The sequence below is a fragment of the Lygodium microphyllum genome, chromosome 2 (genome assembly GCF_053477565.2).
Source record: "Lygodium microphyllum isolate KBCC chromosome 2, Lygodium_microphyllum_v1.1.10, whole genome shotgun sequence".
Classification (NCBI taxonomy): domain Eukaryota; kingdom Viridiplantae; phylum Streptophyta; class Polypodiopsida; order Schizaeales; family Lygodiaceae; genus Lygodium; species Lygodium microphyllum.
Window position 1 is genome coordinate 121700621 of NC_141136.1, and position 72089 is coordinate 121772709.

Here is a 72089-nt window from a genome sequence, read left to right on the forward strand (position 1 = left end):
CTATTTGCAAATAAAACTTGTGTTTGCTTCCTAGCAAACACCTCAAAACTTACATATTCAAAATTTGTAACATGTACACCCACTTTTGGTTGACACAATTGAAAGGGTTTTAGTAGGATCTAATGTATACTGAAGCTTGATAGTATGCTCGATTGATAGGGCTACCATATATGACATTGTTTGACAGTGTGTTCATATTTTTGGAGCCAAAATCATTTGAGTAAGCCTATGTAATGCAAGGTTATGTTAGTGAATAGGGTTCTCTTTGAGTCAAAGTCTTAGAGAAGCTTAGGTTATGTGCTTGTATTTGAGTGCATGCAGCGATTGTATCTGACAAACTCTGTCATACAAAGATTGATTCAAAGGACTTTTTAGGATTCCTATCTTGATGTTCTGTGTTTGATCTATTCCTCTCTTTTATTATACTTTTTCATCTTCAATCTCTATATTCTTCTCATCATAATCCCCACACATAAGGCCTTTGATAATATACACTTCAACACCGTAATAACAAGCAAGACATCTAAGCTTGAAATCCTTGATTGCCTCATGGTGGAGCAACTGATCCATTATGACCCAAGACTTGACATGAATGTACAAGGCATTTTCCATAGTCTTCATTGCCATATTAAGAGAAACTCCATCTTCTCGAGTAGGAAAAATCTTTTGTCTCTAGTTTGTCACTAACTTGATTGCGTCTAACCGAGATATTGATTGTGACCATTATCTTTTTTACGCAAGCATTGGCCCTAATAGAGGCATTATCTCTAGTCAAGACATCCAAGTAGACTTGAGTCATCTCTCCCCTAGACTCCCTTCTACATCAACAAGAGGCACTAAGTCACATGAGCCATTTGGGACAAAAGGTATTTTGATTATCTAAAGTCAAATCTAGACATCATCAATGTTAGACATCGTCACAATAAATTTATAGGGATCTAAGACACAAGGAGTTGACCCATCTCAAGTGAAAGAAGCTGATTACTCTCTAGACTCTTTGAGAATGTAGGATTGTTGAGTATATCGTTGGCTCAAAAACACAAGAACTAGTACACATTGTTGCTTCTCTTGACTCACAACCGTGCACAAATCACGAAGTTGAAACATATCTATAAGGAGAGGAAGTCAAGGTTCAAAATATTGTTAAATGCATCACTACACAAAGAGTTGTTAGTCCTTAATGACAAATATGCTTGCTCTTGTAGGATACAAAAGAGTAGAGACTCAAGAGCTTGGGCTTAGTATGGCCTAGACAATTTCAACTATTGCCTCAATGTGAGAGAACATCATTGTACTTGCAAGTTGGATGGGGTTGACCAAACAAAATAGGAACCAAACAATTAGGAAGTAATGAGACTAAACAACAAGGGGAATTAAACAAGGAATGAGGGAAGGCATAAACAAAAGTCCCCCAACAAGCTTGAGCTTGTAAGGAAGCCACAACCTGCAGAGTAACATCAAAAAGCCACAAGGAGAGAGAAAGGAAAAATTCATAAGGGAACAATAGTATGCCATAAAGACATGAACATACATTACCCCAACATACATAGGGATAGAGGGAATTGAACATGCCTCTATCAAGCTAGCAAGGGCCGCAAAGGTAGCCTAGTTCAAACATTCACATTGCTAATACCACATTGATTCTATCTATGATACTAAGAATATTGAGCCTCCAAAGGAAGTCAGATAGGAACTCCCACTTCTTTATCAGGGCTCACTAGCCTCTTAGAAACACTGATCACCCATGAACATCCTGAGAACATGGTTGGGATGAGTTCTAACATGGACACTCTAGAGTTTGATGCAATAAAGTTCCCTGTGGATATCTAGCAGCTTATTACAATCTGTGATTCTCATATTTGGATAGAAAATGTAAGAAGACCTACAAAGGAAATCTTAGTTGACCAAGAAGTAGAGAGAAAATTGGAAAAATACCTCATTAAACAAGTGGCTATATTTGCACAAAATTAGAGGATAGATAGAAGAATGAAAAATTTTGAGTTGTTCCAAATCCAATAGGTTTTGGACCTAGCAGGAGGGAGAACAAGTGGAGTGGAAGCAAGAGAGGCTAGAACATCCAATGTGTATCTTAGCCCATTTGATCTCCTACTTAAACAATTGCTAGATAGGACTTCAATAGAAAAAGGTAGTGTTGCACTAGCTAGTATATGTTTGATGGATTTGGGGGTAGCATTAGGAGTCATAAGTCAAACAAAGATACCAATTGTCATCAAGCAAGTTGACAAGGGCTAGGGATGAGCCTTATAACTTTGTTAAATAGTTGGACTAAAAACCTACCATTTCACAATGGTAGTTGATAACAATGAGAACATTGTGATAGTCAATGACACTTCTCACATGTACAAGAACATCGTGACAACCATGGTACACCTGTGACAACCATGACACTTCTCATAAGCACATCGTGACAATTGTGACAAAGCTTATTTCTTGATTTGATTCCACATTGGTGCAAAGTAAACAAAGGAGGTATGTATCATGGTTTAGTATATCCCCCCACTCCAAGGAATCAAAATCTTCATGAGGAAATTATGATTTATGTTGAGTATAAATACTCCATGCTGCCACGGAGTGAAAACCTATCATTTTATCATGGCAATTGATGATAATAAGAAAATCATGATAGTTGATGACACTTCTAATTGGTGTAAGACATCGTGAAAACTGTGGCAAACCTGTCACAACCATGACACTTCTCAATGCACATAGTGACAATTGTGACAAACCTCATGTGCCAATTTGATTCTGCATTAGTGTGGAAAGTGCATAAAGGGGGTATGTATGATGACAATGAGAACATCATGATAGTCAATGACACTTCTAACTGGTGTAAGATATTGTGACAACTATGGCAAACCTATCAAAACCATGACACTTCTCAAGGCACATAGTGACAAACCTCATGTGCCGATTTGATTCTGCATCGATGTAGAGTGCATAAAGGAGATATGTATCATAATTTAGTGTTTCCCTCCACTCCAAGAAGTCAATAATTTCATAAGACAACAATGATTTTCATTGTACATTTTCACTTCATGTCACATGGAGTGAAAACCTATCATTTTACCATTGTAATCAATGACAATCAGAACATCGTGAAACTTGATGAAACCTCTCAAATGCCTAACAACATCATGACAAACATGGTACACCTATGAGCAGCCATGACACTTCTTAGAAGTGCATCATGACAATCATGATAAACCTCATGTGACCGATTTGATTCCATGTCAACGGAGAGTGCACAAAGGAAGTATGTGAAGCACAACAATTCATGAATCCAATCATTGAGAATCCAATCCTTGATGAAGCTGATGTGTCGATTTGAATCTACATTGGTGTAGAGTGCACAAAGGATATTTATATGAAGCACAAAAATTCATGAATCCAATCATAGAGAATCTATTATCACATGCACTCCACATCGACACGGAATCAAATCAGCACATGAGCTTTGTCACACAGTTGTCACAATGCACATGTGAGAAGTGTCATGGTTGTCAAAGGTGTTCCATGGTTGTCACAATGTGCTTGCACCTATGATAAGTATCATTGATTGTCACGATGTTCTCATTGTCATTAGTTGCCATGGTAAAATGGTAGATTTTCGCTCCGTGGTGGCACAGAGTGAAAATGCTCAAAAAAATATTATTGTTGCCTCATGAAGTTGTTGATTCCTTGGAGTGGGGGGAAACAATAAATTGTGAAACTTACTCTCATCCCCAAATTGTTAGATTGACTATTGCTAAAAACATTGAGCCTGTGACAACTGAAGAGCTAAATCCTAAACATTGAAGAGGTGTCGACGAATCTCGGTTCATTGAAAATGGATCATGGACTCTATGATGAGGTGTAAAACTTTGGCTAGAGCAAAAGAATAGATTCCATATGGTCCACATGCTCTATAGATGACTCCGCTCATTGTCAAGTAATGCTCATTGAATGGAATTGATTGCCCAATTTCCATTATTGATTGATGATTCTCAATGTAAAGAGAAGCTAGTTGGTCGACACATGAAACATGGGTATCAAACATGGCTCACTCCTCATGCCCAAGAAGGCCGAATGCGTATCTACAAATTGCGTATCTACAAACCAAGAGCAAAGTAGCCAAGACCTTGGTAAACAAACGTCCTTATTAGTCTCTTCAAGTTGCAAGACTATAACCATGACCTTAGATCATGGCATTATAGAGAACATCTTGGGGATAAGACTCAAGAAAAGGGAACCATACAAATCACCAAGAAGTTGCATGTCCAAGTCAGGCTAGATCTTCAATGATGTGATCCATGTGATCAAGACAGATGTATTACTATCTAGGTCATAACAATGTTTTCCCTATCACACTCCACATTGGCGAAGAACGAATTCCACCTATTTGCCAAGTTTGACAAGGAGGTTCCAAGTTTGTGTTAGACATGCTCAATGCCCCACCCTCGTAAGGTGCCACCAATGATCAATGGTGCTCTAAGTTGTAAGGCCCTCATTATGAGGAGAAGCCATGTGTGAGTACATTAGGTGGGCCTCGACTTGTATGTCAGATGAGGTTTATGTGATCGGATAGCAAAAAGGTGATCTTTGTGAATCTAGCTTTTGGGTTAGATAGAGTAATTATGTAGGTAGTAACTTGAGACACAATGCATCGAGTTGTGGGGTGTGGGAGTTATTAGTAGGGACCCTTATTTTGGGATTTGGGGACCATGGAAGCAGCCTTGGCCTAGGGGGTCTCAAGGGAGCCAACGGCCCTCCTAATGGGGGCTTGGGGGCAGTGCCCCAAACCCGTGCCCCAGACCCAGCTCGATGGTAAAAGGAAAATGGTCAGAAAGACAGATCTAGAGCATGGTAAGAGCTATGGAGGTTGGAAGATGAATACAAGACTCACGATGACATAGACTATTACACAAGTCAATTAGGTTCCAAGATGGAAGCTTGGACTCATACACACAATCTTGTATAAGAAACCAACAATGACACTAACTAAAAAAAGAAAGCATCATGATATATTGCATTCAAATCTAGAAAGTGATAGTCAAGTACAATGCTTTATAGTTGTTGGGAAGTCCAATTACAAATGCATTCAAAGGTAAGAATTTTAGAAAAATAGTTGTATGCCCTTCCAAACTCTTTAAAAAGAAAAGGAGAGGTCCTCTAAGACCTTCAAAATGAAAAGTTGGGCAGCCCTTCAAATTTGAGGGCTGGTTGGACCCATGTGAGCAAGACTCGCGAGTCGCACCACGTGCAGGTGTAAATCTAGGACCTAGGTTAGAACTCTAGAGTCTAGACTCGACTTGTATGATGTGTAACGCAATGCTGCACGCGGATGAGGTGCATATGCAGAGGGAGAGAGAGACTGTGTGTGAGTTTCCAAAAACGAAAGGAAGGTGCAAGTTGCGAGGAAGAAAATGCCAGGTTTGTAAGGTTGCTCCCTTTCCTCGCAACAGAAGGACAACGACCAGAGCCACATGACGACAATCTCTCTCTCTCTCTGTCTCAGATCTCTCCCTACAGCGTACAGCGGGTGATTGGTCTTGAGCGCGTTCTGTTGATTCTCTCGCATACACACATACTCTCTGATCTCTCTCTCTCTCTCTCTCTCTCTCTCTCTCTCTCTCTCTCTCTCGCGTTTCACTGACCTCGTTCCTTCGGCGTCCACAGACAGGGTCTGGAGTCTGGAATCGGGAAGATTCCTAGCAAAATCCTACCACCTTCCTCGTTCCGTCCTATGATCCTAAATTCCTACCCCCAATTGAAAATTAAAAGGAAAGAAGCAAACAAGACACAACTACGACGAAACACCGCGCCCCTGCACCTCTCTCTCTCTCTCTGTGCATGGTTCGTCTACTCCTACATAAACGGGCACTGCGGCTAGCTCACTCTCCTCAAAGTCACCGATTTGTTGTTCCGGTGTCACACACACGCACTCTCTCTCACTCACTCATTCACACACACTCTCTCTCTCACACACACACACACACTCTCTCTCTCTCTCTCTCTCTCTCACACACACACACACTCTCTCTCTCTCTCTCTCTCACACACACACACCCACACACTCTCTCTCTCGTATTATTGTCTTAAACCCATTGCCGCCCTCTCTCGATCACGCCACCATCCAACACCTGCTCGTCCCTGCACAAGCTGACTCGTGCCTTCACCTCAAGCCGTGGCCATGGCCAGCCGCCTCAGCACAATCAACAGTACTATCGCCTCTCTCACTCGCCCTCATGCCTACAGTTGCTCTGACAATTCTACTGTTGATGATAATATGTATATGGACGATCTGTTTGTCGAACTCGAAGACATGTACTCAATGCCTTCTCCTGGAATTACATCGACCATGCAGCTTGCCGGTCAGCGCGATCTATTATGGCCAGATTGTTATGCGGCATACCTCGATCAAGAACTACCATTTTTGGAACTTTCTCCTAATCCCAGCTCGGCTCTACACGAACAAATGGATGATGATGATCAGATACTAGAAATGCCATGGGACGGTAATCAGGACAGCAGCAGTGACAGCTGCCTGTGGCCGGTAGATCAATGGTCTCCCCCTTCTTGCACAACTAATTGTAGCAGCTATGAGTCATGTTCCTTCACAGCTAGCCCTCTCCATTCAGTCGACACGTCTCAACATTCAGATGTTACTGATCAAAACAGTTTGTCATGTGGACTGAATGCTGATCAATATCACCTCTACAGCTTGCCAGGGAGCTCGAGTACTACTACTGAATCTTATCACCACACTGCTATAACAAGTCATGTTGCCGTTCCCGATCCCAAACGGCAGAATAGTGTAGTAAGGTAATTCCTTTGAACAGATGGATGGATTGATAAAATCTCAATTTCATGAAAAAGCATGAATGGTAATCTAAATTGAATGCATAATCACCAGGATGCCTTCGACCTGCAATGATGTCATTGCCATGGCTGAGGGCGTTGCCGCAAGCTCCTCGGGAGACTTGGCTCATGAATTCTGGATCGAATGCGAGAACCTTGCCATTGAGGATGGCTACACATGGAGGAAATACGGCGAGAAGAGCATCATGGGCAGGGCATATAGGAGGTGCGCACCCTAAACTCCCCGTGACTCGAATTTGAAGGTCACACTACTCTTTAAACTTCCTATAAAGGGGGTTAATCCTTCACAATAAGGGATAAAGAAATGGTTTTGCCCTTGAGTGTAACGATATACATAGGATTGGAGAGTAGTGTACTCTTCCAAAATCTTCATTAAGAAATTGAGGGCTTTAGTATAACTCTTCGAATTAAAATTAATGTGGGCTGTCGTTCAAATCCTAGCACCATTACTCCCCAATCCCATGTATATATGGTTTTTGGTAGATACTACAGGAGGCATTGATGGCTTTTAGTGTGATTATCTAATTATACCATCAAATCTAATTTGATCTTTGCCAATGGTGCTTGCAATTACAGGGCATATTTTCGTTGTGCTCACAATGGGTGTATTGTAAAGAAGCAAGCGGAACGGTCCTCTAACAAGGAAGGCTTTGTGGTGATCAATTACTTCGGCAAGCACAACCACCACCCAACATATCAATAGGTGGCACATGTAGCTAGCATTAGCATCTCCAACAAGGATAAATGTCATGAGTTCCTCTTATGCAAATGCCAAGAAATCCCTTGGGCATCTAGGACCACTCAGCTTAATGACATCGACCTTGCCACACCCATCATTCTAGTTGTGTATATTTTGTTACATCTCCTTGTGCATCATTCAGGATCATGGACATAAAATCTTGATCAAGTACTAAGGAGCAACCATGAAGGCGAATGTTGAAGTTCGCCTCTTTCTTTAGTTAGGTTGGAAACTTGAAGTGCAGCTACAAACATGCCACTCCACCTTCCTAGCAGCCCTGCTCCTCCACTACTTTAAGTGTAATTGGTAGCTAGAGGCTTTGCTCCCAACTAATAAATACACATATACACTCTTTCTTATCAAATTTGTGCAATCATTGAGCCATTGCTCAAGAAAGTGATATCATGATTTATCACGTAGTCGATTAGCTTTAAGGATTTTCAATCAAACTTAAAGTCAGCAGGATTTGAGATTGTAAACAAAGTTTTTAAAATGCCTTGATGAGTTTTATGCTTCTTACAATGATCCAAATGGTACCTCAAGCTTCTCCCAATGGTGCATACGAATATACTCAAAGGAAAAGAGAATTTGCAAAAAATAAGAAAAAAGAACAAACAAAATAAATCAAAGGAATATGTAGAAAGTAGAAAAGTAAAAGCATTAAAAAATAAAGCCCAAAAGCAAAACATAATCAAAATTTAAACAATAGTTCTTTTGAGGTCATAGTTAAATTGTTAGAGAATGACATTGTTTTAAACAAACGCAATGTCCTTGTCAAGATTTTTGGAAATAAGACTTTTAAACACAAACGGAAAAGGAAGGGAGAGATTGTAATGCATTCCTAAAGTTAGAGAAAAACTAGTACTTCATAAAGTAGATATTTTATTTTATTTTTATCTAGTTAAGATGTGATTAAGAAACTAATAATAATCTTTTACGGTTGGTATGGCCTCATTTTTTGTCTTGCTAATATGTTTGCGCTATGGTTGAGAAGGTCAACATATTTGTTCTCAATTTTGGGTTTCCTAACATTGGTTGGGCATGGAACTATAAAATGATATGCTTGTTGCATATATAAGCATTTGAAAGTACTTATGTTAGTAATGTGACGAGTTATAGATCAAACTGTGTAAATATTTACATTGTAGGACTTGGTTTGCATTCACTATGTAAATAATCATTTCATGTCATTAGCATTGTTAGGCTTAACCTTTGGTGTAAAGATTTTGGGATATTTTGATATGTTTAAGTTATAAATGAAGGGTTCACAATAGAGGGAAAATGGGATGCTAATAGAGGGAAAACGATATGTTTAAGTTATCAACGATGCCTTGTCTTAAGGTTTACAAAATCAAAATATAGAGGAATTTGCTTTGCTCAATTGTTTCTCACATTAATCTTATACATTATACCAAGTAATTATACCATAGCTTAAAGTAGTGAAAATGCTACAAAATCATCACAAAGGATCATGCCACACATCGAGTCTATTTTCACTTTCAAAGTAAATGTGACTATCATTTGGGTAAGTAAGAACGAAAGAGGGCATGCCACACAATGCAAACTCCACTTAGTTGACATCCAAGAACTCTGGTAAATTTACATGTGGCCCGACTCTAAATTGTAATGGATTGTGTTTTGCTTTTTGGGGGGTGCCACCTTATTTGATCCCATTATGTTAGGGTTGTGCCATGTGCAAACTTGCTATACTTTTAGGAAGTACAGTAAGTAAAGCAAATTGTATGTGGCAGTGTTTAAAAACCCTCTTACTTACTGTAAAAGGGGATTACCATAGTACATTAGAGTAGTCTAGCGACTCCATACAAAAGGCTTGACCCTTAATATAGAGTTTGGGAATAGATGCACTAAAGTTTGGAAATGACGCCTTCATTTTCTTGTTATATTCCCACATTGTCAAATATTCATGTTGAGAGCATGTAAAAAAGCTATGTTGGGAGCAAAGCCCAATTTATCCATCTCGCAAAGAGAAGCTCCACTTATTATAGGTTGTCAATAAGCCCAAAAAATTTCTCAAAGTTTTGAAAAAGTTTCAAGAAACGCCTGAGTTTGGGAAAAGTGGGGGGATGCATGCATCGCGTAAATGTTTTTAAAGAAAGGTTTCGAGCTTTCAAACGCAGCATGGAAATCCCCTCTAAAAGCATGCTTGTGTGCTAAGCCAGTTCGGTGATGTGGATGCTGTGTCTTCTCATCATTCACAATTTCACCCTTTCGTGGGGTCCAGGAGTGTCCACTATGTGGATGTGCTTGTCTAGCGTGTAAAACCTAGTGTTGCACACGGAAACACAGAGAGAGAAAGAGAGAGAGAGAGAGAGAGAGAGAGAGAGATTGATTGACCATACGGACTTCGGAGAGAGATTGATTGCCCTTGAGTTGCTAGGAAAGGTAGCGAGCTATCTTTTTCCTGCGCATCTTACAAATCTACTACTGCTACCACGAAAAGCTTTTGCCTTTTCTTCCTTGCACCTTCCTTGGACACACACACACACACTCTCTCTCTCTCTCTCTCTCTCTCTCTCTCTCTCTCTCTAGCGCGTTTAATCATTGATTCCCCGTAAGCGCGTTACTGCGCGTTCCATTGATTCTGCAGACACGCAACACACCCCCCCCCCCCCCCCCCCTCTCTCTCTCTCTCGATGTATTCGGCATCCACATTCCGTAGGGGTGAGTATTAATTAACATAAAAATAATAAATTGTGCTTATTTAAAACTATTACTAGGATTTGTTTTTCATTGCAGCGATCAGCGCGAGGATGACAAGAAATATTTCGTCAGTGTACTAGAGACGGAGTATGGGACATGATAGAGCCATAAGTGGCTTTGTGAGGCAATGTCTACTATTTATGGACCGTCGACGCGATCGTGTATGGTGAGAAGCTTTGATATGAATGTGTGTGTGTATGTGTGTGTGAGAAAGAAAAAAATAAAAAAGAAAGTTATATTAATGCAAAGTTGGCCTATAAGACCAACAAGTTACATATCGAATGTCTGGAAAGTTTTCCAAGTCCAGTAATTTAGCGACTATCTAGTGCTATGGTAAACTAAGTGAGTAGGTAGGTACAAAATGGTATACAGTCTAGATACAATCTCAATGCACTTCAAGTGCAGTGTGGAACTACTCATGGAGTATGGTCATCCTAAGATGTCTTGCATGGGCCTATCTAGCATGGAGAAGCTGAAGCTGCGGGGTATGGCCTCTCGGTGGCATGCCACCCCATCCCTCAATAGGCATCGAAGAGCTATCTCTAATGAGAATCTACCCACGCATAGGTCGCAAATGGAAAACACCATCCATCGAAGGAGTCATGTGCCGTCCAGCAATCAAGGCGGAATAAAATGCACAGAACTGTAGCGGTAACTGGGATAGCAATGTTATCACCATGTCTTCAAAAGTGATCACCTTTCCCACATTCAGCACTTGCATCTGGAGCTGTCTCAACTTGTTGACATGATCTCGCATCAAAGATGACTTGTTCGGACTCAAAGTCCGCATCTGAACCTCCAACGAAACCCTCTTCATAACAGTCATCCGGTTGTACATTTGGTCCAACTCCAACCATATCTCCTTAGCCACCATCAAGTGCTCTATGTGGGCAATCACGACTATAGTACATGACAGAAAAAGGAATGGATATGGGCATTAAGCTTATCCCATATGAGAGATTCCGAGGGGAATTGAACCCCTAAACTAGCCATATGCGGCTATCACCACGAGACTCCCTGCCCACCCTCCCTTGTTTCTAAGAATACAATGGAAAAAAAAATCATGACCACATAATGAAAGATTAAGAGCTAGATACATTACCAAGTGTTGGAAATAATAAGCATCCTTGGAAACTAGTTGATTCGTAGGTTTTTTGGCTAATGCTAGTAATGCTCGTCATCATCTCCTAGATTGATCGTCAATAGAATATCATCTTCATTATCCTTGTTGACTTCTTCAATCTCCTCCATTGTTAAACCTGTATTGATGTTCATTTCTGCTGTAGGCATCCATTGTTTCCTCCTCTTCGATGTTTGTAGTGTCGAAGTGTGGATCGTTGTCATTCTGAATGTCAAGAAGGTGATCGTGATCAGAAAGAAAAACTCTATGACTATGCGACGTTGATGCATTTTGATTGGAAGGCAAAATCAATTCATCCCGATCATCAGCCACTATGTCAGCGCTATCAAACAACCGTCGACCTCTAGGCTAGACATGCACAACTTGGCACCATGGATGAGCATCTGCATTCTTGTAGAAGAACGCCTATTCAACATGAGCTGGAAAAATATATGGCTCCTTCGAAGCCCATATTAACTTGGAGGAATCGATGCGGACCAAAATCCGGATGGTTCTTGTCTCATTATGGCATTACTACCTTTGTACTCTGCTCGAAACCAATCCACCTTCAAAACCACCTATTAAAACGTGTTAATTGAAGCTTTAGAATTATGTGTAAGTTCAAGAAGTCTAGATGTCATGATTACACAATTCAAGAGAGTGTTTTTATTTACTTCCTTGAAGATACGATACGATACTTCATAAATGCCTACTATGGTTCACATGTAGCCAAGTTCACTGTCGACAAGATTTGTGTCTCTTGAACTTGCACATGATACTTACTTGAAAGAGGAAACAACGCAGGAATCCTGAGTGAGACATAAGTCATCAATATTCTTCACCCTTAGACGTTGTCTATAAGCCCACATGTTTGTATACATGCGACCCTGAACCAACAAATAAACCATAAAAAAGTTATTGATATAAAATCCACTTATTTAGTTTAGAGTTCTTGAAACTAAAAAGAAAAAGGTTACATGTCTTTCACACCCAATCATAAACTCTCTTTGTTCATCTGAGATAGGCTCATGATTTCTAATCGCCCATTGGATATGGATGTATATCCAATCCATAAAAGAAGGCACATCCTCATCTTCATTTACATTGGCTTGACGTCTTGATCTCCTCTTTCTACTTCTGCCAACTCCTCTGCTTGCAAGTTCAGCATCGTAATCATCAACAAATTGTTGCATGCATTTGCTATTGTAGCCTATGAAAGTAGATATATCCAATTTGTCTTGGACCTTGAGGTGGAAAGGGACTCCGTGACCAGACAATACCTTGTCTAACATGGTAGAAGAATAATAAGTTGTCCATGCACATGGAGCCTCCTCATCAGTTGGCTCTAGGTATTCAAAGATGTAATACATGCATTTCTCAAGCGCCCATCCCTTTGCCATGGAACCCTCTGGGTTCGCCCTTTGGCATATATAATTTTTTTAAAATTCCATAAATCTCTTGATCCAAAACATCCATCAAGTGCTCACAACATCGGGAATCTCTATCTTGTCCACTACATGGATCAAAGCATGAACTTGGATATAAAAAAGGGACGTTGGAAGCTCCTTCTCCATTAAACAGAGAAGCTCTATGCATTCGTGCTTCTTTTGTGGAATGGACCCTTTGTCAATTTCTTTAGCTGTAATCCATCTATAGAGGAAAAAAATATAGACATGTTTTTAAGTGTTTTTGTATTGCAAATTAACAAGCAAATGAATACCTTGTAAGTGACCCAAGACGGTAAATGATATCTTTGGCACCTCTTGTAGTGCATCCATCAATAAGAAGGGGTAGGACATGTTGCACATATTGTCAAGATTGTGGGAGAGAAGGAAGGAGTCTCACTTGTAGCTTTCTTGCTTGCACAATGGGGGAATACACACACAGGTGGAGGCTGAAAAACAGTTTTCCTCTTCTTAGTTGTGTAAGCCAAAAAGAACTCAAGTACATAGAAATAGAAGAACCCTATATATGGGTCTCAAACCAAGCTCAACTAACTAAGGTGGCATACTAACTGAGCCACGAACTAGAGTAGATAAGGATAGCTATCATCTAGCTATTATTCATGGGCGGTGTACCAACCGCATCTGCAACTGACAAGTCGGTGACATAAATGCACAACGGTTACCCTGGCATATCACGAGTGGAGCTCGATATCTCAACACTCCCCCTCGAGCTCAATCCCAATTCTTGCACACCAAGCAGGTCTCTGAACTTGAGCAGCTTCTCTGCGCCCAATGCATTCATGAATATGTCAGCTACCTGATCCTCTGTGCTGACATAAACTAGATCAATAAGACCTAGTAAAACCCTCTCCCGCACATAGTGATAATGCACCTCAAGGTGCTTTGTTCTAGCATGATAGACTGGGTTATTTGCCAAGTATATACTACTCATGTTGTCACAATAAATGACAACTGGCCCATCTGTAGACTGATGCATATCATAAAGTAGCTTATGCAACCAAGCTACCTCACATGCAGCCATTGCTGCACCCCTGTACTCAGCCTCTGTGCTCGACAAGGCAACTGTAGGTTGTTTCTTGCTGCTCCAAGTGACTGCAGCACTCCCAAAAGAGAACACATATCCACTGGTATATCGTGTATCAGAAATACTACCAGCCCAATCAACATTAGTGTATCCATGCAACTGTATCTGAACCCCAGTCTCATAAAATAGTCCATACTGCAATGTGGACTTCACATACCTGAGTATGCATCTAGCCGCATCCAAATGTGGTTTCCTTGGAGCCTGCATAAACTGACTTACCAATCCAATAGTATAGCTCAAATCTGGCCTGGTAATAGTCATATAAATCAAACTTTCTACTATGCATCTGTACATAGTAGGGTCTTCGAGAAGCTCACCTGCATCTGCGCTCAACTTCACATTCTACTCCAAAGGAACTGAAATAGACTTACAGTCTGTCATCCCATATTTGGACAGCATGTCCAATCCATACTGCCTCTGCAAGAGCCATATTCCACTTGGTGATCTAATCACCCCAATGCCCAAGAAATAACGTAGTTCTCCCAAATCCTTCATCTCAAACTTCTGCTTCAATAGCATTTTCACATGAAGGATATCTTCATCACTATTACCTGTGATAATCAAATCATCATACCTTTCTCTATTTTTCTTACATAAAGTGAGAGATCTGCCTTGGAAATCTGAAAGCCAATAGTGACAAGATACTGTCCTATCTTGTTAGACCATGCTCTAGGTGCTTGCTTCAAGCCATACAAGGCTTTTTTCAACCTGCAAACAAACTCAGGATGAACAGCATGCACATAACCTGGTGGCTGCTCCATATAGACCTCTTCTTGCAAATCACCATGCAAGAAGGCATTCTTTACATCCATCTGATGTAAAGACCATCCCTTTGATGCAGCCATAGCAATGATTGCTCTTACGGTTTCCATCCTTGCAACCGGACTGAATGTTTCTTTATAATAAATGCCATATGCTTGTCCATACCCCTTGACTACTAATCTTGCCTTGTATCTATTTATAGAACCATCTGCATTGTGTTTCACCTTATAAACCCACTTACAACCAATTGCATTCTTATCTTTAGGCAAAGGTACCAATTTCCATATAGCATTTGCTTCCAAGGAATCCATTTCTTCATCCATGGCTTTCTCCCATTTTTCTTTTCCCATGGCTTACTCAAAAGAAGTGGGTTCAGGTTTTTGTATCACTTTGACCATATAGGCATAGTGAATGGCTGTAAATCCATCATATTTCAGCCTATCCACAGGATACCTAGCTCTGGTAGACCTGCGCAAAGTAGGTTCACTACTAGGTGCTCTCAAAACATCCCTGGTATTCCTTACTCCAGGTGTAACAATAGAAGGAATACCCAACTCATCATCAATGCTCTGTTCTGAGCCACTAGATTCACCATCCATATAAGAGTGACCTGCATTCACATCAAATATGGATTGATCTACCTTCTCTTCTCCTTTTCGTGATACATGCATACCACTATCTGCATTGCTTTGAGAAGATTCTCCTGATCTCAATCTGCCTGTCCATGGCAAAGAATGTGAACCACTGCTAGAGGACTCTCCAGGTCCACTAACATCTTGTGACTGCTGCTGTGAATTCTGTATAGCATTACCATTTTCTGCATCTACATTATCAATCACATTTACTGGTTTATACCAGCTACTCATCTCATCAAAAATAATATCTCTGCTCACTGTAAACTTACGAGTAGAATGGTTATAGCATCTATATCCTTTTTACTGCAGACAGTAACCAATAAAGATGCACTTCTCAGCTTTTGGATCCAACTTGGATCTCAACTTATCTGGCACATGAACATAGGCAATGCAACAAAAAAATTTTAAATGAGAAATATTTGGTTTCCTACCAGTATACCTCTCCTCTGGAGTCATGCCATGTATTGCTGCAGTGGGAGTCATGTTCATTATGTAGACTGCTGTAGCAACTGCCTCAGCCCAGTAAAAATCTGGTAGGTCTTTTTCATTGGGGAATATCACTCACACCATCATTTTGATACCAATCATCAACAAAATCAACCATGCCATCATCATCATGAAAGATGCCATCGAATGGATCAAATTCCTTGGAATATTGTTGTTTTAGTCTTGCATACATGTTAGGATCACTCCTACATAGGATCGTCATGCACTCTACTGACATACGTGATGTGCCATGTGAAGGTTGATTTATGACATCATCAATGTCGTGATCCGGATGCTGCATGTTTGAGGCCAAAGAAGACATACATCAATGACATGCTTTGACCATAAAAGGAGAGAGAGAGACACACACGCAAGAACACACAATTCAATGGCTGCAAATTTAAAAATAATTAGAACCACACTTTATTGTATATGTACAAAGCTTTCAAAGATTTCCCAAAAAGATTATAACATTACCAGACTGTAGTATAGAAGTCCAAAATTGTAGTACAAGATTCTAAAAAAATATATAACCTATATACATTGGAGCTCCTAATCCTCATCTATAAAGGGTGCTCGTGGAGGCCTATGCCAACCATAGTTAACTAACAATTCATCACCAACACGCAATGATGTAATAGCATTCACAACTATGTATCTCGGTACATGTCTACTCATATGTCCTGGTTCATGACTATTTTCAATCTCTACAAATGTGCAATTGGTTCTTGTGTTTCTTCCTCGGCTGCTATTGATTAAACTTGCTATGTTTCCTTGATATTAAGGTCTCCCATCAATATAGAGTCTTTGCCCCTCTACATGTGTGATGCCTCTCTCAGAAAGAGAGGCTGCATTGAGACACAATCCATAAGAACTCATGCTCTGAATGTAGCGAGCAAGCTGATGCCATGGTCCCCACCCATATATAGGTCCACAAAAAGACATAAGAGTGACCTCTGAATGAGGGGGCACATATAAATCCTGTGCAATAAATAGGCCTCGTCCTGCTCCATTGATAGTGGATGGAGCAATCATGTACTGATTGCCCCAAATGCTAAAAACCTCTCCATCTGATGGAAGTGATCCACTTTTCCCTCCTCCATATCCTCTGTGATCATATGTCTGTACTACAGTGCACAAATGAGTAGGCAATGGATGATCTCTTGCCGTCTCAACGTCTAGACTAAGGGCAAGAGGTCATCGAGAAACCTGAAACTGCAAGTGACCAATGGCATGTCCATGCCGTGTGCGAGGGATATGTGCCCCACCAATACTATAGTCATCCTCCTTGTCAAGTGAGGGTCCCTACATATACAACATAGTTCAAATCACATATATAAGTCAGTGTTCATTACAAAAACTAATAATGAAAGTAAGAAAGATCAGTCATGTACCATAGGTTCATGTCACTCCTCAAGTGCTGGCGCTTGATCATAAATATCGTATTGCATCTGATGTGAATGGAACTCTCGTCTGGCCTCTGATACATGTCTCAACAACGATCACACGAACATATCACATGCTCCTCATAGTAAAAATCATCATATGTAGGTCCATGTGCAGCATTGGAACTCTATCCACCCCAGCCATCACTGATAGGAGGTGGCAACGTACCCTTTGACCTATCTGAATGTGCTTATCAAGAATCACACAAATATGAGAATTTTTTTGAAGGATCAATTATAGTAAAAATCTAACAGGTTTTGTGATATCTTATAGTGCTTATATTGTGAAGAACATCAAGCTACAAGGAACCCACTCCATACCAGACAACTAGTTCAAATCTCATATGCACCCAAGAAGGATCACACAAATACCTAATCCTTTGGAAAAAACCTATGGTTCTGCACTATTCTTAACATGTTATTGCTTCTTCTTCACTAAGCACCACACTCTCCTTCATAAAAATTCTTGAAGAACTACTAGATGCAAAAACAGTCTTTACACACATCAATAGGTTGAGAAAAATAGCAGAAGCATCATGAGTCCTACCTCTCAAATTCACTTCGTGAATGTATATGACAACTTAATGAATCTTAAAAGTAATTCAAGACTTAGAAAAATAAAATCTTTTCAAGGTAATTTAAGACTTCATGGCAAGCCCCCTATCTCTCTTTATATACATATACACGTATTAAGACTTGTGATCATTAAAACAAGTACAAAAATCTATTTTTTATCTTATTCAATTATGGTATTTTTAAAATTATCAATAAAACAAACAAAAAATTTATTTTTCATTCTATTTAATAATTTTATTTTATAAATTATCAAGAAAATAGAGATAGTTGTTTGCCATAATCCATGTTCATGATCAGTTGTGATTAGCCCAAAAATCTTTAAAAGAATCACCTATGCATAGACTGGACCAAAGTACACAATGTCCATAGCAAGTGCAATGAAGGAATTGCCGAAAAACACAGGGAGAGAGAGAGAGAGAGAGAGAGAGAGAGAGAGAGAGAGAGAGAGAGAGAGAGAGTGTGTGTGTGTGTGTGTGTGTGAGTGAGTGTATATGTTTGTGTGTAAGCGTAAGAGGGATTGAGAGAGAGATGCATGACAAAGAAAGAGAGGGAGAGAGGGGGTGTAGTAGAAAATGGCCGGGGAGAAATAGAGGAGACGAAAATGGATAGCTCGGGGCTTATCTGCAGGATGTTGTCACTTATCGCTTAAGGGACGACAAACAAATTTTACCTCGCTTAAGTGACTAAAGCCATGTTAAAATTTTTAGGCCGCTTATGTGACACTTTTTGGTCGCTAATATCCTCACTATATGTGTCTCATAAACGATGTACAGTAGCGATGGGGCTTTTTTCATCACTCATGCGACGACAATCTATCACTTTATGCCTTGCTATAGGGGGGGTCATTATAGTAGTGCTTGTTATCCTCGTAGCTGTTAGCGTCACTATCTGTGTCACTATTAGCATTACTAATTTGTATCTATAACAGAAATAGAATTATAACAGAAATAGACATTTGTTTGAGAAAAAAAAGCACAGAGAACTCAAGTGTGGCATTTGCTGCAAACATTTTTGAGAGAGAGAGAGAGAGAGAGAGAGAGAGAGAGAGAGAGAGAGAGAGAGAGAGAGAGAGAGAGAGAGAGAGAGAGAGAGAGAGAGAGAGAGAGAGAGAGAGAGAGAGAGAGAGAGAGGTAGGGAGGGAGGGAGGGATGGAGGGAGGGATGGAGGGAGAGAGAGAGAGAGCTTCTCACTGCTATCCTCGTGCCACCACTATTGTATGCAAAAAAGCGGGAGAAGTGCATAGTAAGGGAGAAAGAGAGGACACTGCGAAGAGGAGGCAGAAAGGAATTCATGTTCGGGCCTTTGAGGTAGGTACATTTCCTCTTCTTGCTTTGTTCTATATTTTCTTCTTTTCTTTTCTTTTTGTTTTTCTTTGTAATGAAATGCATTGAAAGTGAGGGAAAAAGGGAGGAAAGGAGGGAGGGAGAATAAGGAAGGGAGAGGAGGAGTGAACAAGAGAGAGAAAGGGGGGAAAGGTAACAAAGAGAGAGAGGAAGAGAGAAACGAGCTATGAAGGAAGGGAGAGGAAGAGAGAAAGAGAGAGAGAAAGGGGGGAAAGGTAACAAAGAGAGAGATGAAAAGAGAAACAAGATATGAAAGAAGGGAGAGAGGAGAATGACTAAGAGAAACAATGAGGAGGCAAGAGAAACAAAGAGAGAGGCAACAAGGAAATAGAAATAGAGAAAGAAATAGAGGTGGGAGAGAAAGAGAGATGGAGAGAGAAGGAAGAGGTAGAAAATAAGGGTGAGGTAAAGAGAGAAAGGAGAGTGAAAATAAAAGAGAGAGGGGAGAGAAAAAGAAATGGAAAGAGACAGAAAAGAGAGATACAGAGAACAACAAATAGAGAGTGAGAGAGAAATAGGGAAACAAGGAGAGAATTAGAGAGAATAGAAATATAGAAAAATAAAGAGGGAAGAGGGAAGACTAGAGATTCAAAGAGAGGTGGGGAGAGAGGGTCTTTCAATATCCTTGATTTATAAGTTTTTTATTTTCTATCTTTGATTTTGATTGTAACGAGATGCATTAAGTGAGTAGAAAAGGAAAGAAAGAGAGAGAAATAGAGAGAAGAAGGGAGGGAAATGAAGAGAGAGAAGAAGTGAGAGTGGGGAGGCAAGATGCACGGAGAGAGAGAGAAACAATGAGAGGGGGAGAGAGAAACAAAGAAATATAAGGGGAGACAAAGAAAGAAAGGGAAAAAGAGAGAGAAAGAGGGGTGGGGAGAGAAATAGAGAGAGGGATAGATAATGATAGAGAGATGAGGGGAGAGAAAATTAGTGGACAAAGAGAGATGGAGGGAGGCAAACAAAGAAAGGGAAAGCAGGAGAGAAAGAGGAGTGGGGAGAGAAATAGCAAGGGGGATGGATAGATAAAAAGAGATAAAGATAAAGAGAAGGGGAGAGAAAAGGAATGGAGAGAAGTAGAGAGATGGTAGAGAGAGAGAAAAAATGGGAGAGAGGAGGGAGGAAAACAATGAAAGGGAAAGGGAGAGAGACAGAGGGGTGGGGAGAGAAATAAAGAGGGGAGAGAGAAATGAATGGAAAGAAGGAAAGAAATGGTAGAGAGAGAGAGAGGAGGGAAATAGAGAAACAAAGAGATGAAAGGAGGCAAACAAAGAAAGGGAAATGGAGAGAGAAAGAGGGGTGGCAAGAGAAATAAAGAGGGGAGAGAGAAAATAACTTGTAGGAAATATAAGAATGGAGATTGAGAAAGATAAGTAGAGATCAAAATAGAGGAAGATCATCAATGAGGGAAACAAAAACATATTGTTTATTGTACCATAGACCAAATGGAAAATGATGATGTTCGTAACATCCAAGATTGCATGGCATATCTAAATCAGTGTGTCATGTATCCTTGCAATCAGTGCCAGAAGCTGGCTATTGGACAAAAGCATTGCTTGTCCATAAACCACGTACAATGCTTTGGCGAGTTTCAATTGGAGATTATTGACCAGGTAATCTTAGATTTTGAGCAAATTGTAAGAAAAGTGTGTATCAATGATGCTTTACATTCAAAAAGTAATTAAATATCACATACAAAAATATTATACATGCCCTCAAAATTTGTAAAGAGAGATGACGCTTCATCCCAAGGAATGCACCCTATTGTGGCCCATCAGAAGAGTTCGTGGGTATGCAATGGATGGAGTGCTTTATTAGATACACTAATTTGAGGGCATGCCATAGACTACACCCTCAATACCAGAGGAGACAATGGGCCTTTGGGACCTTCCTCCAATCCTAGAGGAGACAATGGGCCTTTGGGACCTTCCTCCAATCCTAGAGGAGACAATGGGCCTTTCAAACCTTCCTCTAATCTTGGAACTTGAGATGGAGGTAATGATTGATACATTACTACCCATGGATGTTGACTCGTCTGATCCACTGAGAGAGAAAGTTCTCATACCATTGTATGATTGGTGTTGAGTATCTTGCTTATAGATGATGCTTGCACTTCTAAGTGTGTAGACAAAGTACGGGTGGAGTAATGCGAGTGTGACTAAGTTGTTCAGGTACATTCTATACTTTGTTGATTTTTTTGATTCCATTTTAAAACATGCTTCTTGTGCTTTTCAAGGGTGCTTCGTTTTTTTTTTGGTTATAATATCACATATTACCATTTGAAAACACGATGCCTAAGTCCTATGATGACGTACGATTAGTATTGGGAAAGCTTGGCATGGACTACAACAGTATCCATGCATGTGTCAATGATTGTGTTCTGTTTTTGTAACGTGTCCCCTAGTATCATCTAGGACACGTCTTAGTAGTCCATCGGAAAGGATGTCTAGAAGGCTCCGCCCGGCACTCCCATGGAATGTTACGGGTTTTGCGATCTAGTTCTTCCCACGTCTGCCACGTGGCGGAAGTATCCTGGTCGTTCCCACTTAGGATCGACCGGAATTAGGGTTTTCCTAATGGGTCATTGGCTAACAGCAACTAGGGTCAGACCCGAGCGAACTACTTTACGCAGAAACGCCAGGTCCGAAGCGGATTCACGCTGCACTTGGTTCAAGGAGAATGGGAAACGAGAGGGATGCAAAGCTCAACCTCTCTGCCATAAGGCATAGTTCCATTCCGTTCCCCTAAAACAGCGTAGACCGGGTAAGACATAACTCGAGGTCATCGTTCTCGTTATTCCTTTTTGATGATGATGATCATTCCGCTGTTCTTCGAGATTTTTGAGAAAAGTTCCCGGCTGACCGGGACCACCCAATCGTAGGACGGACCCATGGCCCATCCTCCGCACTTTCCTTGGTTTGTTTTAGTTATGTAATTATCTAACACATTAATTTGACATATAATAATCAGCTTCTTTAATTAACCTTGTTAAGCATTGGTTCCTTCACGTAATCTTATCACGTGACATAGAAAAACAACATCAAGCAAGTTCTTTTAACATTTCATCATTTTATCTTTGAAATACAAGGAGTTCCACCCGTAGGCTTTTCCATAATCTGCCCAAAGGCTAACAAGTAATCTCCAGGGATCACTATTCCAAGCTTTCGCCCGTCAACTAGTATGCGGGCCTCAAGATCAAATCCCGAGTCACGTTAGCCTCTTGTGCAGGACCCGGAAGGCGAGGGATTTACGGCCAGAGCCCCCCCTGGCACCCAAGCGTCCTCCTGCTCCAAGTAGAACTCAACGGAGAGACCTCTCGCGGCGGGTTCGGTCCACGTTCCCGTCGCGGTCAAACAACCCCCTTGGTTAGGGTCAGGCAGGCAGTCGGGGGTAACTGAAGCTGCCTCTCCCTTCAGGCTTTTAACCTGAAGTATAGATACTTATTTAATTTGTAATTCATAATTCAAACAGAGCCCTAAAATTTCTAGCAAGCACAAACATTTCCATTAACCAACCTAGTTGTATGGCAAACTGCTAAGGAAGTGTTCTTTCCTTTTTGAGTGTATCAGCGCTCGTTTCCAAGGTGTCTTGTAACTTGGCAAGATCTCTTACATTCCGGTGTAGAGCATACCCAACTTGGTTAACCTAAGATACCTTAGATATGCTAGTTTCTAGTTTACAACTTTCCTTATTTAGAAGGATATCCAAAAAAAATACGTCTTTTTGCAAGATAACTTGCATAAGGATCTGCCGTCCTTGATGAGGGTTTTTCCCTTTTCTCCTTGTGAATTGATCACAAAAATGATTTCATACATGTTGCGCAAGTCCGGCGATGGAATAATCTGTTTAGATTCCTTAAGCTGACGTATGTCAGGCCTAGGGTTTCTTCATTTAAGAACCTTAGGAACAAAGCCTAGTTTCTTATCTTTATGAATTTATTGTCCCTACGGTAAGGAAAGTAGTCAAGTTGTTAACCCCAACATGAAGAAAGCAAAAGGAAGTGGAAAAGACGCAGGGCAAAGGCGGAAAAAAGGTAGCCCGACTGAAGAAAGAAAAGGAGAAAAGGCCAAAAGCGCAAGGGCAACCTTAAAGTCCAAGGCAAAGGCAAAAGGGGAAAGACGCATTTTAAAATAAAAAGGCGCACCTTGAAATCTTGTAAAAGAGCACCGGGCTCTCACCCATGCAATTTGTAAATGAAGATGGGCGGTGGAAAGGAAGCTAGGAAGATAGAAGGACAATGGGAAAAAGGGCCAAGGCTATGGCCGGCCATGTAAAAAGGGGAAAAGGGGATGACCGCCCAAAAGGGATTTAGGGTTTTGTATATAAAGTTGAAAAGTGAATGAGAAGCTCATTCTTGTGTGTGGCCAAAAGTAGCTCTCCTCTTTTTCTTCTTCTTCTTGTTCTTGCTTGCTTGAGCTTGTGCTTGAGAGAGGGAGTGTGAGAGTGTGAGGGAGTGAGTGTGTGAGGGTGAGGGACCGAGGAGGAGAAGCTCTCCATCTTCTCCTCTCTTCTTCTCTTCTCTTGTCTTGCTCGCGGCAATGGAGCTTGGAGCGTGGAGCTTGAGGATGGAGCTTGCTTGAAGCTTGCACTTGGATCGTGGAGCTACCGGAGTGTGCAGGAGAGGAGATAACTCGAACGGCATCAAGGTAAGCTCACTACACCCGTAGATATGGATGGCGCATCAGCTATGTGAGAGGTAGCCATTAGTGCTCGGCTTGGAACGCTTGAATCAATAAGCGGTCCGTGGGTCTTGGCGGTTGAATGAAAGCTCCCACATTTTGGTTCCGTTGCCCGGACCAACGGATTCAAGCCTTGAGCGCTTGCGTGCTTCGAATCGAGTATCAAAGTAAGGGTTTCCCTGAACTGGTGCTTGAGGTAGATAGGTAGGAAGCGAGGGGTTGAAGAGGGTATTCGATCTCCTTGGCAATTAGGTTTTTGCTTTCTGTGATTTATGTTGTGGAATGGAGTAGTGTAGGTATTTTACTTTCTGATTTGGATGCATTTAGGATAGGAAAAAACAAAGAAAAAGAAGAAAAAAAACAGGCAAACAGTGGGGTTTTCTGTTGCTGTATAACAGGCTGAAACAGGGAAACAGGGGACCAGAGTTCTGGGAAGGCAGGGACAAGGAACTGTTTGTGAGGTTCTGCAGTGCTGGGAAAGGACCTTAAGAGGTCTGGGAGGCCAGGACAAACCTCATTTCCTTGGTTTGCCTTGTGAGAGAGAGAGAGAGAGAGAACTTCTGGTTCACAGGACGAGGAAGCGCTGCCCCGATTCCTAGGCATCGGTGATTCGTGCTGCTTCAGGTGAGTCTGGTGTTTTCCAACAAGTGCCCTGATCAGATTTAGAAAGTCTGTGGTGATTTTGTGCACCAGACAGTGAGGAGGGGACAAACGTGCGGGAATCGCGTCCGCTCGTCGATGCACTCGGACCAACTCGCTGTGGTCCGATTCCCAAAATCGGACCACCCGAGTTCGAGAGTCAGACCGTCCGATTCCTAGAATCGGACCAGTCCGATCAGACGTGCCACGTGGCACTCGGACCAACCTGTCCGATTTTGAGATTGGACGCTCGGACCAAATCCGTCCGACTCGGACACTCGGACGAGTCCATAATCGGACCAGACTGTCCGATTCCCAGAATCGGACCAGTCAGAATCGGACCAGCCAGAATCGGACCAGCCAGAATCGGACCACCCTGTCCGATCCGATTCCCAGAATCGGACCACTTGAAAATCGGACCATTTTTTGATCCGACTCCTAGAATCGGACATGACCAAAATCGGACCACTGGTCCGATCGGACCAACCCAAAATCGGACGTCCGATTCTGATAATCGGACGTCCGATTCTGATAATCGGACTCCTGAAAATCTGACATTTTAGAATCGGACCAAAAACTGTCAAAATTGGATAGGCACCCAGAACACAGAGTCTGATACATCTAAATCCCGAGATCGACCCCTAAGGCTACGTAGAGCTGAAGGCACATCACAGATCCATAACCGAGCTAGAATTCAGAGCACATAGCTCAAAATTTGGCTATAAACGGTCCTCCAAATCGCATATGTCGTCTACCGTAATGGCCCTGCGGGCCGGGGGGGACTGCCCCCCCCGGACCCCCGCCCCCTCCGCACCTCCCCCGAGTAGGTTGGAGAGAAAACGCGCGCCGTGACAGGCCTCCCAAATTGGACCCTAGTGAAGTAATGGCTCTACACAAGCATGGATGCTCACTTGCAAAAGAGCAACCAAAAGCCCGTACCCGAATAGAGACAAATAGAGACCCTAGAACATCAATGGGCCAATCTAGCCATCAAGGGCAAAAAGGCCACACCACGAGAACACAAAGACATTGTGTTCAAACCGTGTCTAGTCAGAGCAAAATGCAACTTCAGCAAGCTACAAATGCGAAGATGACTAGACATGACACTCTTGACGAGAGATGTACCTTGAATAGCACTGCACTGACGATCCAAGACAACAGTGGAGAATCCACATCTGGTCGTGCAGTCGAGAACTCAAGGGCATCGGTCAGAAGGCTTAAATTTACAAGCCAAGACCCGGAAGATGAAGACATAGTACCACCTGCTTATCTTAGGGTCAAACTCACCGCGAAAAGAGAGCATACTATCGATGCTCTGATTGATGAAGGAGCAGATTTCAATACCTTGACCTATGAATCATGGACCCTACTAGGTCAACCAGAGCTGACACCGACTAGTGCAACTCTTAGCCCTTATGGGGGACACCCACAAGCACTCATAGGGAAGTGCAAAATCCTTGCAACAATTGAAACAGAAAGCTTGCCTATCCTATTTCATGTTCCTCCAAATAGTGCTAGCTGCGGGAAAGAAACCCTCCTAGGTAGACCCTTCAAAAGGGCGACCAAATGTGAGGCTGACTATGTAGCACAGAGGATACACCTGACACTACCGGGTGTGAGGATAGTCACCACCTTTAGCAAGGGTGACCTCATCGAACCTCAAGGGAAAGGCAAGGAAGGTGCTGACATAACAGTCAAGCCTACTAACGAGGGCAAGGACTTGTTGGAAGAGTTGATACAAACACAGGTCGAACAACGAGAACCAGTGAGTGAGGCTAGTCCGGAAACAAGAAGGTCAAGAGACAAGGCCAAGGACAGGGTTTGGACTCATAAATATCATAGAAGACCACGAAAGAAGCCCAAGCCTTATAGACGGAGGCGTCGATGGAGAGTCAGCACAACACCGCGATGGATATCCAAAGCGTTGCTACGTGCTCAAGGATACTACGCAGGTAACCAATGGATTTGGGTGCCCAAACTCCCTGCTCGGCCACCTCTATCAGAAGCCCAAACTATATCCAAAGCAAAGAGGCGTAGGAGGAAAACTAAACGAACGGCCAAGTTTCAAACCAAAAATGTTGGAGTGATTGAGCCCATCACTACTGAAATCAAGAAACCAAACATGGCCTATCAAAAAGTGGATCCTCAGCCTAGTGTGCTTGATAAGCAGACATCAGATGCAGCCACTGAGCGTGCACAAAAATCATTAGTGCCCAAGGAGCCTTTGATTTCCCAAGGGGAGAACAAACATCATAGGCACAACATTGCTCATGGCAAGGCTATTCGCTCAACAAAGCAAAAGGCACAATCATCTAATAGCCTTGAGAAAATCATTCAGCTAGTGCCACATCCACCTAGGAGTCCTAGATCTCCTACGCCCTCTTCTCCCAAACAGACACAGGAAGCACTACAGCAGCTGTCAAGGGCGACTGCTCAATTCCAATCTCTATCTCCATCTAAGCTTCCAAACGTCAAAGAGGTGGGGCAGGATGCCATCTGTACCTCTCGACCCAAGGATATGCCTGAGCCACCTAATGCGACTAGATCCGCTCCTGTTCGATCTACACAAATGAGTGCTCAAAGGCCAACGAAAGACACAACCACTTCTGATCACCCTAGGGACTTGACACCGCAATCCACCAAGGGTAGCCAGCCCACTAAACTAGCTGCTACTACTTCCAATCAGGGATCACAGCAGTCACAGCCCTCGGTTGTGACAATACCCTATGTGGAACGTGTCCTTAGAAGTTTACCTGTGGAGGAGGTGTCGCAACCAAATCCCTCGGCACCTCCAGCACTTTCAAAGTGCTTAAAGCCTAGGATGGAGGAGTCAAATGCAAGGGGGTTGGTTGAAAAGCTAGACTCTCCGAAAAGGGCGGCAGTTGTGCCCTCACAACCGGGCAAGGCTATTCAGCAAACCACGGCTATGTCCCATAAGGACACACTAGAGAAGGGAAATGCTGAGGCCCGACTAAGCACATCAATGGTCGATATAGCCCAGGGTCCTGAGTCATCGAGAGAGGCACCCTCATTGACCAAGAAAAAGAGGAGAAAGCAGAGAAAACAACAACAATTGCAGGTGGTTGTGGACCCCAAGAACATTGAGACGAAGGGCGCGAGAGAGCTGATGAATAAAGCATCGAGTCCATCCACCAATGAGCCCACTGATGCCTCTCCGAGTAGCAGTGAAACCTCAGACACATCCGTGTGTTCTGAAAAACCAAAGCAATAGTTGCCATCAACAGTTGCTTGCAACACTCTATCCACTGACAATAGAACTCACATTGATCAATCAAGAGTGGATACAACGCTGTCACAACAAGGTGACAAATCTATACCAGTCACATCCGAGAAGAACCATGACAAAATAGCAACAAAACCTCAGGAGAAACGTGAGAACCCCAAGAGCATAAGAAATTCTAGTGTTGACCAATCTTGCTCATCTCAACACACACAAGTAATGATAGTCAAGCGCAGGGAGAAGAGTTGGTTCTAACAGGCTAACCTCCTCAAGCCCTCTTCTCATCACATATTTACTTGCCATGTGCGCTTGATAAACCACACTAAAATCCCTTCCATGCGAACAATTGTACCCTGTATCGAGGTCTAACCCTTGGTTCACACCTTGCAGGTTTCCTTTTTTAGCGGAACGCATGGAGCATCATGGAGTTTTGGCTTGCAAAGATGCTCTTCACAAGAGACGGGAGCATGTGGCACGCGCCCCTCCACCAGAGCGCTATGTGCCCACCATCAAGAGGTATGCCAAGAAGCGGGGCCCTAAGTGGCATTGCCTAGGGCGAAGGCCGAAGAACCCTCGAGTCAAGAAAGTCGAGACTCGAAACCTGCAACAGGCCGCAGCACTAGTGGTACGCACTCCCAGCTCCCGCTCGGGCCCCAGACGCTCAAAGGCAGAAAGGGCAGCTCGGGAAAGAGAAGAATTTAATGAACTATTTAAAGAAATTCTGGAGATGGTAGCGGGCCGGGATTACACCATTCATATCCCGGCCGACATGTTCCCTGCTCACCCCCATAGGAGTCCCACACCAGCAGAGCCCCCATCACCCGGCCATCCAAACTCGCCTCGCCTCGTACAAATCGAGTAGCACATAATGCATAAGGGGCTTATCAAATGATAACTGGCCAGGACTTTTTGTTTTTAAATGGTTGAGTGTTCCCGACTTGTTAAGTGTTGACATGTTCCTGACTTGTATGAACTTATCATATCTGCGTTTAATATATGCTACGCCTTTAGCAAAAGAAAAAGCTAATCAAGCACAGGTGATAAAAGTCTAGTCAACACCATAGAATTCAAATAAGTGATGTCTCCTTGCATTGCACTGGTTTATTATAGTTGTGGCATACACAATGCATATGCTCTCATGAAGCGACAAGTGAATGCAGGATAATACAGGTCCCTGTGCGAAAATGCTCAATGCCCAATCACCGCAACACCCACAACCCCACAGCGAGCCGCGGCAAAGCCACGCTGCCGAAAGCACCCTTGCCAATCGCCCACATTGCATGGCCCACAAAACATTCCTGGGCCATGCCCCCTTTCTGGGACAAGCTCTATAGTTGGCTCACGGCAGTCGTCACCTCAATTGTACCCACATCGCATGTGCCGCAAGGAGGGTTGCAATATCTCAAGTGTATCTCCCCCTTTCGCCAACTGCTTCTCTAACAACGAGGCTAGGGCACCATCATCATGGTACTATTCATTTTCGAAGCCTTCGAAGCTTGACATTTTCCAACCCATGGAAAGGCTGATAGCCTCAACATATTGTAATGGTTGTACTCAGGCAAAAAAAAAAAGAAGAGAAAAAGAAAAAGAAAGAGAAAGAAAAAGAAAGAAAAAGAAAAGAAAAAGAAATGAATGGAAAAATAAGAAGCACCCATGATCACAGCACAGCACCTAGGGGTCCTCAAATTAGGTACGTCTGGTGACCTTGGTCGACCGGCTTCGTCCCTAGTCCCCTAGCCCCCTACAACCACCCACAATTGTTCAGGGCACATCAAGGGCAGGACATACCTGGGGAGCTTGTCTCGCCTAGGGTTAGACCTGTCACCCTGACCCACTTGCACAATTTTCTTTTGCACTCTGCCTTAGTACCATTGCAATCAGTGTGATAAGCACAACACGGTTGGCCATGAAACGTACACCGTACTCATCAAGCAACTCCAATAGTTTCCAGCTACCGAAAGTGAGGCGTCCTTATATTCCATTATGCTACATCGTGCAGTCACAATGCAAACGAAGTCTTATATACCTTCACACGTACGCCTCATCCACGCATTGTTATGAGAAACTAGCCCACGGTCTTCTAACTATGTAATATCTAAGTATGCACGAGCACTCACATAATATTTGCACCAAAGTATATCCACAGTTTGGATCCTCAAGTGCAGGACAATACTCTCAGCTTGCTTAGAGCTCGACCTGTCTCCCAAACTAATCAAATATGTCTTGTGCACGATAAGAAGACTAGCACTACCCCTGAGGGAGAGACCACACGAGAGGTTTTCAAATTGCAGGTGTTGAAGACTCCAACAAAAGTGTCGTTCAATCTTCATCAACACCCAACTCTGAATGCTTATCCCTTACCATCTGACAAGCCCGCAAAGAATCGTCATGTGCAGACTCCCCACCCAACCAACACTTGTGCTGGCCATCAATGCAATCCCCAACATAGCATAGCCCTACCACCAACTCCAACAACCTTCCACCAGCCACCTTGGCCACCAACAGGCCCCCAGGACCTTCTGCCACACCACCACCAACATTCCTCCATGAAAACCACAGGCGTCCTTGTTACCCACGTCTTCGGTGCATGCTCCAGCCTGCTACCTACGACGGTGAGTGCCATGGGACTGGCACTCGTCTAGGAGGGGGGTAATGTTAACCCCAACACGAAGAACGCAAAAGGAAGTGGAAAAGACGCAGGGCAAAGGCAGAAAAAAGGTAGCCCGACTGAAGAAAGAAAAGGAGAAAAGGCCAAAAGCGCAAGGGCAACCTTAAAGTCCAAGGCAAAGGCAAAAGGGGAAAGGCGCATTTTAAAATAAAAAGGCGCACCTTGAAATCTTGTAAAAGAGCGCCGGGCTCTCACCTGTGCAATTTGTAAATGAAGATGGGCGGTGGAAAGGAAGCTAGGAAGATAGAAGGACAATGGGAAAAAGGGCCAAGGCTATGGCCGGCCATGTAAAAAGGGGAAAAGGGGATGACCGCCCAAAAGGGATTTAGGGTTTTGTATATAAAGTTGAAAAGTGAATGAGAAGCTCATTCTTGTGTGTGGCCAAAAGTAGCTCTCCTCTTCTTCTTCTTCTTCTTATTCTTGCTTGCTTGAGCTTGTGCTTGAGAGAGGGAGTGTGAGAGTGTGAGGGAGTGAGTGTGTGAGGGTGAGGGACCGAGGAGGAGAAGCTCTCCATCTTCTCCTCTCTTCTTCTCTTCTCTTCTCTTCTCTTGTCTTGCTCGCGGCAATGGAGCTTGGAGCGTGGAGCTTGAGGATGGAGCTTGCTTGAAGCTTGCACTTGGATCGTGGAGCTACCGGAGTGTGCAGGAGAGGAGGTAACTTGAACGGTATCAAGGTAAGCTCACTACACCCGTAGATATGGATGGCGCATCGGCTATATGAGAGGTAGCCATTAGTGCTCGGCTTGGAACGCTTGAATCAATAAGCGGTCCGTGGGTCTTGGCGGTTGAGTGAAAGCTCCCACACAAGTGTTTAGGGTATGAATGTTTCTATGTTTAGATTGGTTCGGTTATCTTTTGGAAGGTAATCTTACTCGTCTTGTTACGGTTTTACTATTCTTGTGACAATTAACCTTCCTAATCAATACAGTTTAATTTGGCATATAGCATAATGCCAAGATGATACAAAGACGACAATACTCCTTGGGACAAATAGGCCTAGTTGAGAAATTGGTGTATACACAATTTATTAGTTCCAAGTCCTCAAATAGTAGGGAAAAAGTGTTAATAGAGCGTTATCCAAAAATTCCCCATTACATTTTCTTTCCAAATGAGTTTGTATATTTAATTTTTATACTTATTAATTCCTAACATTTAACTTCCGTTTTCTTTAAAGACGAACTCATGCCAAATAACAACAGTTGCCTTGCTAAGATGTGCAACTAGCAAAGATAACTCCCTAGTAATTTGAGCATCGAAGAAACCTTCCATGAATTTAGCCATTTTACCATGATTCGTTGCGAAAGGAATAAGACTAATGGTGCAAGATATAATTTCTACACTTTAGGAATATATTACTATAGTAAATGGTTAATCTTGCCTATAATTTTATAATGCTTGATGCAATTTGAAGAAAGCTAATTTGTATACATTGTTATTCATAAGCTAAATCCTTCGTTAAAAATAACTCAAACAAATATATCTTTTCTTAACAATTTTCCTTTGCATGATTGACTTAAAACCGAATTAACACCAAGAAGAAAAAACCTGGCTTTGAGGTGAGATATCCACATGGATACCGGGAGATGACCCTCCCGCAGCTACACCTTGGATTTTCTTTGGCGGCATCGTAGTTCGAATGTGAGATAGCCTTTTCCCTTTTCTTCTTGGAATTCCACCGTCTTCTCCTTCCTTATCTTTTACCTTTTTCCCACTCTTCCTCCTTCACTCCCTCTTTTTACTCCCTCTACTTCCCTCCCTATCTTTTATCTCACGGCTATTTCTTCCTTACGGGATACCATACGAAGCCATGATGATGAATTTGATTTTTTTAGGACATGGGAGTGTGTGGACACCGGCTTGTTTGATAAGATTAAGAACACAAAGCTCAACTACGAGAGCACTTGCACAAAAAGGTTTGAAAGTGAGTGAAGGGGTTAACGCAAGAGAATCGAAGTCTGCAAGGTAGCCTTAGGACAAGGTAGGCCTATGGTTGCGACCTGAAAAATCTAAAGAGCTATGAGGAGGGAAAAGAGCAAGGGCTTAGGGAATTAAAACCGGAAGAGGAAACAAGGGGGCTTAGGGGGGGAAATTTAAACCCGGGGGGGGGGGGGGGGGAAGGGGGGGTAATAAGGACTTTTGGGGGATTAAAAAAACCGGAGGGGAACAGAACAAGGCTTAGGAGGGGAATTATACCGGGAGGGGGGAAACAATGCCTTACGGGGGTTTAAAAACCCGGAGGGGGGGGGGGGGGAAGAACAAGGGCCTTAGGGGGGGATTTAAAACCCCGGGAGGGGGGGGAGAACAAGGGCTTAGGGGGGGGATTTAAAACCCCAGGAGGGGGGGGAAGAACAAGGGCTTAAGAAGCCCACCTTGGAACCTTCCAAGGGGCTTCTGGAAGGCCCACGTGGGGGGGGGGGGAAGAACAGCTAATTCGGCCAAAACGGCGGGACTAGACTGCAGCAGTCGATGGTGGCGTGATGGAGGGCAGAGGGTCGGCGTGGCAGTGGCGATTCGTCTCCTTCCTTCAACTCGAAGCTATGGCGGCGTTCGGTTCTTCTCACAGCCCCCCCAGCCTTTTTTTTCAGCGGCCCCTCCCCTCCCCTCGTTTAAATAGTGGAGGGAGGGGGATCTTCTCCTCCTGTGTGTCCACACGCATGCCCTCCCTCCCTCCACAAGCTCCACCAAGGAGCTTCATAACTCCTTCTATTCCCCTCCCCCTCCAGCTCGTCAGTCAGCTGGAGGGATAAGGGGGGGGAATAAATTTAAAAAAAAAATTCAAAAGCCCGATCTATTTTTTTTCCACGCGGACTTTTACAGTTTTGAGGAGACTACGTGACTATGGAGACATGTCCGAAGTATGGTACTCATAGGTATCGACAAGACTTGCAACAAGGACAAATCATCTCTCTAGAAGATTCTCAAACACTTTTCACTTATACCGCATATATGTCACATGTTTCATATGTCAAGCACGGCAAGCTTGACAATGTGGCATGCACAGAATAGATCCATAGATGGAGTCCAAAGAATATCGACAGATTCATGCGTATGGAGTCACATTGACTCCACCTTTCTAGACTATTCACGAGAGCTAAGAAATCTTTGGCTTGGTCTTGCTATGGATGGTGTGAACCCATTCTTGTCAAGAATCGTGTGGTGGGGGGAGTTGCTCAAGATGCTGCGCCGAACACACACAGAATGCACAAGGAGAAGCTCACTCAAGAGACAAGAAGAGAGATGGAGGCCAAAACGTTTTCTTGCTGGTTTTTTTTTTCTTCTTCCACACTCTTTACAATGTACACAAAGTATAGATAAGATGCAACATAAAGGAAAGTGGCCTACTAAGTCAAACAATGCATAACCGACTGCACTAGTCGACTGGCGCTATAACTATGCCAGCTATAAATAGGTGTAACAACCTGAATATAATAAGTAATGAGTCAGTGGCCATGTGTAAGTCATAATAACCACTAACGTGCTAGGTGTAGACGTGTGGACCCATCTAACCAGGCGGTCCATCATCAATGTCCGCATGTGTTGAGCTTGTCATCTCAACACTCCCCCTCAAGCTCAACTACATCTCTGCAACTCCAAGTAAGCTTCGAAACTTTTGAAGCTTCTCTATACCCAATGCCTTCGTGAAGGTGTCAGCTATCTGATCCTGTGTGCTAACATACACCAAGTCAATCTCACCTGCTAGTACCTTCTCTCTCACAAAGTGGTAGTGTACCTCAATATGTTTTGTCCTGGCATGGAACATAGGGTTTCTAGCCAACTGTATACTGCTCATGTTGTCACAATAAATGACAACTGGACCTTCCACTTGCACATCCAAATCAGCCAATAACTTTTGCAGCCATACTACCTCACATGCTGCAACAGCAGCACCTCTATACTCAGCCTCTGTACTCGACAAAGCAACTGTAGATTGCTTTTTGCTGCTCCAAGCAACTGCTGCACTACCAAGAGAAAACATGTATCCACTAGTAGATCTTCTATCAGACATACTACCAGCCCAATCTGCATCTGTGTATCCAAATACATGTACATCTGTACCTACCTCATAGAAAAGTCCATAATGTAATGTGGACTTCACATATCTCAATATGCGTCTGACTGCATCCAAATGTGGCTTTCTAGGTGCTTGCATAAACTGACTCACAAGACCAACAGCGTAGCTTAAGTCTGGCCTTGTAATGGTCATGTAGATCAAACTCCCCACTATCCTCCTGAACATAGTAGGGTCTTCTATCTCATCCCCAACATCAGCACTCAACTTTACATTCTGCTCCAATGGGACTGAAAGTGGTTTGCATGCTATCATACCATACTTGGACAACATATCCAAGCCATACTGTCTTTGGGACAGCCATGTACCATCATCACATCTGATCACCTCAATACCAAGGAAGTACCTTAACTCACCTAAATCCTTCATCTCAAACTTCTTCTTCAAAAAGTCCTTGACTTTAGCAATCCCACTCTCACTATTACCTGTAATAATCAAGTCATCCACATAGATGACTATGATGACCAAACCTGCATCTCCCTTTCTCACATAAAGCGAGTGATCAGCATCAGAAACATAAAAGCCAATATTGACAAGATACTCTCTGATCTTGTCAGACCATGCTCTAGGTGCTTGCTTGAGCCCATAGAGTGTCTTCTTCAACTTGCACACATATGTGGGATGCTTTAAATCCTCATAACCTGCTGGTTGATCCATATACACTTTTTCCTGCAAATCACCATGCAAGAAGGCATTCTTCACATCCATTTGCTGCAACCTCCAAACTTTGGCTGCTGCCAAAGCAATCATACATCTGACAGTTGCCATCCTAGCAACTGGACTGAAGGTTTCATCATAATCTATGCCATATGTCTGGGCATAGCCTTTTGCAACCAGCCTAGCTTTGTACCTGCTAATAGAACCATCTGCACTGTGCTTAATCTTATAAACCCATTTACATCCAATGGCTTTCTTGCCCTTCGGCAATGATCATAGATCCCAAGTCTTATTGGCCTCTAATGCAGCCATCTCCTCATCCATTGCTGCATCCCAATGAGCATGACCAACAGCCTCCTCAAAACATGTGGGCTCAACATCCTCAACTAGTTTCACCATATAAGCATAATGGTGAGCTGCATAACCTTCAAAACCAAATCTTTTAACAGGGTATCTCACCCTGCTAGACCTGCGTACCACTGGATCAGTCAATGGAGTCTTTGCATTAACGCGTGCTCTCTGCACACCTGGAGTCCTCACTGAAGGAATGCCAAGCTCATCATCCAAGCTCTCTGAGCCACTAGAGTCTCCATCAAGAACTGCATCAATGCCTTCTGACACTTTATTCTTTCCTTTGTCTTTACCTGTAGTGCTACTAGGTGCTCCTGAAGATGTAGAGGTACTCCTTAGTCTCCCAAACCAAGGACTACCAGATGACGTCTCTGGTCCACTAAGAGTCCGTGATTCTTGCTTTTAAGCCTGCATATGAGTGTCATGATCATCATCATTATCCAATGCATCACCACTAGATGCATACCAACTGCTCATTTAATCAAAGATGACATCCCTGCTCACTCTGAACTTACATATGACAGGGTTATAACAGCGATACCCTTTTTGCTCTAAAGAGTATCCAATAAAGACACACTTTTCAGCCTTTGGATCCAGTCTCTTCCGCAACTCATCTGGCACATGAACATATGCAATGCAGCCAAACACTTTTAAGTGTGATACATCAGGCTTCTTGCCAGTAAAGCATTCTTCAGGAGTCATACCATGAACTGCAGCTATGGGGGTTCTGTTCATAATATAAACAACAGTATGAACAGCCTTAGACTAGAAATGCTTAGGCATATTCTTTTCCGCCATCAAGGCGCGTGCAACTTCTGCAATATGCCTATTTTTCATTTTTGCAACCCCATTTTGCTGTGGAGTATACCTGCATGTGAACTGTCTCTTTATCCCATGAGACCTTAGAAAATCACTGAACTCATTTGAGAGGTACTCTCCCCCTCCATCTGACCTCAAGCACTTTACTTTCAAGCCTGTTTCTCTTTCAACTGCAGCCTTGAAGGTTCTAAAGTGCTCAAACGCTTCACTCTTTTCCTTCATAAAATATACCCACAGCTTTCTAGAACAATCATCAATGAATGTGACAAAGTATGAACTGCCTCCAAGAGATACATTTTGTGTAGGCCCCCAAATGTCCGTATGCACAACGTCAAGGATATTTCTGCTTACATCTCTGTCATGTGAAAAGGGTTGTCTTGTCTGCTTACCAAACTGACATGCTTCGCATACCTTATGAAATTCTGCAACTTTAAATGTAGGCAAACCTGTAACCAACCCTTTGGACTGCATTAATTTCAGCCTTTGTACATTTGCATGTCCAATGCGTTTGTGCCAAATTTCAATGTCTGCAACAACACCTTTTCCTTTGGCATACATAGTAGCATTCATAGTAGGAATTCCAGCATCCAGAGTAAATATACGTCCAACTCTACTTCCCTTTGCTACCAACCTGCACTTGTCATTGAAGTCTTCTACAAAGCAGCCCTTTGCATTAAATTTGACTTGCAGCCCTTGCTCTACCATTTGACCGACTGACACCAAGTTCTTTGTAATAGATGGCACATGTAATACATCTGAAAGACTCTTTGTCTTACCATCATGCAAGGACAAGGGAACTTTTCCAATGTGTGAAATTGGGTGGCATGAGTCATCACCCATCTGCACATAACCTGCATTCTACAAATCTTGCATCTCTCCAAACCATTTTGCATGGCTAGGCTAGTCATATGATTGGATGCACCTGAATCAACATACCAAACTTCTTCATGCGTTCCCTTTCCTATAACAACATTCAGCATATGCTGCATAACGAACAAACGTTCATTTTTGTCTTCATTCTGCCGTGAAGATGATGCATAGTTTCCTTGCTGCAACTTACCACTGCGGATATCATCTTTCTTAGCATAACATTGGGCTGCAATATGACCTGTGTTGCCACAGTAGTGGCACACAATACCAGAGTTGTTACAACCTCTGTTCTGCCATCCACCTCTTCCTCTAAAGCTCCCCCTGCCTCTAAAGTTACCATGACCTCTTGAAACCTGCATATCGCCAAATTGCTGATTTAATCTGTTTTGTTGGTTGTCACTACCACGTCCTGTACCACGGCCTCTTGAAGAGAACCTGCCACGTCCCCTTCCTGAACTAGAGTAGAAAGCCTGGACCTGTTCACCACTTCTTTCACATGTCTCACTCTGCATGTTGATTTCTTCAGTGATCATTAGAGAGACCAACTCATCGAAATCTGGGAATGGCTTTCTAACATATACGGAAGTTACAAAAGACTTCCAAGCCTTTTCGTTGTTAAGTCCACCCAAGGTTGACGACACCAAATCATCATCATCGGGCATTGCATCAATCGCTGCCAATGCATCTGCAATGCTCCTTACCTTCAATGCATACTCATTGATAGACATCTTCCCTTTCTTCAATGTATTCAACTCTTGCTTGAGTTGAATCTTTCGTGCCTTTGTAGAGAGAGAAGGAAAAGGTAGAAAAGAAGGGTGAGGTAAAGAGAGAAAGGAGAGTGAAAATAAAAGAGAGAGGGGAGAGAAAAAGAAATGGAAAGAGACAGAAAAGAGAGATACAGAGAACAACAAATAGAGAGTGAGAGAGAAATAGGAAAACAACGAGAGAATTAGAGAGAATAGAAATATAGAAAAATAAAGAGGGAAGAGGGAAGACTAGAGATTCAAAGAGAGGTGGGGAGAGAGGGTCTTTCAATATCCTTGATTTATAAGTTTTTTATTTTCTATCTTTGATTTTGATTGTAACGAGATGCATTAAGTGAGTAGAAAAGGAAAGAAAGAGAGAGAAATAGAGAGAAGAAGGGAGGGAAATGAAGAGAGAGAAGAAGTGAGAGTGGGGAGGCAAGATGCACGAAGAGAGAGAGAAACAATGAGAGGGGGAGAGAGAAACAAAGAAATATAAGGGGAGACAAAGAAAGAAAGGGAAAAAGAGAGAGAAAGAGGGGTGGGGAGAGAAATAGAGAGAGGGATAGATAATGATAGAGAGACGAGGGGAGAGAAAATTAGTGGACAAAGAGAGATGGAGGGAGGCAAACAAAGAAAGGGAAAGCAGGAGAGAAAGAGGAGTGGGGAGAGAAATAGCAAGGGGGATGGATAGATAAAAGGAGATAAAGATAAAGAGAAGGGGAGAGAAAAGGAATGGAGAGAAGTAGAGAGATGGTAGAGAGAGAGAAAAAATGGGAGAGAGGAGGGAGGAAAACAATGAAAGGGAAAGGGAGAGAGACAGAGGGGTGGGGAGAGAAATAAAGAGGGGAGAGAGAAATGAATGGAAAGAAGGAAAGAAATGGTAGAGAGAGAGAGAGGAGGGAAATAGAGAAACAAAGAGATGAAAGGAGGCAAACAAAGAAAGGGAAATGGAGAGAGAAAGAGGGGTGGCAAGAGAAATAAAGAGGGGAGAGAGAAAATAACTTGTAGGAAATATAAGAATGGAGATTGAGAAAGATAAGTAGAGATCAAAATAGAGGAAGATCATCAATGAGGGAAACAAAAACATATTGTTTATTGTACCATAGACCAAATGGAAAATGATGATGTTCGTAACATCCAAGATTGCATGGCATATCTAAATCAGTGTGTCATGTATCCTTGCAATCAGTGCCAGAAGCTGGCTATTGGACAAAAGCATTGCTTGTCCATAAACCACGTACAATGCTTTGGCGAGTTTCAATTGGAGATTATTGACCAGGTAATCTCAGATTTTGAGCGAATTGTAAGAAAAGTGTGTATCAATGATGCTTTACATTCAAAAAGTAATTAAATATCACATAGAAAAATATTATACATGCCCTCAAAATTTGTAAAGAGAGATGACGCTTCATCCCAAGGAATGCACCCTATTGTGGCCCATCAAAAGAGTTCGTGGGTATGCAATGGATGGAGTGCTTTATTAGATACACTAATTTGAGGGCATGCCATAGACTACACCCTCAATACTAGAGGAGACAATGGGCCTTTGGGACCTTCCTCCAATCCTAGAGGAGATAATGGGCCTTTGGGACCTTCCTCCAATCCTAGAGGAGACAATGGGCCTTTCAAACCTTCCTCTAATCTTGGAACTTGAGATGGAGGTAATGATTGATACATTACTACCCATGGATGTTGACTCGTCTGATCCACTGAGAGAGAAAGTTCTCATACCATATGATTGGTGTTGAGTATCTTGCTTATAGATGATGCTTGCACTTCTAAGTGTGTAGACAAAGTACGGGTGGAGTAATGCGAGTGTGACTAAGTTGTTCAGGTACATTCTATACTTTGTTGATTTTTTTGATTCCATTATAAAACATGCTTCTTGTGCTTTTCAAGGGTGCTTCATTTTTTTTTTGTTATAATATCACATATTACCATTTGAAAACACGATGCCTAAGTCCTATGATGACGTACGATTAGTATTGCGAAAGCTTGGCATGGACTACAACAATATCCATGCATGTGTCAATGATTGTGTTCTGTTTTGAGGAGACTACATGACTATGGAGACATGTCCGAAGTATGGTACTCATAGGTATCGACAAGACTTGCAACAAGGACAAATCATCTCTCTAGAAGATTCTCAAGCACTTTTCACTTATACCGCATATATGTCACATGTTTCATATGTTAAGCACGGCAAGCTTGACAATGTGGCATGCACAGAATAGATCCATAGATGGAGTCCAAAGAATATCGGCAGATTCGTGCATATGGAGTCACATTGACTCCACCTTTCTAGGCTATTCACGAGAGCCAAGAAATCTTTGGCTTGGTCTTGCTATGGATGGTGTGAACCCATTCTTGTCAAGAATCGCGTGGTGGGGGGAGTTGCTCAAGATGTTGCGCCGAACACACACAAAATGCACAAGGAGAAGCTCACTCAAGAGACAAGAAGAGAGATGGAGGCCAAAACGTTTTCTTGCTGGTTTTTTTTTTCTTCTTCCACACTCTTTACAATATACACAAAGTATAGATAAGATGCAACATAAAGGAAAGTGGCCTACTAAGTCAAACAATGCATAACCGACTGCACTAGTCGACTGGCGCTATAACTATGCCAGCTGTAAATAGGTGTAACAACCTGAATATAATAAGTAATGAGTCAGTGGCCATGTGTAAGTCATAATGACCACTGACGTGCTAGGTATAGACGTGTGGACCCATCTAACCAGGCGGTCCATCATCAATGTCCGCATGTGTTGAGCTTGTCATCTCAACAATTCTGTCTTCATTCGACTTCTTATAGTGTGTGGCATGTAGTCCTTATTAACTACAACATGCCGCCATGGCTTTCTACAAAGAAAGGGCACTTGATCTTTAGCTTGCTCATTCCTTGGCGTTACAAAGTCAAAAACATGGATGTCTACCTCCATCCATTAGTTGATGAGCTCAAGATTTTGTGGGAGGAGGGGATCACTATGGAAAACATGAGCAAGCATGATGATCGGCGGTTTGCTAATATACAAGCCATTCTCGTGTGGACCATACATGACTTTTTGAGATTCGGGGAGTGCTGAGGTAAGTGGGCTTTGATTCTCATTGTTAATATCTAACATGGCTCATTTAAGTTTGTATTGACTAGATAGGGATTTTGTGATAGGTCTAGTTACCTCAAGTTATTTATCATGTATGTGTTCAAAGACAAGAGAGACAGAGTGGAGCCAAAGAGTGAGTACTCAGTTCATCTCCTTCATCTTCATTATTCAATCTCTACTGACACGAAAGAGATAGTACAAATAGGTTACCACAAACCATGACTAACTATGGTTTAGGCCAACACCATAGATGATTTTAAGAGCCAATGTATACTTTCATGTTATAGAATATGTGGCAAAACTTATATTTTAGACTTTCAAAAGTGTGGTGATTTGTTCTCAAAACCAAAGATATCCTATAATTGGTTGGCGAATATTTTTTATGAAAATAATAAAGTAATAAAAGGTTTAAAGTGTTATTTTTGAGCTCAATATGGTAAAGTTTTCTTAATAACAACGTAGAAAAATCATTGAATAAAAGATAATTCAACCAATGATCATGTTATTGCAATGAAAATAGTACAACTAGAGCAAGGTAAATCAAGTTAATACACATTTATTAAAGCTCAACTTTCCTGTGAGCAAATACTTATAAATATTGTATTGATAAGCCATAGTGCAACATTCACTTGGATTGTCTGCACAAAAGCTTCACCATTCAAGTTGATTACAGAAAGAGAAACTTGATTATCTTAGGCTTACCATGCATTAGTATTAGGAACTTCGTCATTTTCATGTAGTTTTGTTGATGATGATGATGGTACTAATGTTGACCTTGTGTCGATATCTAATTGATTTTTCTGATTATTGAATGATATCCAATATGCCAAAGCTTGGTCATAGGGAAATTTCTCTACTGAGTATTACTAAACATTCTTTCATCCTCCGTAGATCCTAAAATCATTGTTTGAGCCAAGTCAACAAGTTGAAAATATTCAGGCATACGATCTTAGAAAACTTGACTCATGCTCAACCTATTCCATAATCGAGTAACTGCACCTAATTTTGTAGGCTCTACAAGTTCTATAAATTGATGCCACATGGTCTCTCCAAAGCATTGTGATTGTTGCAAAAGTGCATCTCCATCTATTATCGAGAATGTTGCGTCAGACCCTTGCAATTGTAACATTTTTCCAAAGTGATATTTAAGAACATAAACTCTTTTAACACCATATTAGAGAATTTGGGAATCTCCCAAGTCCCGCTTTCAAATAAGGTTTAAAGATTTGGCCATGTGGCTAAATCTTAATCCATACTTCAAAGTGGGATTTGGAAATATAACCTATTTAGTAATTAGGGTAGACTTCACTTTCAAGTAAAGAGACAAGATTTGATCATCTGGCCAAACATTAACTATATTGGGAGTTCCCAAACTATATGAGAATTTCCAAATTCCCTAATATAGTGTTTTTTCTTGAATCTACTTGAAGAGCATGCATGTCTTGCTGATGGTTCCAAAATTGTGGATAAACAATTGACATTGCCTCCAATAGTTCATCTCTTGGAAACCGTTCTCTTATTTTCTGTGACACAGACCGTGCAATTTGTGCTAATGTGATTTTAACACTCTCCACTACATTATTAAAAGTTTCCATCTTTACAAGCTGTCTTCTAACAAGCCGTCCTTGAACTCACTTCCTAGAGACATAAAGATGTACCAACCTTGAATGTACTTTGATGAATACTAAACCATTTTTGTTTATATTTAAAAAGCTCTTACTAGGTTCTGATTGAAAGTTCATGATCTTATGCCATCTTTTGAATCTCTCCTCGTGCAAAGCATGGTTCATATTCTCTAGCAAGTGTGGATTGCATTTCTAATATGATTTGCTTGAAATATGTGTCTCATAAGCACATATGTGAAGCATTTTTTGCTTGGCAAGATGCATAGATTTAGCTTTCCCAAGGATGGGAGTATGGGTCCAACATAGACTTGTGCATAGTGCCATTCCACAATCAAGTCCAAAAATGACTGTCACTTGTGACTATGCTATATTGGTCAAGTTTAGTGATAGTTTTGGTCTAGGGTATTTAATTGGAAAATAAGTGTTAGTGGTGATGCTAGGAACTAGGCATTAATCAAGTCAATAACATTAATTCAAGAGCTAATTAATACTCAAGACCACCTAATGGCCTAGCCAATTTAATCGTGGTTGGTCACACTTAAATTTTTGGGCCAAGACAGGGACTGAAATGAATTTTCAAAAAGATCCAATGGCTGCAAATTGATTACTTTCCACATTGACAAAGAAGAGGAATACATGTCAAAGGAATTTGCAGTATTTCTTTCTTCAAGAAACATTACCAATCAATGCACTACGCCTTATACCACAAAAAAATGGTCTTGCCAAGCATAAGAAAAAATCTCCTATGGGTCAAGATGCTAGTATGCTTAAGGGAAAGTCTTTGCGAAATAAGTTTTGGTTGGATGTGATTCTTGCAACTTTCTATGCATTGAATCATTCATCTAATTAGGCATTAAACTATCACATCTTATGAGGCATGGAATGGTAAAAAGCTAATGGTCAGGTACATGCATACTTTTGGATGTCTTGCCTACACTCATGTCCCATCTCAAAAGAGACACAAGTTGCAAGACAATGTAACTAAATGTATTTTTCTTAGGTACAATATTGAGAGCAAGGCTATCAATTGTATCAACTAGTTACAAGCAAAGTCATTGTCACTAGAAATAGTCTTTGCCGAAAAATTCAGAAATGCGTTTACTAGTTTGCAAACACCAACCAATTATTGGCCCCAAAGATGTAGTTGATTCACTTATGCCATTATTCATATGATTGCCAGATATTTTTAAGCATGCATGCACTCAATCTCATGCATCATTTTAACAAATTCAATAACTTTATGCACTAATCTTCAACCTACTTTTCACTCCATTGAGACAACAAATCATGATGATGCAAAGACTACACAAAGAGCTGCCATTTGTGAAGCAAAAACAATGCCTAGATGGTTGTTCGCCGATACCTTATGACATAACAAACAAGCTGCCCCTTTTCCCAAACATCTCATCAAGTATCAGTGAGATTTATAGATTGTCTTTATTGTCCACTGCTTGTAGTGAAGAGCCTCTTTGTGTTGAGGATGATACACATTGACTGGATACCATGCGATCAAAGTTACAAAGCATTGATGAGAACAATACGTGGAATTTATGTGACTTTCCTATTAAGGGCAAGTCTATCACCGGTACTAAGTGGATCTTTAAGCTTCAACATCATGCAAACAATAGCATTGATCGCGACACAAAGTTAGACTTGTGTGACAAAGGGTTATGCTCAAAGACAAGGCATTGATTACAAAAAGACCTATGCACCCATATCACGTGTGACAATCATCCATACAATCATTGCTTTGATTGCACATCATGGCTGAAATGAGCATCAGCTTAACATTAAGCTCTTATATGGTGACTTTAATGAAGAAGTATACATCAACCAACCACCACAGTTTGTGCAAGAGGATATGGAAAAGAAATTCTACCATTTGCAAAAAGTCTCGTATGGACTAAATCAAGGCACCATTGGCATAGTATGAGAAGATTCAAAATTTATTGGCCTAGGCTTTTAAAACATCTGGAGTAAGAGCACCCTTTACATTAGATAGGAGGGGCATGATCTTCTTATTTTAATATTCTATGCTGATGATATGCTCTTCATAGGGGGAATGAGCAAACAATTTCAATGTTTAAGGCTGATTTACAACAAGCATTTCCTATGATAGATCTTGGCCACTTGCTACTACCTCGATATCCAATTTGATATTGTTGAGAGGGGTATTATTTTGAGGTAATCCAAGTATAACTACTACAACGTTTTCAATTTGAGGACTACAAACCTATCTCTGCTTTAGGATACCATATTTCTCTTTAGGATACCAGTGATACTTTTGACACTTCACTTTATCAACACACAATTGGACATTTGATCTATTTGTGCAATACACGACCAAACATTTATAGGTGTGTTTATATTCGTTGATTCATAGGTTTATGTCTCACATCCATCCATCCATCCATCCATCCATCCATCCATCCATCCATCCATCCATCCATCCATCCATCCATCCATCCATCCATCCATCCATCCATCCATCCATCCATCCATCCATCTATCTATCTATCTATCTATCTATCTATCTATCTATCTATCTATCTATCTCTCTCTCTCTCTCTCTCTCTCTCTCTCTCTCTCTCTCTCTCTCTCTCTCTCTCTCTCTCTCTCTCTCTCTCTCTCTCTCTCTCTCTCTCTCTCTCTCTCTCTCTCTCTCTCTGTCACTCTGTTTGTCTGTCTGTCTATCTTTCTGTCTGTCTCTCTATTTGTCTATCTATCTATCTATCTATCTTCCCTTACATTTCCTGCTTTTGAGTACTAATTTAGACAAAGTGTGTTTATGCTCGTTGACTCATAGACCTAGACATGTGCAAGTGGATAAACCTACACAACAACATTTAGAGAGAGACCTTCATCTTGGATGTGCCCAAAGCATCCCAAAGATTTATCATGATGTCCATGTCTAGATATTGAGCAGTTAGGACAATCCAAGAGATTACATGTGGTGCTGTAAGCTTTTTTTGAACACTTCTTGCACTTTTGTAAGCATAGCACACTTAGCATACATTCTCTTTAGGATACCATATTTCTCTTTAGGATACCAGTGATACTTTTGACACTTCACTTTATCAACACACAATTGGACATTTGATATATTTGTGCAATACACGACCAAACATTTATAGGTGTGTTTATATTCGTTGATTCATAGGTTTATGTCTCACATCCATCCATCCATCCATCCATCCATCCATCCATCCATCCATCCATCCATCCATCCATCCATCCATCCATCCATCCATCCATCCATCTATCTATCTATCTATCTATCTCTCTCTCTCTCTCTCTCTCTCTCTCTCTCTCTCTCTCTCTCTCTCTCTCTCTCTCTCTCTCTCTCTCTCTCTCTCTCTCTCTCTCTCTCTCTCTCTCTCTGTCACTCTGTTTGTCTGTCTGTCTATCTTTCTGTCTGTCTCTCTATTTGTCTATCTATCTATCTATCTATCTTCCCTTACATTTCCTGCTTTTGAGTACTAATTTAGACAAAGTGTGTTTATGCTCGTTGACTCATAGACCTAGACATGTGCAAGTGGATAAACCTACACAACAACATTTAGAGAGAGACCTTCATCTTGGATGTGCCCAAAGCATCCCAAAGATTTATCATGATGTCCATGTCTAGATATTGAGCAGTTAGGACAATCCAAGAGATTACATGTGGTGCTGTAAGCTTTTTTTGAACACTTCTTGCACTTTTGTAAGCATAGCACACTTAGCATACATTCTCTTTAATATAGTGCCCAACACAAAATCACAATTTTCCTATTAGCTGCAACCTATGAGCCTTAGCTTGTATCACACTTATCTATATCCACATCAAACCTTATCAACTCACACTACTTAGATAAAAGTACGGTGGAAACACTACATGGGAATGTTCATTATCTCAAGAGAAATGAATCAAAAATTGTGCTGGCATAATCCACAAATAGCAATCTAGCTCATAAAATGCTTACTTTGTCTCTTGTGAAGCTTTGAACTCACCCACATTCTCTTGCCTATCATTGTTTCCATTTGTATAGTCAATAAATATTCTTTTGCCTATCATCATTTCCATTGGTATAATCAAAATCTACATAAACATTACTCTTTTGAAAATAAGGTGCAATGTTGCTTTGGAGTAACTACACAACATGTCAAATTCCATTTTTGCTATTGTTGTCATTCCTTATATCCAACAAGAGGCACTTGAGAGAGTACAACACGTTTCTAGATGATCAGAAAATGGCATCACCATGATCATTTCTTCTTCCATGCATCAGTATTACTCGGAAATGAGCTTCTACACTTCAAGGCCCATAGGAAGCATATGTAGAAGATATTTCTACCTTTTATTACAAAGAAGCCATGGAGTTAATATCATTAGGAGAACATTATGGGTGCACACACCTATTCCACCATGTATACAAATGTCATTGAAAAAGGTAATATCAAAGTATCTCTATCTTGTTGAGCTACTTGAAAAACTAGCTACATCTATTTTAGTCCCTACACCAAGTAGTGACTCGTGAGTTTCACTTGCACCATGTACTACAAATGCTTGTGTTCACACAACTAACACCCTAGCATAGAGCATGAATCTCGATCCTACTAAGGTGTTACTCAACTTAGCTTAAGGTATGTGCATAAGAAGGAAATTCCCTAGTACTCTACAAAAGTTTGTCTCAATCCAAATGGCCAATGTGGAAAAAATGATGGACATCCTTCCTAAAAATCAAGGTCTCATGTGCTTACTTGTGAACCACATGCCTATACATATTGAAGGATGCCCCATGCAACTACTCTAAGTCATGATGAGTCGTACTAAAGATGTTGCCCAAGAAGAACGCTAGAGCACTTAGGCTTATCCCTAGTTGTGAACTTGCCATAGAAATTCAAGATCAATCCCAAGTCAACAAAATCAAATAAAAATGCAATTCTCAATGCCCATTTTAGAAGAAATTGTATATGCATCGAGTTGAGCGTGCCTATAGTAGGGATTGCTAAATCATGGCTGTAGAGTAGTAATGTACCAACAAAAAAATTCAATCGAATCCAACTCACTGCAACAACGTCTCTCTTCTCTCCATTATTCTCTCATGTAACTTCGTCTATACCCAAAATTAGATCATCACCCCCTTTTGTATAAAACCCTACTTGAGATGGAGTTGCACATAGCTAACCACCTTGAGGGTCCCAACCTCTGGATCAACATTGTTACTTATCATTGTGTGTTAGCAGCTCAAACATTTGATTTGGATCCTCTTGCTAAGTTAGGTGGAACCTCCTAAGAGATGATCCATATCAATTTTACTTCAATTATCTCAAAGCTAAGAATCAAAGAGAGACTATCACATTTATTTAGGATGAAAATAGATGCACCTTTAACGATGATGACCAGAATATGCTAATGTTTTCCACAAGCATCTCTCAGTGCTAGTCGAAGTTGAGGCCAAGAGAGTTGTTGATTGGTCCTAGTGTGTTGCTAAAATCTTGGATTTCCACTCTAGGACCGAACAACAACACTATTGGGTTCAACTAGTGTTGTTGATTGGTCCTAGACTCGCTGAAACCCAAGATTTTAGCAACACACTAGGACCAATCAACAGCACTCTTGGGCTCAACTTTGTTGAGATAACAAGCTCAACACATGTGGACATTGATGATGGACCACTTGGTTAGATGCGTCCACACGTCTACACTTAGCACGTCGGTGGTCATTATGACTCTCACATGGCCACTGACTCATTACTTATTATATTCAGGTTGTTACACCTATTTATAGCTGGCATAGTTATAGCGTCAGTCGACTAGTGTAGTCAGTTATGCATTGTTTGACTTAGTAGGCCACTTTCCTTTATGTTGTATCTTATATATACTTTGTGTACACTGTAAAGAGTGTGGAAGAAGAAGAAGAAATCAGCAAGAAAACGTTTTGGCCTCCATCTCTCTTCTTGTCTTGAGTGAGCTTCTCCTTGTGCATTCTGTGTGTGTTCGGCGCAACATCTTGAGCAAGTCCCAACAACACCATGCGATTCTTGACATGGTATTAGAGCCGCACCATTGAGAGAGGCTGATTTCAAAGGCTGAAGTGAAGGAGAAGAAGCAAGGTTCGAGCAAGCAAGCCACGGGTAAGAAGCTCTTCCATTCTTCCACTCTCTCTCTTGGATAGTGCCTATGGAGGCACCGAAAGCAGGGTCGAGCAAAAGTCTCAGATTGTAGTGAGATTTGGTGTGTGCGAAGAGCGCTGTGTATTCTGCAGAACAACCCTTTAGGGCTTCTCGCATTTATTTTGGGCATCTGAGGCCGTTTCAGGCCCCGTTTTAGAGCCACAAGGTTGCGGACAATAGTTTCGGGGTACATTCTGACTTCGATTATATTGACCGAAAGTGGGTGCGCAGGTTACAGGTTTCAGATCTGTAAGTTCAAAGGTGTTTACCAGCGAGTAAACACAAGGTTTATCTACAAACTGGTTGGCAGATTGCATGTATTGTTGGGCAGACAGTGAAAAAGGTTGTCTGGTGTATTGCTATGCACTACAGGTCGAGGGTTGCAGAAGATTTGCTTGTTGTTTGGTATTATTTTTGTGATAATGGCAAAGAATAGTGGAAGCCCCATCATTGAGAAGCTCGACAAGAACAACTACCCTTCATGGAAGTTCCGTGTCACGAACTTCCTTATTAGAAAAGGCCTCTACGAGTTTGATTCAGGTGAGGAAAAGGAGCCAGAGGTGAGTGATCCTCCAACTGCAGAAGAGACAAAGGCACGAAAGGAATGGAATGCAAAAGACAAGAAGGTCATGTATTGGTTGTCTGCAGTAATTAACAATAATATGTTGGAACATATTAGAAATGCAGAGAATTCATATGTAGCTTGGACCATACTTGAAAGTATGTTTTCTGTAAATACAAAGGCACGAAAGATTCAACTCAAGCAAGAGTTGAATACATTGAAGAAAGGAAAGATATCTATCAATGAGTATGCACTAAAGGTAAGGAGCATTGCAGATGCCTTGGCAGCAATTGATGCAATGCCCGATGATGATGATTTGGTGTCGTCTACCTTGGGTGGACTTAACAATGAAAATGCTTGGAAGTCTTTTGTAACTTCCGTATATGTTAGAAAGCCATTTCCAGATTTTGATGAGTTGGTCTCCCTTATGATCACTGAAGAGATCAACAAGCAGAGTGAGACATCTGACAGAAGTGGTGAATAGGTTCAAGCTTTCTACTCCAATTCAGGAAGGGGACGTGGTAGATTCTCTGCAAGAGGTCGTGGTACAGGACGTGGTAGTGACAACCAGCAAAACAGATTGAATCAACAATTTGGTGATATGCAGGTTTCAGGAGGTCGTGGTAACTTTAGAGGCAGGGGGAGTTTTAGAGGAAGAGGTGGATGGCAGAACAGGGGTTCTAACAACTCTGGTATTGTGTGTCACTACTGTGGCAAAATAGGTCATATTGCAGCCCAATGTTATGCTAAGAAAGATGATATTCGCAGTGGGGTAAGTTGCAACAAGGAAACTATGCATTGTCTTCAAGACAGAATGAAGACAAAAATGAACGTCTTTTTGTTATGCAGCTATGCTTAATGCTGTTACAGGAAAGGGAACGCATGATGATGTTTGGTATGTTGATTCAGGTGCATCCAATCATATGACCAGCCATGCAGAATGGTTTGGAGAGATGCAGGATTTGAAAAATGCAGGTTATGTGCAGACAGGTGATGATTCATGTCACCCAATTTCACACGTTGAAAAAGTTCCCTTGTTCTTGCATGATGGTAAGACAAAGAGTCTTTCAGATGTATCACATGTGCCATCTATTACAAATAACTTGGTGTCAGTCGGTCAAATGGTAGAGCAAGGGTTGCAAGTTAGATTTAATGCAAAGGGTTGCTTTGTAGAAGACTTCAATGACAAGTGTAGGTTAGTTGCAAAGGGAAGTAGAGTTAGATGTATGTTTACTCTGGATGCTGGAATTCCTACTATGAATGCTGCTATGTATGCCAAAGGGAAAGGTGTTGTTGCAAACATTGAAATTTGGCACAAATGCATTAGACATGCAAATGTACAAAGGCTAAAATTAATGCAGTCCAAAGGGTTGGTTACAGGTTTGCCTACATTTAGAGTTGCAGAATTTCATAAGGTATGCGAAGCATGTCAGTTTGGTAAGCAAGAAAGACAATACTTTTCACATGATAGAGATGTAAGCAGAAATATCCTTGATGTTGTGCATACAGACATTTGGGGGCCTACAAAAAATGTATCTCTTGGAGGCAGTTCATACTTTTTCACATTCGTTGATGATTTTTCTAAAAAAGTGTGGGTATATTTTATGAAGGAAAAGAGTGAAGCATTTGAGCACTTTAGAACTTTCAAGGCTGCAGTTGAAAGAGAAACAAGCTTGAAAGTAAAGTGCTTAAGGTCAGATGAAGGGGGAGAGTACCTCTCGAATGAGTTCAGTGATTTTCTGAGGTCTCATGGGATAAAGAGACAGTTCACATGCAGGTATACCCCATAGCAAAATGGGATTGCAGAAAGGAAAAACATGCATATTGCAGAAGTTGCATGTGCCTTGATGGCTGAAAAGAATATGCCTAAGCATTTTTGGTCTGAGGCTATTCATACTGCTATTTATATTATGAACAGAACCCCCATAGCTGTAGTTCATGGTATGACCCCCGAAGAATGTTTTATAAGTAAGAAGGCTGATGTCTCACACTTGAAAGTGTTTGGCTGTATTGCATATGTTCATGTGCCAGATGAGTTGCGAAAGAAACTGGATCCAAAGGCTGAAAAGTGTGTCTTTATTGGATACTCTTTAGATCAGAAAGGGTATCGTTGTTATAACCCTGTCACATGTAAGTTCAGAGTGAGCAGGGATGTCATCTTTGATGAAATGAGCAGTTGGTATGCATCTAGTGGTGATGCATTGGATGATGATGATGATCATGACACTCATGTGCAGGCTGAAAAGCAAGAATCACGGACTCTTAGTGGACCAGAGACATCATCTGGTAGTCCTTGGTCTGGGAGACTAAGGAGTACCTCTACATCTTCAGGTGCATCTAGTAGCACTACAGGTAAAGACAAAGGAAAGAATAAAGTGTCAGAAGGCATTGATGCAGTTCTTGATGGAGACTCCAGTGGCTCAGAGAGCTTGGATGATGAGCTTGGTATTCCTTTAGTGAGGACTCCAGGTGTACAGAGAGTACGCGTTAATGCAAAGACTCCATTGAGTGATCCAATGGTACGCAGGTCTAGCAGGGTGAGATACCTTGTTAAAATATTTGGTTTTGAAGGTTATGTAGCTCACCATTATGCTTATATGGTGAAACTAGTTGAGGATGTTGAGCCCACATGTTTTGAGGAGGCTGTTGGTCATGCTCATTGGGATGCAGCAATGGATGAGGAGATGGTTGCATTAGAGGCCAATAAGACTTGGAATCTAGTATCATTGCCAAAGGGCAAGAAAGCTATTGGATGTAAGTGGGTTTATAAGATTAAGCACAATGCAGATGGTTCTATTAGTAGGTACAAAGCTAGGCTGGTTGCAAAAGGCTATGCCCAGACATATGGCATAGATTATGATAAAACCTTCAGTCCAGTTGCTAGGATGGCAACTGTCAGATGTGTGATTGCTTTGGCAGCAGCCAAAGGTTGGAGGTTGCAGCAAATGGATGTGAAGAATGCCTTCTTGCATGGTGATTTGCAGAAAGAAGTGTATATGGATTAGCCAGCAGGTTATGAAGATTTAGAGCATCCCATGTATGTGTGTAGGTTGAAGAAGGCGCTCTATGGGCTCAAGGAAGCACCTAGAGCATGGTTTGACAAGATCAGAGAGTATCTTGTCAATATTGGGTTTTATGTTTCTGATGCTGATCACTCACTTTATGTGAGAAAGGGAGATGCAGGTTTGGTCATCATAGTCATCTATGTGGATGACTTGATTATTACAAGTGATAGTGATAGTGGGATTGCTGAAGTCAAGGACTTTTTGAAGAAGAAGTTTGAGATGAAGGATTTAGGTGAGCTAAGATACTTCCTTGGCATTGAGGTGATCAGATGTGATGATGGTATATGGCTCTCCCAAATACAGTATGGCTTGGATATGTTGTCCAAGTATGGTATGACATCATGCAAACCACTTTCAGTCCCATTGGAGCAAAATGTAAAGTTGAGTGCTGATGTTGGGGATGAGATAGAAGACCCTACTATGTTCAGGAGGATAGTGGGGAGTTTGATCTACATGACCATTACAAGGCCATACTTGAGCTACGTTGTTGGTCTTGTAAGTCAGTTTAGGTAAGTACCTAGAAAGCCACATTTGGATGCAGTTAGATGCATATTGAGATATGTGAAGTCCACATTACATTATGGACTTTTCTATGAGGCAGGTACAAATGTACAGGTGTTTGGATACACAGATGCAGATTGGGCTGGTAGTATGTCTGATAGAAGATCTACCAGCGGATACATGTTCTCTCTTGGTAGTGCAGCAGTTGCTTGGAGCAGCAAAAAGCAATCTGCAATTGCTTTGTCGAGTATAGAGGGTGAGTATAGAGGTGCTGCTGTTGCAGCATGTGAGGTAGTATGGCTACAAAAGTTAATGGATGATTTGGATGTGCAGGTGGAAGATCCAGTTGTCATTTATTGGCTAGGAACTCTGTGTTCCATGCCAGGACAAAACATATTGAGGTACACTACCACTTTGTGAGAGAGAAGGTACTAGCAAGTGAGATTGACTTGGTATATGTTAGCACACAGGATCAGATAGCTGACATCTTCACGAACGCATTGGGTATAGAGAAGCTTCAAAAGTTTCAAGGTTTACTTGGAGTTGCAGAGATGCAGTTGAGCTTGAGGGGGAGTGTTGAGATAACAAGCTCAACACATGTGGACATTGATGATGGACCGCCTAGTTAGATGGGTCCACACGTCTACACTTAGCACGTCGGTGGTCATTATGACTCTCACATGGCCACTAACTTATTACTTATTATATTAAGGTTGTTACACCTATTTACAACTGGCATAGTTATAGAGCCAGTCGACTAATGTAGTCGGTTATGCATTGTTTGACTTAGTAGGCCACTTTCCTTTATGTTGTATCTTATATATACTTTGTGTACATTGTAAAGAGTGTGGAAGAAGAAGAAGAAATCAGCAAGAAAACGTTTTGGCCTCTATCTCTCTTCTTGTCTCTTGAGTGAGCTTCTCCTTGTGCATTCTGTGTGTGTTCGGCGCAGCATCTTGAGCAAGTCCCCCCACCACGCAATTCTTGACAAACTTCGGCTAGTACTAATAGATGCTTGTGGAAAACATTAACATATCCTAGTCATTAGTAAAGGTGCATCTATTTTTGTTGTCTCATGGAATAATATGCGCATGGGGGTTCGTGAAAGTCACTCACCGCAAGGACACTTAGCAATATGGGAGAAGAATATGATGAATATTTGAAGTAAAAGAATAGCTAGAATTCAGGTTCGATCGAAATGAGGACATGATAAGGTGAAAATGGAAACAAGAATTTCCATCTTCAAAAGATCCACTTCCCCAAATTCTTGATTTGATGCATTCAAGAATAAATTTCATGAATCTTTCTCCAAGATATTCACAGCTCCTTGCATACAAGAGAGGGTAATAGTTATGTATGAATATACAAGAAGAAAATGTGATTAGAAAGTGTTTTGGACAATGTAGATATGGTTCTTTCAAGAATTAAGGACCCAAAAGGTTGAGGAAGGCCTTTTCCTTAAAATATGTGTGATAGATCCATCTTTAAAACTCATATGTGGTTACAGGGACATCATATTATCCTCAAATAGAAGCTTTCAATCTTCAAATTTAATCTGATACATATCATCCATCCAATGGTGACATTGCAGTAATCTCACAAAGCTCCAGAATCGAGTTCATTTAATTCGGAATAGAGACTTGAGAAGTCTAATTTGTCTGAAGCTTTGTTGCAATTGTAACACAATATGACAACGGCGTGGCACCTTTGGCATAGTAATATCTCTTACTCCCCTCTCCAGCATAGTATTTGTCACATATGGAGTCGATGCACAAGATTTAATGCAGCTTCCATGGCCTTGTGACAGAGAACATTAAGCCGAAGGAGGCTCTATATGATGCCAAGCAACTGTGCAGGCCTTATAAACACATGGAGATTCGATAAGTGCATCGGAATGGAGTTGGCATGGTGGCAGAGATGGTCTTATATCAAGTGCTTGTCGAGACTCATTAGGGAAAAACATGATGGAGGTGCTATCGAGGAAGGTGATGAATCAATCGCTAGACACCCTCCTTTATTATCGCATTACTCTTCTTCTTCTTCATCACCATCCCGTCGTCAACTTCGTCTTTCCGCCTCCCGTCATCCTTCGGCCTCGTATGCAGAGCTCGTCTTCCCCAGTCTGTCGTCTTCTCGTCCTTCATTACATTCTTCATTCTAGCTCTTCCCCCCCTTCAGTCTCTATTATGTCGCACCCTAATTCATGCTTTTATAGATAATTTCTACGACTCCCTGACAATTCCAAATTGGAGCCTTTTCCTCAGAAAAAGCTATCGATATTCCGACATCAATACTTACCTTAGTCATGTGGCCATCACGAGCTTCTAAAATCTTTATGCTTTTTCCATTGCCATCTTTATTGCTAGCTCCCATATATGTTTTGTGTATGCCATTTGTGTTAACCGTTCTACCATTCTATGGACCATCATCATTGATGTTATCAGAGTCATTATCTTCATAGCAAGCCAATGTCCCTTTGTCAAAATTTAACCAGCCCTAGGGGCATGACACAGATCTATCACAAAAAACTCTCAATGGCTGTCCTCCTTGCTTTCGTGGATGCCTTCAAAGTAGCTCACTTCTCAAGAAGAACCCATAAGATTTTCTCCTGATCTTCTTGAAGTCCACATTAGACCATCCATCGTGTCTAGACAAGGTACTCAAATAACGGCCAATCTGTAAATACTCTCCTGTATAAAAATACTCATCAAAGCTTTCCAAAGTAGACACATGACAAATATGTTTAGCATGTATGGCTGAAAGATCAGCCCCATTATTAGCATCATCAATGCAAGAAAAATCCATATCATCATACCTCACTCGTGAAAGAATATTAGCTACTAGGTTATCTTTACCTGCTATGTGCCTGAACTCAGGGTTCATGGATTTTATGTATCCAATCCACCTAAGCATGGCAATATTTGGAGTAGAACAACTCGTGATCATACCTAGAAGGGGAAAATAATCAATCTCAACCATCACAACAGCCTCTCTGTCATTCTTAAGAGTCATGACAACTCCCAAGAGCTCCCTCTTAATCTGTGAGTACCTACGTTGCCACTCGTTTATGACTTTCACTCCAAACCAAATAGCACACCTATTCCCATCTGCATCAACTTGGCCAACAAGCCATCCAATGCCGATAGAATTAGTATCAACAGTAAGAACAATAGGTCTTCCACACTCATAATTTTCCTTTCAAAGAGTCGGAGCAGCTCTCAATAATTTCTTTAGTTTTTGCATAGCTTTAGTATGCTTTATCTCCCAATAAAAGTATTGCCCTTTCCTCAAGAGCTGGTAGAGATCATCCGCAATATGAGCAAAATGAGGAATCCAAAATAAGATAAAACACACAAGCTCCAAGAAACCTGTGAATCTCTGAACTATAAGAGCAAGTCTCTGTGATCTTCTCTATGGCATCAACCTTCGCAAAATAAGGCTTCCTACCATAATATCCACACATATGTCCAACAATCAAAACTTCTCTGGCTTCAAAAATAGATTTCAACCTTGACAATGTCAAATTCACTTCCTCCACCCTACAAAGAATCTTCTCAACATCTTTAATATGTGAGGCCACAAAGAACCTGCATCCATGATCCTCTAAAGAATCATCATTCTCTTTCTCCGAGAAACTTTTGATAGGTAAATCATCAATGGAAGGCATAGTAAGCTTAGGAATACAATCTCGTAGAACCTTATTCATCCCATTCATCATATGGGCAACTGAATTAGCAACTCCTTGCAGAAGCATACACATTTGGACAAGGCTTAAAGGTGTCTTCATTGTAGTCAAATTTTTCTCTCAAGGGCAAGCTGGAACTGATCATATCCAGAATAAAGTTCACCAAGTGAATAGATAGCATGTCCTACAAAATCTTTGGCAAACTCATATGCCATAGATCCTGCACCAACATTTCGAATAGTGACCTTGTTTACTAGCTGTAAGTCCTGTATGAATCTAAATGTCCCATTCTTCTTAGGAAATGTGAACCATCTGTTGGAATATGGAGGTGAAGATAGCTCTAGAATCCCCATCCTGATCCACTCATTCAAAAGCTCCACCAATTTGGGCAAGTGAGCCATTGGCACATGAATAGGCCATAGATTCCAAGGGACATGCAGAATGGTAAAAATAACCATAGGCGTCACGACCCTAGGATCAACGCATTCAATCTCATGTGGGAAGAAAGCAAAAGCTTTCCCATGTCTGCATAACATCTCTTCAAAACATCTTACCTCTTTAGGAAGCAGAAAATATTTGGTCCCAATCTTCATTTCTTTCAATGTCTCAGGTGAAAACTTATGTCCGATACCTGCAAGATCTCGTAAAGGAGGTTACAAAGCAGCTCTCCTAACCATCTCATCATTGTCGAAAGGTAGTGGTCCTACAAGTGGTCTAACCTTCTTGTCAATTGTCTTATATTTTGTCTGAACTCTAACTTCATTGCTACAACCTACAAATTTCAGCCCTTGTTGAAAATATCTTGGTAAATACAAATTTTGCTATCATGTATAAACAACAATGTCCAACTCATTTGGCTAAAATATGTTAGCAAAGAATACTTTTTGCTGAGAATCCTTAGCACCCAAATTCTTTTGAAGCATGAAATCAGCAATTTTTCAATACATCGCCAAAGAATGGATCTGTAAGACATATGACAACTCTTCATTTTTAGTATTCAGCAATACTGAAAGATCTTCCATAGTATCCGAGCATGAAAGGCCATCATAGAGACCATCTATCCGATCTTCTTCCTGCAAAACACCTGCAAGCATAAACTCTTTTTCTTTTCTTTTTATCTACTTCTTGGAAACTCTAGGCATATAAAAAATATGCTGAAAACACAAAGTACTTTCAGTGGATAAACCATAAACACATGAGGAAAAACTACCGCTTCCAAGAGGCGAGAGCTTTCCTTAACTTATACCACTATTGTCTCGCAAGGTAGTGGTACCTATAAAAAATCCCACTCTCCTACTGGAAGAGTGGAATCCCTTAAAGAATCCCTGTTTCACTGATGGTTGATACAAATGGTCATGAATTGAATATCCCTCCTTCCATCCTTGCTTCGGATCCTTGCTTCTGATCCGTGCATAGGCAGACCCATCATCTACAACCTTAGTCTCCATTCGAGACTCAATAATAAATGGCTGCCCCAAAATAATAGGATAGGAACAAGAGTTTTGCACAAAGAAATGTTAAGACTCACCCACATCTCCAATAGAAATCTTCAAGTTCGGGCAAGCAGCTGCAGTGTTGTTGGTTGCACGTATGTGCCAACCATGCTCCACATCAACTGGCCATCTACTAGTATCATATAAACCTCGTACTATGACATTAATCTCAGAGCCATGATCCAATATAGCAACACAAGGAGTCTCTGTCTCACCAAGCTTGACTAGATTCTATGTAGTCGCACGAGCCCAATGACTATAAGAAAAATGGCTATGAGGCACTAGTCTAGGTGCATCTTTGCTCTCGTCATACTGTATGAGCTGAAGTAAAGGATAAAGAGACTTCTTGGACTGTATACATAGAGCTCCATCTGTGGGCTACTCAATAGTCTCCTCATCTGAATCAATCTCCTCAATTTGCAACCCATAAAGAATAGCCTCATGCAATAGTTAAAGCCTCTCGATGGATCATATCCTGTGTTGGCTCTTCAATAACATGTCGTTTTCTTTTAATGATGTCAATGATAACATCATGAAATTGTCTTTTGGACATCCCCAAGACTTCTCCAAGAGTAAGTTTAATTTTGCAATTAAGAATCTGATCCTCAAGTACCTTTTCTCAGTCCGTGGCTGTCTCAACATCGAATAGCAACTGGAATCTAGGTTTCTTTTTTGGATTCAAATCCTTTTTCTTTGGGGCCTTCTGATATTCTTGTACTTTTGGCTTCTGTACGTTAGCCATACTCTTCTCCGGTCCTAAAGAAGAAGGCTGAAGGAGTGGATCAATATCGCTAGTCTCCATCTTCGATCCTTCAGGTTGATCATTATCTCTTTTCCACTTCTCTTCAACAAGCGCTTCAAATCCTTGAGATTTCACAATGTAAGCATAGATAGAAAAGATATCAACAAGATCATTCCATCTAGTCCCTTTTCTGATTGCATCTCCTATGGCTGAAAGTTTGGATGATGAAGCTTTACCTTTATTTTTTGCATGCAATGCATAGGACCATAAAGGAGACTTGTCCTTCAGCAATTGCTGCAATTGAAGACCATAGACATTAGCTTCTCTTGCCACCTCTCGCATCACATAAGAAGAGCGCAAAAGAGACTCCTCTAATAATTTCTGCATACCTTCTTTACCAAAATTTGGTTTAATTAATTGCTATGTATCTCCGAAACATATCATCTTGTCCTTCCAAACTACCAACTTCAGCCTTTTTGTCTCATCAAAATCTTGATAGTCCTTTCGCTCATGGTCTAGACTATCGCACCACATGCAACGACGAACACGATCATTTCTGCAAGAATTTATAGGAGTAGAAGAGGTTGGGATAGTGATTGGAGGTGCTGCTCTCTTTTGGTCATCTTAATTTGAAAATATTTCAAGTTCTTTGAAATTTCATCCACCATGTCTTTGAGAGTTGGTTTTGTAGATGGTCTGACAACTGCAGTAGGAATAGGCATAGACATAGGCATAGAAGTAGGCATAGACACATGATGAGAAATAGGAGAAGTCGAGGTAGGAGAAGACATCGCTAGTGGTGGTTGCATGCCGTTTTGCAAGTGAGCCTTTCATCTCTGCCTCTTTGTCAATGTAGAAATGGCATCAACAACATCTTGCCAATCCGTCTTCAATCCCATAGACTGCGTACGGTCTTCAAGAAGCTCTCCCAACTCGTCGTGAAGTGTAGGATCAACTGCTTGCAAGAATAACTCCGCTTTCTCCTAGTTTAAGACTCTTTGCTCTAGTGCATCCAACGGGTTGTATTATTCTTCAAACTCTCGCAACAACTTAGAAGCAACAAGTCCTTTGTTGGGCTGATAGATGTACTCTCTGAATGTTTTCCGTGTAGCAATACCATAATATTCCAAAAAATATTCGTCTTTGAGTGCTTTCTTGAAAACATTCCAGTTTGAGTCTTGCATAAATAAAAATGTCACACCCGCAAAGCAAGCGTGACAAGCCGTAGAAAATAGCTGCTCTAGTTGGTAGGAACTCCGAAGAAGTGCATCTGGCTTTCAAAGGCTTTAAGATAGGCTAAAAATTTCCGACCATCAAATAATTTATGCTCGCTAACCAGAGCCTCGATTGCTTTGATTGCACCATGCTTTGTTCTTGATGCAGTATTCATTATTGATCCAATTGTTGCTGATGTAACTGATATTGCTGCATAGATAACTACATTTGCTAATTTTGCATCATAATGGCTGAAGAAAGAGTTTACAATAAAGTCTTCATCTCATTGGATAAAAAGAAAGAAGGAGTCGATGAAGTGGGTGGATTTTTTGAAGAGTCTCCCATCTCGATGATCAAAAGCGACTGTTGGGTTCACTAGGCATCACACGGAATAATACGCATAGGGGGGGTTCGTGAAAGTCACTCGCCGTAGGGATTCTTAGTAAAATGGGAGCAAATGATGATGAATATTTGAGGTAAAAGAATAGCTAGAATTCACATTCTATCAGAATGAGGACATGATAAGGTGAAAATGGAAACAAGAATTTCCATCTTCACAAGATCCACTTCCCCAAATTCTTGATTTGATGCATTCAAGAATAAATTTCATGAATCTTTCTCAAAGATATTCAAGGCTCCTTGCATTTAAGAGAGGGTAGTAGTTATGTATGAATATGCAAGAAGGAAAAGTGATTAGAAAGTGATTTTGACAATGTAGATATGGTACTTCCAAGAATTAAGGACCCAAAGGTTGAGGAAGGCCTTTTCCTTAAAATATGTGTGATAGATCCATCTTTAAAACTCACATGTGGTTACAGGGACATCGTATTATCCTCAAATAGAAGCTTTCAATCTTCAGATTTAATCTGATACATATCATTCGTCCAAAGGTGACATTGTAGTAAGCTCACAAAGCTCTAGAATCTAGTTCATTTAATTCATAATAGAGACTTGAGACATCTTTAAAACTCACATGTGGTTATAGGGACATCGTATTATCCTCAAATAGAAGCTTTCAATCTTCAAATTTAATCTGATACATATCATTCGTCCAAAGGTGACATTGTAGTAAGCTCACAAAGCTCTAGAATCTAGTTCATTTAATTCATAACAGAGACTTGAGACATCTAACTTGTCCGAAGTTTTGTTGCAATTGTAACAGAATATGGCAGCAAGGTGGCATCTTTGGCATCATAATATCTATTACTCACTTGTCCAGTGTAGTATTTGTTCCATACGGAGTCAATGCAACTTTTGTGGCCTTGTGACAGAGAACATTATGTTAGCTATATATAGTATGTCTATATATAGCGCCCATCTATATATAGCGTCCCACAGGTCCCCTCTATATATTCCTATCATATGTGCTCAGTTGACACACTTCTGGGGTTCCACTTTTGGTGTCTCGTGTCTCTCTTCACGTCTCTCTTCCTCCGTTCCTCATCTCCCTCACGCACTATTCAACATGGTATCAGAGCATACCGTCAATCCCTCAATACACTCCCATGCCCGTTATTTCCCCTATAGTCCCCGCACTTGCAGTCCCTGCCGCCGTGTGACCGTACCTCCATCAACTCCGGTGCCTCCTTATGCCGCCCCCACAGGCGTTACTCCCTCGGCACCCGCCATCAGCTCCGGTGCATCCTTATGCTGCCCCCACAGGCGTTACTCCCTCGGCACCCGCCGGGGCAGCCCCAAGGGTTTGCCACCCCACCTCAAAAGCCCTAGCCGTGATGCCGTCCCCCGTGACCAGGTCGTCACCACGACTCCTCCCCCTCCACCTTCATGGCAGTAGCAGCAGCGAATCCTTCTGCCTGGCCTAAATCTTTGCTGTAATTTCAGGGGGACCATGGTTACCTCCTCCTTCAAGGTAGGGGACAAGGTGGAGGTCCGCAGCGACGAGGACGGCTTCGTCGGCGTCTGGCCGCCATAGCTGCGCAGCTTTGCGTGCCAGTCTCCTCGCAGATCATCTCCACAAACCAAGCTATCCTGCTTGCGAAGTCACCGCCTGTAGCTCCAGCTTACTCAGACCTTACGAACTCGTCCGTCTCACTGTCCTCCCTTCGTCTCGACCATGGCTCCATCATCTTCCTCTTCTACAAAGGCGAGCGTACTATCGCAAGCCCCCCTGTCAATCCTGCTGCCACATTTGGGAAGAAAATGACTATGGATGATCTGATTGCATGGTAGACAAGAATCGAGCGACAGGAGAAGCCTCACTATGCATCGGTCTCCTTTGATCGCGATGCAGCAAATGCTTTTCAGCATTATGTCAATGATAGCTTGGCCTTCGCTGTGAAATGCAGGGGCTTCATGTATGGAACCCTAGCTGAGCAGGGCAAGGTTTGTGTTGAATTCATTTACGAACCCCCCAACAAGGCACAGAGGACACCTTGCTTCTCTTTAGGGATCTAGAAGAGGAAAGACAGGTTGAGGCCATAGCCATTGGGTTAGGGATGCGCAAAGTAGGCTTCATCTTCACTCAGATAATAAGCCAGAACAAGAGAGACTACACTTTGTCAAACACAGAAATTCAGCAGGCTGTGGAGCTTCATGCCGAGAGCGGCTTTGATCAGTTCAAAAATGTGTCTAAAGCAGGCAGCATCTCCTCAACCCCTAACTATTGAAAATAAGTCCCGGCATTGCCGCTAGAGAAAGGAGTCTTTGTCACTGTTGGAGCAAAAGCCAACAAAGAATGCTGAGTAAGAAGATTTGCGGCCACTGTATATAGCGCCCATCTATATATAGCGCATGTCTATATATAGCGCCCCACAGGTCCCCTCTATATATTCCTATCATGTGTGGTCAGTTTACACACTTCTGGGGTTCCACTTTTGGTGTCTCATGTCTCTCTTCGCCTCTCTCTTCCTCCATTCCTCGTCTCCATCGTGCACTGTTCAACACATTAAGCCAAAGGTGGCTCTATATGATGTCAGGAGACTGTGCAGGCAAGCCTTATAAACATGTGGAGATTTGGTAAGTGCATCCAAAATTTGGATTTGGCATGGCAAGCAGAGAAGGGTCGGTGTTATATCAAGTGCTAGTCGAGACTCGTCAGGGAAAAACATGCTGGAGGAGTTATCGAGGAAGGTTATGCATCAATCGCTAAGCACCTTCCTTCATCATCGCATTACTCTTCTTCTCCTTTGTCACCATCCCGTCGTCAACTTTGTCTTTCTGCCTCCTGTCTTCAACTTCATCTTTTTGCCTCCCATCTTCCTTCGGATTTGTATGCAGAGCTCATCTTCCCCATTCCATCCTTCGTTACCTTCTTCGTTCTCACTCTTTCCCCCCCTTCAGTCTCTATTATACCGCACCCTTCTTCATGCTTTTATAGATAATTTCTGCGGCTCCTTAAAAATTCCAGACTGGAGATTTTTCCTCAGAAAAAGCTATCAATATTTCAATGTCAATACTTATGTTAGTCATGCAGCCATCACGAGCTTCAAAAAGCTTTAAGCTTTTTCCATCACCATCTTTATTGCTAGTTGCCATATGTTTTGCGTATGCTATTTGTGTTGACCGTTCTGCCATTCTATGGTGTCGTCGTCATTGTTGTTATCAAAGTCATCATCCTTGTAGCAAGCCAAGGTCCCTTTGTGAGAATTTAACCAACCCCAGGGGCATGCCATTGGGTAGATACACTTGATTAGAGAAGAAGATTCAGGCTTAAGGGAGGTAAGTTGGACATGGACAATCTAGGAGTAGTAAGATATGTAAACTTGTGTGTTGTCAGTTAAGTCGAGAGTGACAGACTTGAGGTAGAACTCATTGGTGCGAAAGCTTTTGTTCACGATGACACCTGGCATGTCCAATTTTTTGTCCACCTTGAACCCCAATGCCAAGAAGGAGTCCTTCGAATTTAGGTAGGCACACCCACTTTTTCATTCACAAGTTTCGTTTGTGCCTTCACATTTTCCAATCTGTGTGTTAAAGATACTTGGTATTTTCCATGATGTCATTAAGTCTCTCCTCTAGCTTGACAAAATCCAACAAACTGAAATTGATAGCCTTCATTGGTGCAACTTCATCCTTTGTTGTGAAAAGAAAATTCTATGGCTTTAGATCCCGATGAAAAACACCTTGCAAGTGATAGAAGGATACATTGTAGTTATCCTGGTAAGCGTCATAAAAGTGTACTAAGTTGTCATGCCCTGATAGTGCCCTCAGTATTTGCACTATCCTTTTTGTGTCCTCGATGCCAATGGCTGTTGTCATCTTGGCTTTGGCTATCACTTTGATAGCTATAGCCTATCCTTTCATTTAACCCTTCTTGACTCTTGCAAAACAAGTATGGCCAAAGTGCCCGTGGCCAACCTCATCCCAAGCTTATATTTGCTAGTGAAACTTCATGAATGCCCTAAATTGTTCTCTAGGGGCTTGTCTACTTCGACACCTTCAAGTATTGGTCATTCCTTTGGTTTTGCTACACCATATCTCTTGAGAAAAGATGCTTGGATGTATAAAGGTAGAGGGACAGTGGTCACAGCACAACAAGTCTCCTCCTTCACCACAAATAATACAAATTTCGGATGTTGTAATACTCCACTTAGTTGTCCATGATATGAGTGGATAACTTTTAACTTTCATAGACTACTAAATGTTGAGCGAAGTTTGCTTTTGAAGAGACATATTATCTATGTTGGCAACATCTGAATTACAAGTCACATGGGGAAATTCCAAAGCAAAGGATCAATATTACAATCTTTTTCTCAAGTCCTTGAGTCTTCAAAATGGAAACCTTCATGTGAACCAATGTTTCCATGCATTGTGCCCTATCAAGAACATGCTTTGGAAAAGAACTTTGTACCCAATCACTCATGCAGTTTGCAAATTAGAATCCATGCTATGCAATCAATTGAGTGATGTTTACAAAAACAATTATGAATGCATTGAAGAAATTGTGCCTAGCCTAACTACAAGTGCTCGTGCATCATATGCAAATGCAAACACACAATGGAAAATAAACTACTAATGATGTTGACTAATGTGATCAATTTCTTGGTGGCAAACTCCACCCTTATATTTGTAGTGGTGGACATGCACCATCATGACATCATCCTAAATAAGTAGCATATCCTAGTCATCAGTAAAGGTGCATCTATTTTCGTCCTAAATAACTATCACATTTATATATTTAGGATGAAAATTTATGCACCTTTAGTCATGACTAGGATATACTAATGTTTTCCACAATCATCTCTCGATGCTAGCCAAAGTTAAGCCCAATAGTGTTGTTGATTGGTCCTAGTGTGTTGCTAAAATCTTGGATGTGGAAATGGAGAGAGTCCTTAGCACCTTGCTAAAATTAGCTTGCTCTTGGATAAACCATTCATTGAAGGGGAGGTATTATTTGTGCTCAAGTCTATGAAGAGGGGAAACACCTTAGCATTTATGGGTTTTAGGTAGAGTTTTGTTATTGCTTTGCAACGTTCAAGATGCATGCTTCAAAGATCTAACTAGCTCAAGTTATTGGACCATGAGTACCTCAAAGCTTTTGGTTCAAAGAATTGTGTATATGTATGTATGAATACAAGAGTATATGTAATGCTAAGTAATATGTGTGTGTGGAGGGGTGTGTGTGAGCCATGTGCATGAGTATGTAAAGAAGGAGCAAGGATAAGTAGTATGTGACATGTGTCTATATATGTACTATGTGTATGAGTACATATGTACATGTGGCAAATGTTTCTATATATATCCCATAACTTATAAATAATGTGGATAATCTATTATATTTCTTTCAATATTTGTTTCATATGAATGGCAAAACAGCCTTCAAAATCTTGATATACCTTAGAAATGTTGGCAAATAAAAAAATTTGGAGTTATAACTCAACCTACTCAAGTTTCAAGAAAATAATCCAAAAAAATAAAAGTATAGCCATTTGGCGACATATAGCCACTAAAATCATCATTGGTCAACACCAACTTATTTAATGTCCCACACATGAGTAAAACTAGACACAACTATAGATGTCGATCACACATACATACATATAAGCAGTTGAGCTTGAAGTCTCGACACTCTCCCTCAAGCTCAAACTAACTGTTGAACTCCAAGTAGCTATCTAAAGTAGATAAACTTCTCTTTACCAAGTGATTTGGTAAAGGTGTCTGCTACCTGGTCTTTGGTCTTCACATGCAACAAGTCAATCTACTCTACAAGTACCATTTCTCTGAAGAAATGGTAATGAACCTTGATATATTTGTATTTGGCATGATAGATGGGATTTCTAGCTAACATCACACTATTGAGATTATCACAATGTAATCTGACTTTGCTCTCCAACTCTATCCCCAAGTCAAGTAGTTTCATCTACCAAATTGCTTCACATTCCGCTAAATGTTGCACCCCTATATTCCAATTCTGTGTGCTAGACAAAGAAACCAGATGCATACTGCTACCCAAACCAGATGGATAACCACTAATTGACCTCCTATCATAAGCACAACCAGCCCAATCAACATCACTGTAACTTGTCAAGTCAAGCGATTTTCCATGCTCATAAAATACCCCATAATCTGTAGTACTCTTGACGTATTGCATAATCCTCTTGACTGCATCTAGATGTGGCTTATGAGGCTTCTACATGAATTGATTGATTATCCCCACTAGATATCTCAAGTCAAGACAAGTGATAGTAAGGTAGATCAAGTTGCCTACCATTTGTTTATACATAGTTACATTCTCTATTTCAATCCCAACATCAATTGCTAGCTTGAAATTTTGATCCAAGGGTGTCTCCATAGCTTTACACTCCATCATGCAATACTTTTCCAACATATCGTGATCATATTGTCTTTGCAATAGTCATATACCCTATGGTGTAGGTATAACTTCAATCTCAAGAAAATACTTTAGCTCTCTAAGATCTTTAACTTTAAATTCAACATGTAGCAATGATTTAATTTTAGTGATCCCTTGATCGATCATCATCTCTAATGATGATAATATCATCTACATAAACCGCTAGAAAAACATAACCATGAACTACCTTCTTTATGAATATATTGTGATTTACATGAGCTATCTGAAATCTACGTTGCTATAAATAACTGCTTATCCGAGCATTCCATGCTCTCGATGCCTGTTTCAGCCCATATAAATATTTTTTTAGCTTACATACATATGTCAGAAAATCAGGATGAACATAGCCTTCAGGATGCTCCATATACACTTCTTCAAGCCATTCACCATTCAAAAAAGCATTTTTAACATCCATCTGCCATAATTTCCTGCCCTTAGACATTGCCAACGCAATGACTTTTCTCACTATTGCCATGTTGGCAGCTGGACTGAAAGTCTCTTCATAATCCAAGTCTTACTACTATGCATATGTGTTTGTAACCAGCCTTGTTCTAGTGAACCATCTCACTTGCATTTTACTTAGTAGACCATTTGCAGCCAATGGGTACTTTGCCTTGAGGCAACTTGACCAAATCCCATGTTTCATTTTCAGTCAATGTTGCATATTCTTCATCCACCATAGCAGCATACCAATTCTCATTTGCAACTACATCATCAAACTTCATAGGTTCTTTGAAACCTGTTACTCTAGTCATGTAAGTAAAATAACAGGCTGAATATCCACTATATGTCAACCTGTCAATTGGTTTTCTAACTCTTAAAAACCCTTCTTAAGTGCGGTTCACTTTGAGCTTGCCTCTCATAAGGCGACACATACCTTGATATGCCTTACACAGGCATCATAACTGAAGGTATTCCCAACTCACTGTCCAAAATCCTGTTGGAAGCGGATTAGTCACATCATCAAATATCTTTTTCTTTCATTTATCCAATCTCCCCCTCACTGGAATATCCATGTCAATGTTGTAGAAGTACGATTACGTAGTTGTCCTGTCCAAGGACTAATTGTGCATGAAGCATCACCTGTAGGACCACTTACAAAAGTACTCGCAAAAGAAATTTTTTTAGCATTAGTAGTGCTGGAAGATCCATTAGAAACATGTGCAGTAGGATTACCATACCATGAAGCTAACTCATCAAAAACTAGATCTATGTTGATTAATCTCTCATGAGTGGATGGTACAAAACTTTTGTGAGCCTTCCTATCTTGTGCATAATGGAGAAAAACACTCTTCATAGCTTTTGGATCCAATTTCTTCCTCTTTTCATTAGGAACATGCACGTTGTTGTGCTGCTATGTGCACATAGTGTGAAAAACTCTAGAGTGCATCATCATTCGACTTTCTTATTGATCTAGAGAGTCAATGCCATATTAATCATTACTGTGAGTGTCTGTAGTGTGGATGGTTCAAAAATACTAGACTTTTGGACAAGCTTAGCCTAAAAGCCATATACAACTTCTAGAATAGGATGAGGTGTAAAAAAAGCAAGTGGATTTCAACAATTTTTGGGGGATTTTATGCAAAAATAAGGATAGGCAAAATTGCACGATGCACGATGGCAATTTATAGGCAACAAATAGCACTCCGAAGAAGGAACTAGAAGAAGGAGTGATCTAGGAGTCTTCTTAGTAGGTGTCCTAATATTTGACCCCCCTTTCGGAGCTAATGGAAGCATCAAATTGGCGATTTGAGTAGCAAAGAGAAATCTATTTTTGTGCATATTTTTGGTCTACAAGAGATGTATCTTATTAGGATGTAGAAATAAATTGATAGGTTTCACCTCTATGAGTATTCTTTTATATGTTCTATTTCTTTGAACCCCTTCTCTTTTATCAATTTCTCTCCATAAATCTCCCTTCACCCTACTATCTCTTACCCTGGTGGTACAATTTCAATCCCAAACACTTCGAGAATGGTGAACCCGATGTGAAAGTCAAAACCAGGTGTGTAAAGATGGGGGATTCTGTAGGTTCAAGTAGTGGTGATGCTTTATAGATGATTGCTTTGTTACAACAACAACAAATTAATTGTTGTTACAACAGCTGATGCAAACTCAGTAGGAAGGAGAAAGAACCAATTCCTTAGTTGTTAATGCATTGCATGTAGTGGAACAGGATTTGAAGCAATTTAAAGGTCAAAATGTTTCAATTTCATCGAGTTGTACGAAGAAAAGACGTTATTTCATGGAGTACCGCAGTATACACAGAGTCTGTATTTCTCCGTTTGGCTATGCATGCATTGCATGATCGAATTAATGAGTTACATAGAAGAGATGCTGATTGGACATCTTTTAAGAAATCTTTGAGAGAAGAGTTTTTCTTGGAAGATGTAGGATTGGAAACTAAAAAGACATTGATAGATTGGATTGAAAAGCCCAATAAATTGTTGGTTGCTACAGCTTTGCTCCATGAATTTGAAAGTCGGTAATGCGCATTTGGATGTCAATGAGGAGCAATCATTGGAGAGTCAAAAAATTAATTTGTTTTTGAAGGCTGTAGATCCTGTCTTGCACGAGAAGCTGACTGATCATTTAGAAGATGCCTCTTCTGAAATGAGGCAAAAATCTGATTGGGATAATGTAACTGAGGCGGTGCATATGTTGGTGAAGAGAGAATGGATGAAATTAAGATGGGGTACATGCACCACACCTGCCAGTGCTCAGAAGGGGGCTGAAATTGCAACCAAGGTGCTTGTGGATATGGCAAAATAACCGGCTATACTTGTTGGTCTGACTCTTAAAAAGGTGATGCTGTGGATGAATTAATCAAACACATGCGTGATTTGAGGCTGAATTTGATAGAAATCTATGCAAAGGTTAAAAAGTTGGATATTAAGGCAGAAGAGAAGGCTCGAGTAACAGCCCAAAACCATACAAAGAAGGATACAAGAGAAGATGCATTTGGTGTGAAGTGGAAGTAAAAAGGTTAGCCTTTTAGAAAGATGGAAAAATACATGCAACAGAAACTAGTCTTCCAATAGAGCCAAATTTTGGAAATGGTGGCATGCAGAAGAGATTGGAAGATATGTCTCTTGCAAGGACAACATTTGTTACCATAGATGCACCCACATATGGGTTGAGAATTGAAAGGACAAATGAAGCTCGTAAAGGAGTCATGACTGAAGAAAAATCTTGCGTTTAGATGCAAGTATTAGATTGCACCCACATATGGGTTGAGAATTGAAAGGACAGATGAAGCTCGTAAAGGAGTCATGACTGAAGCAAAATCTTGAGTTTAGATGCAAGTATTAGATTGCATGGACAATGGAAAAATAGCAAAGTCTAAATTGGTTGATGCAAGTCAAAGTATATGAGGGAGAACAGGATGGAGTGCACTAGTGGACTCATTTTTACCCTAGAATTATTTGGTTGGGGTTCATAATTAAGAAGCTCTTGTGGAATAAAAGAGAAGAAGAGATGAGGACACTGTTGGCCATTCCTCTTCAGGCCCATCTAAACACATAACATGAAGTAAAATGTAGCAGTATAGAAAGAGGCTAAAAAATCCATATCTAAGCATGTTATGGAGGAGGCATCTCAAGAGAAGAAACAAGAAGGGAAGAAAAGGGGCAAGTAGCCTGGTTACAGGTTACAATAAGATCTTGAGACTACCAGAAACCTTAAAAAGGTCTTGGAAGATCGTATACTTGGCAATAGAGTGGAATTCACACTTGGCAAAGTTCTTGGAATCATGAAGAATTTCATAATGCAATCATTGATATGATGAAACAAAAAAGATAGTTTGATAATAAAGTTTTGCAAGCATTGATGCAGGTTGACAAAGACATAGAGAAACAACTTGAGAGGGAATACGATGATGCATGTAATGTTGATTTGGAGCAAGCTCATGTTAAAAATGGGTTAAATGGGAATGTAGACAACAAGCCTATGGGGCTGAAATTGGTCTTATGGGCAGCAATAACCATAGAGAGAAGGCTATGTATAATGGGGATGCCCATCAACAAGTACATGAAGAAGAAGATGCTCATTTTATTCCAAGTAGTCATTATTTACGAATGCATTATTAGGCTCATGCTACAATAGAGACAATTTTTAAAGTGGGAGAAAGAGAAACGCCTTGCATAGCTCTCCTGGATCATGGTTTCGAAATCAATGTTATGGCATGTAGCTTGTATGAGAATGGAGGTTGGCCGATTGATGTAGTTCCAGGATGGCGCATGCGGATACCCAACAATTCATCATGGGATCTTTATGCATCCTGTCCGAATGTACCCATGATTATTGGAGATATTAGGGATGAATATCATTTTTTTGTGCAGGATTCATGTAGTTATCCGATGATTTTGGGGCAGCCCTATATTTTAGAATCAAGGCTGGAAACAAAAGTCTTGGATGATGGCTCTTCATATGCTTATGTTCAGAGTAAAGATAATACAAAGGCAGTCTTGTTTCTCATTGTTTGTGTGAATCATCCCCACAATTGGGAGAGGCTGCAGGATAATCCCTAAACCAATTTCAGCCTCATAGCCTCCACTTACAATACCTCTAGGAAGATATTTATGCCTCAAAGAAAGGGGAAAACTGTGTTTGTGTTTGGATTGGAAGAATGGACAGCATGTAGTCTTGGCAGTTTTAAGAATATTTTAGCCTTGTGTAAGACCGAAAATAAATTCGTAGGACGGGCTAAAAAAGAGCTGAAGACATATGGTTTGATGGGCTGCAAATGAAGGTATTTCAGGGCTGTTTGATATTAATACAGTGGCTGAAATTTTTGCAGCAACTAATGTTGAAAATATGGCAAAAAAATAGGTTACTTATATTGACACTTTAGAGATGTATGAAGTCATTCAAGAGTTTGCTGAGCATTAATGTTATGGGCTACAAAACAGGGTTGAAGCAAGGGTGGATACAAAGTTCAAAATAGTTACAAAGAAGGTTGAGCTTGTGGCATTGCCTTTACCACTGAAAGTGATGGGATGGATGAAAAAGTAACTCAATAATCTAGTTTATGGGATCCACATGGAGTAGGACATAATTTTACAGTTGAAACTTTACAAGAGCTGAAAATTGGTGATACAATCTTTCTTTTGCGTGCTGTTGTAGAAAGAGCTTATTTCTTGTA

At 41.2% G+C, this 72089-nt stretch overlaps 1 protein-coding gene and 2 pseudogenes across 1 annotated transcript; 2 read left to right on the plus strand and 1 right to left on the minus strand.

Moving 5' to 3' along the window:
- Positions 1-5685: 5685 nt before the first annotated feature.
- LOC148040256 (uncharacterized) lies at positions 5686-7965 on the plus strand. The gene is made up of 3 exons (XM_087666395.1): positions 5686-6822; positions 6914-7084; positions 7456-7965. Exons 1-3 carry the CDS (start codon positions 6191-6193, stop codon positions 7580-7582), a joined length of 930 nt encoding a protein of 309 aa, XP_087522521.1. The 5' UTR covers positions 5686-6190; the 3' UTR covers positions 7583-7965.
- An 8479-nt stretch (positions 7966-16444) lies between these two features.
- Positions 16445-55373, minus strand: LOC148040257 (uncharacterized; annotated as a pseudogene).
- A 6351-nt stretch (positions 55374-61724) lies between these two features.
- Positions 61725-63074, plus strand: LOC148040258 (NPL4-like protein A pseudogene; annotated as a pseudogene).
- Positions 63075-72089: the final 9015 nt, after the last annotated feature.

Excerpts from the sequence above, each read along its gene's own strand:
- LOC148040256 (XM_087666395.1), top strand. The coding sequence starts at position 6,191 with ATGGCCAGCCGCCTCAGCACAATCAACAGTACTATCGCCTCTCTCACT. Across the intron at positions 6,823-6,913 it reads CGGCAGAATAGTGTAGTAAG|GATGCCTTCGACCTGCAATG; the intron begins GTAATTCCTTTG and ends CATAATCACCAG. Across the intron at positions 7,085-7,455 it reads ATGGGCAGGGCATATAGGAG|GGCATATTTTCGTTGTGCTC; the intron begins GTGCGCACCCTA and ends TTGCAATTACAG.